This window comes from Ascaphus truei, chromosome 3 (genome assembly GCF_040206685.1).
Source record: "Ascaphus truei isolate aAscTru1 chromosome 3, aAscTru1.hap1, whole genome shotgun sequence".
Classification (NCBI taxonomy): Eukaryota; Metazoa; Chordata; class Amphibia; order Anura; family Ascaphidae; genus Ascaphus; species Ascaphus truei.
In genome coordinates this window covers 86,840,228-86,912,316 of record NC_134485.1, presented here as the reverse complement: position 1 = coordinate 86,912,316, position 72,089 = coordinate 86,840,228, and the positions used below count along the sequence as shown (strand labels likewise).

The window sequence follows — 72,089 nt, the reverse complement described above, 5'->3', positions numbered from 1 at the left end:
GAATAACTATTCTACAAGTTCCAACAACAGAAACTGTGGTTTAGCAATCTGTCTGTATATACAAAAGATTACATACAGTCTTATCACAAGAGAGATAAGGTAAAGAAGATTACAAATCCTTCAAAGCATTTGGCCACTATGGAGACATGAAAACCTGTTCTCAATCGCCTATAATTAAACCTGTTAAACCTGTAACTGCCATTGGTTCATATATGGTTCTCAATCTCTTTCCCATGCCTGTTAACCAGACCAAAGCAACTGACATCTTTGACCTTGGAGCCTGCGAGAACCTCCCCCCTCTCTCCCCACAACTTACATATGTAGCAGGGTATCCTCCCTTGCCTCCTCCCTGGCAGTGGTCCCGTCGCTTGGGAGGGTTTGTGTGAGTTGCGTCGGCCATGTTGTGGTTGGCGCAGCCACATACATATGGTCTGTGTGTAAGGCAGCGGCCATCTTGGGTTTGGCGCTGCAGGAAGAGGAGGTCCTGGCTGCTCAGGATTTCCTCCGCGGACTGGAGGCGGCGTGCTCAGTCCTGACGGAGCCATCGAAGGGAGAGGTAGTATCCAGGAAGCTAGTCATTCCCCCTGGACTAGGCTAGACCCGTTCCCTGTAGGCCCCAGCTAGTTTCCCCTACACTGTAGTGGAGTACTGTAGGGCTACCTAGTAGTAAGACCTGGTTGAATGGCCGCGTGGTACTACTGGAAGTAAGGTGAGAGGGGATTGTGTCGGAGGCCCTGCATCATGGGATCACAGATATGGATATGACTGAAAATCAACCTGCAAAGAGCATATTAGTTAGCCGAAGGGACAACTGCTAAGTTGAACCATAATAACAAATTGAGATACACCTGCAAGGTACGTTATTGGGAGCTCCGCTCTGGAGACAAGGTCCTTCTGAGGAATCTGGGAGTGCCAGAAAACATAACTGGCTGATCGATGGAGAGATAGCCCGTTCAAGGTGGATTCACAGCTACCTGGGATTCCTGTGTACCGAATAAAGGACTCCGAAGGACAGATACAAGTTTGGCACAGGAACCATCAACTGCCCAATCCTCAAGTTGGTGAGCCTGATCAATCAGATTCTTCTCACAATGTGAAGGAGGTAATTGAAGACAAACCTATCGCTGGTCCTAACTATCTCCTGCCTACTGCGTCTGGTACTGCTACCCAGATTCTAAATCCTGAAAGCCCAGAATTCACCCCAAAGGGTGACAATTACAATGACATTCTCTTTATGAGAGGGCTAGAGCCTCAAGCCGCTAGGAACCTCTCCGACCAAGAAAATGAAGAAGAACTTTCAGAGTTACCAAACGTACCGGCTCCCGAATTGAGGAGTTGTCAAAGAGCTATGCGCCCCCCAATTAAAATGGCATATGATTCAATAGGGCAACCCCACTATGAGTCTCAGCAGACGTCTAGGGACAGGTTTGATTCTCTCATCACTGTCCTGACTGAGGTGTATAATGTCATTTAAGAAGTTCTATATAAAGTTGTGTTAGGCTGTATATTTTCCATTATATAAGTTCTGTATTATGTGGTGTAATTATGTTTTCTTATGTGGGGATGAAGAGGTCTTTGCCAGGGGAGAGTGTAGCAGGGTACCCTACCTTACCCCCTCCCTAGCAGTGGTCCCGTCGCTTGGGATTGTTTGTATGAGTTGCATCGGCCATGTTGTGGTTGGCGCAGCCACATACATATGGACTGTGTGTAAGGCAGCGGCCTCTTGAGTTTGGCGCTGCAGGAAGAGGAGGACCTGGCTGTTCAGGATATCCTCAGCGGACTGGAGGCGGCGTGCGCAGTCCTGACGGAGTCGTCGAAGGGCGATTGATAAACTCAATCCAGGCTTAATTTAGCTTTGATACAAGCTGGATTACTAATGGCCAATCCTTTTGATCACCTCCGCTCCTCGGCCGACCCGAGCTGCCTCAGTCACCGCCCCTATGCGGAAGGAGTGGGCCCCGAACCAGGTACCATCTATCAGATCCTTAATAAGGCATAATTGGAAAACTTGCTGGTACTGAAAGCTTGATACCGTCCCACCATCTGCATGCACCAGCAATGGGTCCGGGATAGGAGGACGATCCTCCATGTAGACCCCTATCCTCCTTACCAGGCAGATTGCGCTGTCTCTCAACCCCTTCAGGGAAACCAACATGCCCAAGCCTTGCTGGTCTGTTTTAGACTGCCACACCAGGAGCCTGAGTGATCCGGGCCCCTGCACCATGCTCTCGACCGACAGGCCCACCCCCCAACCTCTTTTTGTTACGCAAAGTAATTTGCTTACGCATAATACCCCACAAAAAGCCAATGTAAATATTGCATTAAATAACTGCGCCTCAAACTGAGAAAAACAAACTTTCCTGGTCGCTTGAACCAGACCCTCCATCACTGGTGTAGTGACTGGCTTCCTAGCACCCTAGACTGCTGATGCCCTCCTCAAACCGGTTACTCCCCTCCTCACTATGAAAGTCATAGTCGGATCACCTTCACCCCTTAAACGCATCAAAAATGCCACCCCTGGGAGTTTACTTTCCACAGAGCTGCCTTCTAACAGTTTCTCTTTTAAAACTAACACGTACGTCAAGAGGGCACCCACCTCAAATACCTCTAACCCAAGTTCCCCTGCCGGATCCTGGTATTCCTGCCAAGATGCTGCGTAAGCATCCCACGTACCAGGTGCCACTGAAGCCCACACCAAGTCCATCACTGGATCATCACCAACTCCCACAACTCTGCTGGGCATCGCAGGCCAACTGAATCCACCTCTGGTGCTAACCTCCTGAACTCTGCCAACTGTATTTGGGATAAAGCATCAGCAACCCCCTTAGCCTCCCAAGGTACAGTACATGTCTAGCCCTATAGGCTATATTTAACTTCAAACAAGTTATGCCATAAAGTCAACACTGAGGGGGGGGGGAGCCGGACCCAAAGTCACCCCAAAGTCTTAATGCAACTGCTAACTGAAACATTTCTAGGAATGTCAGGTTCTTTATTAACTGAGACTCCGCCTATGAAACCGGCCACCGTTCCGCCCACCACTACCCCTCAAAATATGCCCTGCATCCCACTGACCCCGCCGCATTCCGTAAAGAGCTGGATCTCATTGTTGGATGTTGGCCGACCCCTCAACAGTGTCCTCCCATAGTAACAGCGCAACTACTCCATCCACACCCCCATATTCTTCCGGATCTCCACCATTACCCTTATAAAGTGATGTGGACATCTCACCCTGGCCGTAGCAGCCAGTAGCTGTTTGGAAAACACCCTTCCCACTGGCATTATCCTGGTCGTAAAAAGCAGGTGTCCCATTAAGGACTGAAAATGCCCCAATTCAGCTTTCTTGAGAGACATAAATGCCACCACAGACCTTTTCAATTAACTCAGCTTCTCCCCGGGCAGCCTATCTACTATATATTTCTGAAAGCACTGTATGTTTGTCTGCATGGCCTGTGTCCCTAGGGGAAATCTCATTGGTCCCTTGGGCCGCCCGCCCCCTACCTCTCATTGGCCTGAGGCGGAGTGACGGGCCAAAACACACACACACACACACACACACACACACACACACACACACACACACACACACACACACACACACACACACACACACACACACACACACACAAACACACTGTAGGGGGGGTGTTACATACATTAGCGGGGCTCACAGTGTTAGCAGCACATCTCCCACTCTCTTACCCACCGGTCCTGGAGGCTCCGCCTCTTCCTCCCCGAACATCGTGACCCGCGCGCACCTCCTCCTCTCCCCGTGTCTCCCTGTTTCCCGCGCTTTCACCCCCCCCCCGGCACCGCTACAGTCAGCGGGGGAGCGAGCGAGCGCCCGGGACACAGCGGGGGAGCGGCCACAACACGCTGCCTCCCGCCTCAGATCCACGTGGGGGCTGCTGGACGGGTAAGGGAGCTGCCGGACGGGTGAGGGAGCTGCCGGACGGGTGAGGGAGCGGCCGGACGGGTGAGGGAGCGGCCTTCACCTCCCCTCGCCCCCCTTCACCTCCCCTCACTCCACTTCCCCTCCCTTCCACATTCCCTCCACATCCCCTCCACCCCCCCTCCACCTCCCCTCCACCCCCCCTTCACCTCCCCTCCACCCCCCTTCACCTCTCCTCCACCTCCCCTCCACCCCCCTCTTCACCTCCCCGCCACCCCCCCCTTCACCTCCCCTCCACCCCCCCTTCACCTCCCCTCCACCCCCCCCCTTCACCTCCCCTCCACCCCCCCCCTTCACCTCCCCTCCACCCCCCCTTCACCTCCCCTCCACCCCCCTTCACCTCCCCTCCACCTCCCCCCCCTTCCCACCACCTCCCCCCCTTCCCACCACCCCCCCCTTCCCACCACCTCCCCCCCTTCCCACCACCTCCCCCCCCTTCCCACCCCCCCCCCTTCCCAACACCCCCCCCCCTTCCCACCACCTCCCCCCCCCCTTCCCACCACCTCCCCCCCTATACCACCACCTCCCCCCCCTTCCCACCACCTCCCCCCCTTCCCACCACCTCCCCCCCTTCCCACCACCTCCCCCCTCCTTCCCACCACCTCCCCCCCCTTCCCACCACCTCCCCCCCCTTCCCACCACCTCCCCCCCTTCCCACCACCTCCCCCCTCCTTCCCACCACCCCCCCCTTCCCACCACCTACCCCCCCCTTCCCACCACCTCCCCCCTCCTCCCCCCTTCCCACCACCTCCCCCCTTCCCACCACCTCCCCCCTCCCCACCACCTCCCCCCTTCCCACCACCTCCCCCCTTCCCACCCACTCCTCCCCCTTCCCACCACCTCCCCCCTTCCCACCACCTCCTCCCCCTTCCCACCACCTCCCCCCTCCTCCCCACCTCCCCCCTCCTCCCCCCCACCTCCCCCTTCCCACCACCTCCCACTTCCCACCACCTCCCCCTTCCCACCCCCTTCCCACCACCACCCCCCTCCTCCCCCCTCCCCCCTCCTCACCACCTCCCCCCTTCCCACCACCTCCCCCCTCCTCCCCCTTTCCACCACCTCCCCCCACCCGCCGCACGCACTCAACAGACACCCGCCACACTCGACATACACCCACCGCCTCTCACCCACCCCACACACTCGACACACACCTGCCGCATCCTGCCCCTACGCAACAATATCACTGACCAGCTGTCACCCGCACCCGCCACACACCCGCCGCCTCACACCCTAGCAGGACCCCGACCCACAGCCAGCACTCACTACCCACGCGCCACCCATACTGAACACCCACCTGCCGCCTCACACACGCTCACACCCTAGCAGGATACATGCCTCACATTTTCACATCACTTATGTCACCAAAATATACATTGTACTGTGGTGTGTTTAGAATAAACCATTTTTATACAACATCGTATTACATTTTCTTCCATCTTTCTTTTCAACATTATTATCCAACCTTTACAACAAATAGTCACCTATTGTTCCACGATTTATAAATAATACTACCTATTACGGATTTATATCCCGGCCAACGCCGGGTATATCAGCTAGTATTATATAAGGACCGAATCAATTTCAATTCCTAACAAACTGCGAATGGATGTGGGACCTTCTGTTTTCTCTACCATCAAACATCTGCACCTAGCGACAAATCTGACTCCCCTGGACTTATTAACAAAAGCATCTAAATAGTAAATCACCACCACTGCCTGCACTTTTTTTGGACTACCCATTCCAGGAAAGTGCTGAACATTTCAAAGTAGAAGCATGACAGGGCACCCCCCATTGGCAAGCATAAATCCACAAAATACTGGCCACCCAGCTTGCACCCCAGCAGGTTGAAATACTGGGGGTGTATTGGCAGTAACCTAAATGCCAACTTTATGTCTACCTTTGCCGATAGCACGCCCTGCCCGTACCTGCCCACTAATGCCACGCCTGATCAACCCACCGATCAAAGCTCCCTGTCAATGCCGTCATTTACAGACTATCCCAACAGATAAGACAGATGTTGAAATAACCAGAAGATCACACTACGTTTTTGGGAACTATGCCCAATGGGGAAACTCTCAGCCGAGTCCTAGGCGGGAAACTAAATGGGCCTGCCATCCGGCTTAACTCAATTTCCTTCACAATTTTCTATCTTGCTATGTCTTCTCTCTCCCTGACTGACTTTAAATGATTTGCATCCCAACCTCCCATCCTTTCCTCAAACGGAATACAACCCCCCCCTCCCACCCCCTCGAAAGCCTTCCTGTAACAGCCAGCTTCCTCCTTATTGGGGTAGAGACCCAGCCATGGCACCATCTTTCCCGCGCTCACTGGCGTAGCCGCCCTTCGACAAACTGATGCACTGGCTTCCTTCCTTCCCGCCCACTTCTCCTGTAGCATTTGGCAACAGAATAAGCCCCCTCGCAGGCAGAGCAAACATCCCGCAACTTGCAGTCACTAAATTTGCATTGCACCTCATTGAAGGCTCAGCACACACCTCTCCCACTAGTGGCCGGCGAGCTGGAGGATGCCCCACTGCAGGCCCCCCCATGAAAGGAAGCAGGCCTAACGGTGGTAAAACCTCTATCTATTGGTCCATTTCTTTCGTATCCCAGGATAGCTGCTTACGAACGGCCATCTTCTGTCAAAAAGTGCTCGTCATTTAGCCACCAACCCCTCCACTATGGTTTTTATACCAGAAACTGATGGATATACAATATCCTGATACTTAAATAATGCTGAGCACGAATGAGGTGATTTCCCCCCAATCACACTGGTCAGGATAGAGAAGGCATGTGACCAATTTGAGAATGTTCGCGGTAATAACTGCTTCTCTAGTTTAGTCCTTTTGTTTTTAAATAAAAATTCAACAGAGGTGTGTTTGGGATCAAACACGTGAATTTTCATATTTCTACGCCAGTGACCTCTCTGGGGGAAAACCTATGACATATGGTAACATACTGTATAGGGATTTCTGTATTATATTTTATCCTGTTATTTTAAGAAACTGTTCTGCATTTATTGTAACTGTACAGTATGTTCTTGTAATCCTTTTTATGTAATCTAAGCACTGTATTTTAAAATATATATTAAAATATTTAATGTGATGCTTTCAGGCACTAAATGAACTGGAACAAAAAATGATCGAGTGGACTACCGCTTGCTATGAAAAGAAGTTGGGGAACTCACCAGATATGAAGGTTAAAAAAAGTCTTTAATGAAAACTACATAAAAATGTGTTTTTATGTAGTTTTCATTAAAGACTTTTTTAACCTTCATATCTGGTGAGTTCCCGAACTTCTTTTCATAGTAAGCAGTAGTCCACTCAATCATTTTTTGTTTCTGTTGCTGCCTGGATTGGAGGACACCACCGGTTTCACCATTGTTGCGGGAGGAATGGATTAGTGGTGACACCTTGTGTGCGTGCGGCTCTACACCACTTCATTTGGAAGGAGACGGGGGTAAGGTAAAGCTTCTCAGGGGGGTCACACAGCCTGGTGGGAATCCAACCTCTCTGTTAGTACCCCGCTTCTTATACCTTGCTTAACCCCTTGGTTTTTCTCCCCTCTCCCTGCATCTATACTTATATGTACCAGACATTGCTATTTTCAATTTAAAAGACTGTTATTTGATTTCTCTTACCTTTTTGCTTTTGGAGCTGATATTCAGTTTGTAGACTGTATTTACATTTTCGGAAACATTTTGCTACAACAGATTCTTGTGTATTAAGTGCATAGTTTTTTTCTATAATAAACAGGGATCCGAGACCCTGGCAGATGTATATTAATTACATTTTCAGCATACTTCTCAGGTTGTGGAAGTGGATAGATATGATTGCAATTGAGTAAGGAGGTAATATGAGCTCATTGAAAGTACCTTGCGGAGGAGAAAGGTGAGTTGACTAGAATAGCTATGCGTATTAACCCTGGTTGCAAATCGAAGTCACATGCTCACTTGTGTGCTGTTCGTGACAGATGGTATATGGGGATGGATTGAGAAGGGATATTGTTCATTTGAGGGACCTTTGAGAAGGTGAAAAGTGGGCCAGCTAGAGACCTGTGTATTAACCCTTGGCCCGTATGCAGGTCATGTGCTCATAGGTGTGCCATACGTGACACTCCCCAATACCCGCTGAGCTCTAACCCCCTAGGTTATTTATCACCCTAGAGGTACACTATGAATAGGGAGCCCGGTTTTCGCTGTTTATTTTCTTCATAAAATTGGTGTTTATGTTCACTCTTCCGCCAACGACTGTGCCGCCAGGCGTGCCTCTCCTCTCTGCCTCTGATGAAGAATGCTTGATAGTCACAGAGAACTTACTCTCTCAAAAGGCAAAGCAGGAGAGCCCTTTTATTTAGAGTTACTCGAGGGAGTGCCACAAAGCTGATCCCAACAGCAAACTCCTTGCTGCAATAAATTGACAACCGTGCTGTATACATAAGAGAGAGAGAGAGAGAACCCTTGGGGTATGCTAGACTTTTCTTAGTACCTCCTGGTCCTTACAGGGAGTTAAGGCCCTTTACCGGCACTAGTAAGTAACCAATTCCAAGTAACTAATGTGAAGTAACTTATTTCATGTTGCAAAGTCACATAGGATGGTGATTGGCTAGTTTATTTGTTTCCATAATTTCCTGAGAATTGCCAATATCCTTAGCGGGGATTTTTTATTTTTACGCATAGTACTATAAATCCCAGAATGCACCTGGGCAAGAGTCAAAAGTCATACCTGGGCACATACGCCACAAAACCTCAAAGAGACTAAAAAAACTATTCGTAGCGCTATTCTATAAGGGCCAGGCCCAAGTGTAAAAATGTTAAATTAATTAAATATATAGCGTCTAAACAAAATCAATTATACAAATATAGTGACACAAATATCATAAGTTAATGTGAGCTGATAAAATGTTGGCAAACCAATATAACACAGCAAATTGCCCTCCACTCTGGGCAAGTTCATGTGTCCAAAAAAAGTTCCAAAATGGTGTGGAACAAGTGACAAACAGACAGACTCACACTTAACATAGAAGGGGGGCAAAAAAAAAAAGAATTAAAGGGACGAGAAGAAAACAAGAGAACCAATAGTGCAATATGTTTCAAAAGTGTAAGATATATTAGTATATATACACTATACACTTCATACATAAACCTTGGCCCCTTGCAGACGCACTTACCAGAACACCTTCCTACTGTCTCTGTACGTTCTTCCTACTTATCAATTAGATTGTAAGCTCTTTGGAGCAGAGACTCCTCTTCCTAAATGTCACTTTTATGTCTGAAACACTTATTCCCATTATGTGTTATTTATATTATTTGTTATTTATATTATTATCTGATATTTATTACTGCTGTGAAGTGCTATGTACTTTAATGACACTATATAAATAAAGATATACATACATAGTACCATCCAATGGGCTCAATCACATATTACAAGTCCTTCAGGGCAATCTCCGATCCGGTGTGGCAAGGAAAAACTGCCTCTTCACTCAGTGAGCTCTCCACAAATTCCAGAGGGAGCAGGATCAACCCAGAAATAAAAGAAAGTATATAGTGTGCACTGTTGTGACAATGAGGTATGGTAATGGGATCTTGGCTCATATGGGTGTCCTACTTACAAGAAGTAGAGATAAATAGAGCCTATCTCCAACTGTGGAGCTCTATTTATATCTACTTCTTGTAAGTAGGACACCCATATGAGCCAAGATCCCATTACCATACCTCATTGTCACAACAGTGCACACTATATATTTTCTTTTATTTGTGGGTTGATCCTGCTCCCTCTGGAATTTGTGGAGTGCTGTCTAAGGCGTGTAATATAGTGCGCGCGTGCGCGTCAATTAGAATTGGTTGTGTCCAGGCCTGGCATTCTATATTTCAACCGCGCACGCGCACGGCAGTGAGCGGTGGCGCGGCAGATCAGAGCAAATACATGAAAATGTATATTTTCACGCTGCTGCCGCGCCACGTGCCACTGCCAAGCCATTCACAGCGCGACTATCGCTGACATTTATAGCCACGCCCCCTAGCCGCGCATGCCACCGCTTACAACATATAAACTAAACTAGCGCCACGTGCATGCGCAACGCCGGGCGCGCACGCGCACCAGCGCATACTATACAACAAGCCTAAGGAGGAGGACTGCTGGAAACAAGTCCTCACCGGAGGTTGAGAGCAAACTTCACCCAGATATATATTTATTTCATTATTTACACATTCTCGAATCACTGGAGCACTTAAATACTATGTAGCCAGGTCCCCCCTTCCGTTGCGGACCACCCCCCCCCCTCCTCGTACTCACGGCGGCCATTCGCGGGGAGGTGTGGGGGCATGCGCGCGAGCAGCGCGCTATTACCCAACGCGGCCGGTTGCAGGGGATGCGTGCGGGCGGTTGCTGGGGACGCGATCGCGATTGCCTCGCGCATGCGCAGTGAGAGCCAAGCGCCAGGAGGCCCCCAAACAGCTTGCGCATGCGCAGTGATAAGCGCGCGAACGCTAGCCTACCAGGGAAGGCTCTTGGAAGGGACTACAAGTCCCATGAGCCTCAGCCGCGCCCCACGTGACCCCAGGGAGCCAATAGGGCTACAGCATCTCCCTGCAGGGGAGAAGAGATATATTTCGCAGGCTTGCAGCACGCTAGTCAGTCAGCGCCAGGAGCAGCCAGGGGAAGGAGGTAGGGTGCAGGAGTCAGTGACTCCCTGCACTAGGCCAGCAGCCCCCGAGGCCCGAGATAGCTCTGAGCCACCCAGTAGTGTGAGTTGTGTCAGGGACAGGCCCCAGGTTAGGGACCCTGTCACTTACTAACCAGAGCCAGTTAGGGACACAGCGGACGCCGTGCGTCCATCCAGAGGTTTGGGCTCAGACCTTCGTTGTCGCTGCAGCAGCCCTCCGGGTGGGATCGCCCCGGACGGTAGTTCCTGCAATCAGCCGACATCAGGATCCTTTGTGAAGTTCCTTGGCAGGCCCAGGCACCGGAGTGCCCGGCAGGTAATCTACAAGTGCACCAACGAGTCATATCACATTCACACGGGACATAGTGGCTGCGCAGTCACACATACATATCTCACTTGAAGGATGGGGTAATACTGTGTGGGGTGCACTGGACACTGGGTGGGATCATCCGGTGGAGGCAGAGGTGGAGGTAGCATCCTGCGAGACGCATTAGTTAGTGTCTCCTCTAGGGAGGGACACCTGTTGATTTATTGAATGTTATGCATGAGTACGGTCACGATAGTAAAGGCATTAATGGTTACCCATACTGTGTGTTGAGTGATATATATTGTCCTGCGAGGAACCACTCCCCCTCTGGTGGGAGCCATCGCAGGTGGAGGCGCTGCACCGAGTACAGGGTTACTCATATTATACTTGCCCCAGGTTCCCCCGTGGCGGAAGCTCAGCCCTCCTGTGAGCCTAACAGGTAACGCACCACACCAGGTAACATTAAGTTCCCCGCACACACACACTATATGCGATTGGGTGAGGGAATACCCATTACACTATATTGATCACTTATTGTATGTTGTGTGAAAGTGCCACTCAATGTCACTTTTTGGTGTTAATCTCATTTGTCACTCACTGAACCAAAATAATGTGCGCAATAAACAGTCAATAGTGAACAATCACTAGACTTATGTGTGAAAAGACATAAGAAATGGGCATCGCATGCAAAGCTGACATTAATGTCACCACTATTATACTGCTATTATTAACTGTATCGTGTTTAGTGGCAGTCATATCAGTATAACATAGTGTAGACAAATAGTGCCAGATAGGCAACAATAAAAAATCCTCCACTCAACCCTTAAATGAGAGACAGTTTCACGTGTCTTGGAAGATCCCCTTTCTGTAGAAGACATAGCCTGCAAGAGGAAATGATAGAAGCAGCACTAATGCAAACAGAGTAATCTGCAAATGTACACAGTAGCCCCACTGCCAAGTACAACTGCCACCTGACCACAGATACAATCTTTAGTCAGTGCTCTATTGATATAACGTAGAAAAACCTAAACATTAAACCCTAAATTGTGTTGTTAGCTCAAAACCAGGGATCTGTTTCTAAGCTTGATGTAGAAAATGTGTTTTGTAGTGATGTACCGAGTACCCGGAATTACTCGGTACCCGGAGCCTTCCCAACTACCCGGACACGGCAAATGGAAAGTCGGACCGGGTAATACCCGGCGCCGGGTAGTGATGTAATTATGTATATACAGGCATACCCCGGTTTAAGGACACCCACTTTAAGTACACTTGTGAGTAAGTACATATCGCCCAGTAGGCAAACGGCAGCTCACGCATGCGCCTGTCAGCACGTCCTGAACAGCAATACCGGCTCCCTACCTGTACCGAAGCTGTGCGCAAGCGGGGAGACTATAGAGCCAGTTACAAATGCGTTATTTACATCAGTTATGCACGTATATGACGATTGCAGTACAGTACATGCATCGATACGTGGGGAAAAGGGAGTGCTTCACTTTAAGTACATTTTCGTTTTACATACATGCTCTGGTCCCATTGCGTACGATAATGCGGGGTATGCCTGTAATTAAGAGAATAAACTTCTTGAAGACAGATTGAGTGTGAAATTTGTTTTTATTTATTCATGTTGCATATTATGCATCATAATGGATGCTAAACAACTGGTTAACATTACCAGTACCACTTTTGTTTGCATTTCAAACAATATGAAATATTTATAATTATTAATATTTTGAACACATATTTTTATACTCTGCATAAATTGCATATGAAAGCACTGAGTGCCCTCTATAAAGTAGTGCGATGGTACTTCACCACACCTTTTTTTTTTAACAGCTGTTAACTTAACTACCAGTACCAGCTTTTAACTTTTTTTAACTTTTTGCAAATGTAAAAATATTTTACTGCAATTACAATGCTAATAATTAAAATTCAAGAGTGGGAGATTAGGATGAAGAAACAAAAGTTTTTCACCATTTCGTGGAAGGAGTTTATTCCTCCTCTCTCCGTATATGATTCCTGCCTCACTAAACATCCTCTCACTGGGTATGCTGCTTGGAGGTGCTGACAGTTGCCAATTTTGTCAACTCTGGAAAATTGGAAGTGGAATTTTTTGCCCAACATGTTAAAGGATTTTCTTTATGAGGGATGTTAGGACATTTAATCAAATGTTCACATTGCCTCTCTTCTTTTGAATAAGGCCTCGGACATGTTGCCTGCTTGCTTGCGGAAGCGTGCTGACGCGCGCTCCCGCTCAGCACTGAGCCCCTACAGCCGCAATTAGAGCGGCTTTAGTAGGGGCTCACCTGCGCTTCCGCGCGCTTGCGGAAGCGCAGGTCTTAGGGGAATTAAAATTCCTCCGCTTGCCGGCGAGACAGGCCGGTCACGTGAGCGGTTTGCCCAATGAGGGCGAACCAGTTCCGTGACGTCACTGGCCCGCCCCCGGCCAGTGATGCGCCCGCCCCCGGACCGCCCCCTGACGGCCTGCTGAGAGCGCGTGCGGTAAGCACCCGCAAGGCCAGGGAAAGTACCCGCTTTCCCTGAGCCTCAGCGCGCCTCAGCACGCCAGCGGTAAGCGTGTCCGAGGCCTAAGACGTATTATCATCTGCAGTTGGAACATCTTCTTGTTGGTTTTCATTTTCCACAGAAATGTAATTTAAGCAAGGCCACACATCTTTAATTTTGACGTGATCAGTGTTACCTTCTGTTGATTCTTGTTGTTTTTCTTCTGTTGTTGCATTAGTTGCACATATTGGAGACAGAATTTTCATTTGTTCAATTATCCAAGTTTTATCCAGAACACGTACATTGGGTTTCAAGAATGTAAGTTTGTAACGTGGATCCAAAACGGTTGCGATCACATACAATTTATTAAATTCCACATGATGAAACCTAGTTTGCAAAGATTTCAGCAGTTCTGTTTGCATGGTTTCTGTGCCGCTGGTTTTGGTTTGGCAGAGAAAACGCTCTAAAGCAGCAGCATTTGGAATCACCATAGATATAAGCGCTTCGTCTGCACTGGCTTCGACTGTGACGTTGAAAAATTGTTCCAATAGTAGAAGTACATTTTCAATCAGCTTAAAATTGTCACCAGGGAAAAGGGAGACGTTTTTGAAAAAGAACGCTGCGACGTTCGAAATGCATTGGATGGGTCTTTTGCCACATTAAAGTGCCCTTTTAATTATTTTTTTGTTCTGTTTTTTTCCTGCTCCGTTTGTGCTGGTGCGCTTTTTGGTCTCCCTTTTCCCTGTATTGCATTGAGCAGCTGCACAGCTTGCCTGCCTGCCCTACCAGGATGTGAGTATTTGCATATTTTTCAGGGGAACCTGCCAATGAGACATATGGTGAGTGGGTTGCACCACACACCAACTGTCTTCAGGAGGATAGTACCCATTATATGACACAATAGGTACTATATCAATTGTTAGTACCCTGGTACAGTGGTCTGGCTTATTATCATTTTGAGATATACCTGCATTTGAGCGCTTCAGCTATTTTCCATAAAATTGTCACCAGTCAAGCTCGGTATGTTGTGATCGGATGAGTATAATGTGATGGCTGCTTTTGTTCAAAAATCCTCTTTAACATATGATACGTAGAATTTCACCTGGTTGATACGTCTTGTTTCAGCTTGTGCTGTGGAAGCGAAAACTTGTTTTGTATTTCCTTCAGCTTCGTGCAAGCTAATTGAGAGTGATTGAAATGCGTAACAATATTGCGGCACTTTGCTATTAAGTCTGCACTAGATTTATCTGAAAATATGCTATCATGGAGCACCAATTGTAGACAATGGATGAAGCAGGATTCATGTGTCATACTGGTCATATTTAGGCCACTTTTCATATTACGTGTGTAGCAGGGTCCCCCCTGGTCCTCCCTGTGTTCTGTTGTGGGGACCCGCATGGAGTGTCGGGCTGCGGCGACGTTGGAGGCTGGGTGCCGCCATGTTTACTGTGCCCGTGCATGCGCGGAGGCTCACGCATGCACAGAAGCAACGCGGCGGCCAAGTAAGGGTTGGCGCGAGAGATCGCACCTGTACAGGATGTCGTGCATGCACAGATGCAAGATCAGCGGCCATTACAATTAGTGCTGGAGCAGTTGAGTGTCAGAAGAGTAGCAGCGGCCATTACAGGGTTGCGCATGCGCAGTACAGGTAGCGCACGCGGCCTCAATAGTAAAGGGCTCTACCAGGGACTACATCACCCAGAAGCCTCTGGGGACTGCCCTTTCACCCCTATCACCTACTGCATTACAGTCAATAGGGCTTACAGATTCTCCTGCTGCAAAGGAGTTACATTGTCGCACGCTGAGTCAGGAAGTTAGTAGGAGCTGGGACACAGACAGAGGAGGGTGTATATGTGCAGGGAGGCAAGTAGCCTCTGCACTAGGCCAGAAGTCTCCCCTTAGGCCCCAGCTAGGCCCTACTCACCCTCAGCTTGTGGCTGCTACAGGGACGCCCCCTAGGATAGGGACAGGGTCCTGTAGAGCCAGCTTTAGTGAGGGTCACAGTCAAGAAGCATGGAATTCCTGGCCACTGCTATGTTGGTGAATTAGCCTCTGTAACATCAGAGACAGAGACATTCTAATGGTGGATCACTCCAGACGGGAGCTAACCATCGCTGAGGCGGATCACGACACAGGATCATTCGTCTGGGTCAAGGGATCATTTCCAAGCTGGACACACTCACACACTCGGCAGGTACCATCATCCCTACACGTGCACCAACTATACACCTCATCTTAGTGGGCAGCGCTGTTCCACACTTGGGTGGGGGGACTCTGGGTACACGGAGTTGGGGGAGAATAAGGTGTGGGGTAAAGGCCCTGCGAGGTGACCGGGCAGTTGTACTATTAGTGTTACAGGGGTGACACTATTGTTGGTGATGTTATTGTTGTTATGCTCTTTATCTGCATACAGTAAACTGTTTTACCTATACACTGTGTATGTGGTTACTGTATGTGGGTCGTGTGTCAGGGGTTAATCTACACTTAGAATCCTGCACAGGTGGAGGCGCTGTTATTGGGAAGATCGTTCCAGGATACACCCCAGGTTCCCCTCAGCGGAGACTCAGGCCTCCTGTGAACCTGACAGGTAGCGCACCACACCTGGTAATGCACGTAGATTTCCCCAGAGGGTCCCTATCTGTGATTGGGGGGGCGAGGGGAAAGTCTGTTACACGTGCATTGTCCCGAAGCAATACGTGTATATTTTTTTCTGGACTTAACTTCCAGAGTTGTAGCATCTCGCCTAATGCATTACTAATGGCAATACCTGTGTGCCTTCCTGGAAAATGGCGAGCATTTAAAACAATGCATATTTTCTTAAATTCCTCAGTGATCCAATGCCCACTGAGGCTTAAAAAACATTCATTAGCCTCTGAACAGGTCCATATGTCGGATGTCAAGGAGATGGAATTGTTTAGTAAATTGTCAATGTTCATCAAATCCTGATTTTTGGCAAAACATTTATCGTATATTGATGGAATAATATTTTGCGTAAAAAAAATTCTGGACAGTATTTTGTATCGTTGCTCCAATGTGTGGAGAAGATGAATAAATCCAACATTTTCAACAATAGAAAAAGGCTGGTTGTCCACAGCTATAATTTCTCCAATTTTATAATGAATTGCACTTGCCTTAAGATGATTTATGTCCCATGACTTGATTTTGTCCAAACACTGTTCCAATGTTTGTGAGCACTGGGACTGGGGTCATCTAATTTCCTCTTCTTATCCATTTTACTGAATTCTGTATAATGTTTTTACCATAAAATGTTTCATTAGGGTGGATGTTCCAAAGGTTCTGGTACTTGTACCTCCTCGAGATAAAACGGAACAACACATAATTTGCACACAGCTTTTGTCTCGTCGTCAGGGGACACTTCAAAAAATTTCCAAGCGGAACTCATTATTGCCACCCTGCAATAGCACTGAGTCAGACTGAGAGCAAGAAAACCACAGCCAACCACAAGCCAGACAGAGGTTCAAGGGAAACCGGATGTACGATTGAAAAGTAGCCACTAAAAACAGTTAGGTCATTGTCAGGGGGTTCACCAGGCAAACATTTTATTTAAAAACTTAGTTTTTGGAGTACTGCTCATTATCAAACCATTAAACTAGCTCCTGTAGGGAAAACTTACATTTTATTTGGTATGTTTATACTGTATTGCAGTATTAATATAGCGTGATTAAAATAGGTGTTAATAATAATACATACTTCGCTGACATTTTTAACTGATTGGTTTTACCCTGCCGACCAAATAGCCGGGTATCCAGCCAGGTACAAGGCGCCGAATCCCCAGGGTACCCGTCACCCGTTAAAAAAAAAAAAATGAGGACCGGGTCCAACACTAGTGTTTTGTAAAGTTTACCCCTTGCAGTATTGTGGGTTTAATCTATACCTTTGTTGTAACTAATAATACGTGGGAAAAGAGAACGCTTCACCAAATATGTAACTGTTTCATGCTTCACTAAAAAACGGTAAATAAAATAAATCTTAACAGACTCAAATATTCATAAATCTGGGGTGGCCAACTCCAGTCATCAAGGGCCACCAACAGGTCAGGTTTTCAGGATCTCTGCTTCAGCACAGGTGGCTCTCCGATATCCAGCAACCACTGGATCCGACACCAAACTTACTTGGCCAACCAGCTCCATGTGGAATTCAAGCCAAAAGTTGTATATACGGCCCTGTGACTGACCCCAGAAGGCTATACACACCCATATGATACCTCTACTCCCTACTAGAACAAAATAAATAACAGTTAACATACACCCGAACCGTTATCCGATGTCCGTTATGTCAACGACCACTACCCTCTGCCATTTCCACACATACAGTACTGCACCACGCTGCCTTATAAAAGGAAGGAGGATATCAACCCACTCCCCCTGCTATTGTTCAGCACACCAATGGTCTGCCCTGTAAAATACTGCAAAAATGACCCCGATGCGTCGAAAAGTTGCAAGTCTGCATCACACACCGTCTTGTATTCCAATTGATTATTCAGTACGCTAACACCATAAGAGACCATGGCTAGCTGTATAGAGAAAGCCTGCCCCCTGGGGAACATCTGCACCTTTACCACCAAGTGGCCCACCTGACTGGAGCGCCCAATTCTTTACCCTCAGACCTGATGTCATATCCGCAGCCTGCCGCACACCACCCTAGGGATCCTGAGGAAGAGGTACACCCCCAAAACTTTGCACCCCTTATTCGTCTGTTTTTCTTTCCCCCGCCCTGGTTGTCCCTTGACTTTCCCCCCCTTTCCCTGTTTTTCTCCCTCCCCTATTGTTTCTCCTTTACGCTGTGTGATTTATACTTGTATCAGTACATAACGTTGGTTATACATTGCTGCAGTGTTCTTATTGACTTATGTTGTATTAGAAACTCTCACACATTAAATTTGATTTGGCTTATTCCCCATTGTTTCTCTTTATTACATTTTGAGTGCTGGGAACTATCCCCTTTTCTTTACTGTGTTTTATTTATGCAACCAAAATTAAATCAATTCGGTTTGGAAGCAGGATAACTGCGCAGCCTATTCAGCCAAAGGCTCATAATTTCGTGCCGCCATGGCCTGCACAAAATATATTCCTCACTTCTCCATTTGTGAGTGTTACAAAGCTAGTTTATTTCACCATTGCTGTATGCGATGTTGCAATTCTGGAATGAGGCAAAAACACAACTCAACCAAGTTGTCCAATAGAATAATTACTTAGCGTCCCTGTCAGAGGGGGCGGGATGATTCTCATAGGAAGAGAGCGCCGATACGTCATCAGAGGAGGCGGGAACGGGGGGTATTTAAATTCTAAGTGTCTTGTACAAACTATACTCTTTGACAAAGGCCCTTGGTGGTTGAAACGCGTCAGAGTTTGTCTGTTGCTGTTTTGTTATGTGCCATTAAACGTTTTGTACCCAGTATACTGCTTTTTGGTCCCACAATTTTTTTCAAAGGCTGCTGCACCGCCATTCAAGAAATTTCTGCATTGCACTCCAACCTGGTAGGAGCACGCCCCACAGCACCTGGATCTCAAGAGATATGTGAGTTTCCTTTCTCCTGTTTGCACTATACCCATGGCCTGTGACACCCATACAAAATATACCCTATATAGGGGTTAGTGGGAGTCCACAAAGAGTGGCTTAAAGGGTTTTTAGTGACAAGGATATAACTACATTTAGCTGTGTGATTTGGAACTATTTCATTGTTTGCACTGCATGGCTGTTTCCTGTGAGAATTGCATAGGAACACTGGCTCCTATTCCTTCACATTGCACTGTAGCACATACGGAATCAATCTTCACTCCAGTGGGCTGCGTGGAAAGAGGCCCGCCACCCAGCGCACCCCATACATATAACTTCCCTTCCTTATTACATCACTAGCTCCTCCCCCGGGCTTAACTCCATAGCTGCCGCCGGGGAAGAGTGGAGCAAAGGGAGGCAATGCGGAAAGTCGCGCAGAGTGGGGGAAGGGGGGTTCGCACCCGCCATGGGGTCCCTGTCTTAGTGCAGGAGGCCGACTTAACCCTACAATAAGAAGAGGGGGAGGGTAGGGGTAAAGGTAGTCCTTACCGTAATGGCTGAACTTGCCCTCTCTGAAACAGAGACTCTATGTTTAGTTTCAGCGTCTTACTAAAGCGTATAGAGGGACCAGATACAGGTGATAAGTTGTTGATCCACTGCTCTAGTCAGTGTGTCTGAGCTATGCACAATGCCTTGCAGGTGAGGGGATCTCAAATGCCTACACAGCCGTGTGGCCCACAAGAGGTCCCATGTGTAGCTGCTAGAAAACATGAAAACTAATCAGGTGTCTATGAACCCAAAATCTTGCCCTACATACATAACACTACGATAAGAGGAGGGTAAGGGTAAAGGTCGCCCTATCAATAATGGCTAAGCTTGCCCTCTCTTAAATGGAGAGTCTTAGTTTCCGCGTCTTACTTAGGTGTGTACAGCGGGAACCGAGGACCTGCCGTGAAACCTCCGTTCAGCTGTGTGTGAGTGTACGTTGCTAACACGGAACGTCAGCAATACCCCGACGTACGTTTCACGTAAGCTTCTACTGTTTCACAAAACAGACACAAGGGTTGAAGTGGCTTCATAAATGTAGGGGTATTGTGCGTAATCAAACAATTTAAAAAAATCTACATTTATTAAACACTGGGGCAGAGTAGCGTAGGAATATTATAGTAGTGTAGAATAATATCTATGCGATATTTATGCTGTAAAATCAGATTTCAATTTTCTTTAAAAATTTTTAAAAAGTGTACGTTTCTAAATACAAAAGTGTTTGTGCTGTGAGGGGGAAAATAAAAAAAACAGTGGTACTCTTTCTCCCCTCAGTACCGTTACCCTTGAACACGGATGCTGCCAATTAGTCCTCAGATAAAAGGTTTAGTCACTGTTGTTACACAAGGCTGAGATGATGCAATGTAGGAGGGGTTTATAGTGTTATATATACTTCCCTTGGTGAAACATTTCTGAATCACAGAATGAGCTGTTTGTGTCCTTAGAGAAGTCATTTTATATCTCTGTGCCCCAGGCATCAAAAATGATGTTAGAAGCTAATTGGGACAGGCACTTACTGTGCCAGTAAAATGATATGTACAGTGCTCTCTGTGCGCTTTAAGAATTTGTTTTACAGTATTATTAAAAATCTAAAGTGCCTCAAACTTTATGGGGGTTATTCATTAACGTGCAATAATAATACCTTTATTTACTGTATATAGCGCTTTTCTCTGTAGTGCAGATTGGGGCACTGTTGTACAGAAACTCCCATTGTTGTTGGTAGCAGAGGGATTAACTTGTGGCCTGAGAGCACCAAACACCGGGGTCACTTTCTGTCTTCTGCTCAAGGTTGCCTTCTTTCCAGCCGTCTTGTCTCTATAGCTCTCTCAAACCTTTTAGACCGTCTGTCTACTAGATTGATGACTGGATATCCCCACATTTGTTGTTGCATTTACCAACCATCTTGGCCAGGGACTTCAATCCACTGCACTTATACCTTCTCCTACTGTCTCTATAAGTCTCCCAAAATACCCTCTAGGTCAGGAGTGGCCAACTCCAGTCTTCAAGAGGCCCCAAACAGGTCAGGTTTTAAGGATATCCCTGCTTCAGCACAGGTGGCAGGGATAGCCTTAACACCTGACCTGTTGGGGCCTCTTGAGGACTAGAGTTGGCCACCCCTATCCTAGGGGGTAATTCTATATGTGCTGAAGAGATTGTTCGGGCTGAAAATCCTCATAGACGCCAACAGGGATTTTCAGCAGAAAACACCCAGAACGGCAGATATAGAATAAAGCGCATAGATTGCAAACTGAGACGTGAATTCTATTGCCTTGATCTCTGGTGAGCTAGTAAGTGTTGAGGAGCAATAATCCCCTGTATTGTTATGTATATTCTGTGTAGCCTTGAAAACATGCCATGTGATAATACCAAAATACATAAACAATGCAAATTAGATGTGTTGGTTGTATGACATATATTGGGCCCACATTCCTTAGCATCCTGGGATTTCTAGTCCTGCGTAGGTCAAAAACTGTAAATCCCAGAATGCTTTGGGGGAATTGGATAAGAACCAGCAATAGTTAATTGACAGGTACAAAGGTGAAGAGAGAAGAAAACTTTTGGGCGGGATTGCGCTTTTGACCCCTTTCCTTCAAATGTATTAATTTATTTATAAAATGTTTTACCAGGAAGTCTTACATTGAGAGTTACCTCTCGTTTTCAAGCATGTCCTGTGCACAGAGTTATGATGACAGATACATGGTTACAAATACGTGGCACCATTAGATCATGCAATGCAGAAGTGTGGTGCAGAAGAGGGGAAAAAAAGAGGGAAAAAGACAAAGTAGCTCGCAATGCAGAGGACACAAAATACAGCCATGAACTGAACAGATTATAACAAACACATTTTATTGAAAAGTCTAATTTAAAGCAAACTCCGGCTTACAACAAGGTATGCAAACAAAGAGACGGATATTGCTGTTAGCACTTAACCCAGGAGTGGCCAACTCCAGTCCTCAAGGGCCACCAACAGGTCAGGTTTTCAGGATATCCCTGCTTCAGCACAGGTGGCTCAATCAGTGGCTCAGTCGAAGACAGCCACTAATTGAGCCACCTGTGCTGAAGCAGGGATATCCTTCAAACCTGACCAGCTGGTGGCCCTTGAGGACTGGAGCTGGCCACTCCTGGGTTAACCTATGCTGGTAAGTGAGCTTGTAGCAATCGCCACGCAAAGAACATGTCTGCAAATCCCAGCGAGGGCATGATATGATATGTCAGTTTAACCTCCTCCCTTCCAAAGCACCCTGCAAGGCATAGCAGGGGTTAAATCAGAGCTGTCGTCAGACACGCATCTGAATAAGAGACTTGTACGGTTCTGCTGGAGGGGTCGTCCCGGGAACCTCGTTCATGCTGGTCCGTTAACCCATTCAGTGCTGGACAGGGGACGGCAACACAAGTGCTTTATTGTCACCTCTCCTAGCACTGAAGAGGTTAAAAGCATCTCCCTCTGGGTGTATGATCACATACAAAATGTTATTCTATTTATATATACAGCAACATTTTTTTACAGAACTGAAATGTGGCCACTACCGGGTTGTAACCATGTATGTAATGTTATTTCATGGGACCCGCGGGTCTGGTAAAGATTCCTCTGCAGTTGTACCGCTAAGCAATTCTAGGCTGCAAAACAGAGCAGAAAATAGGTTGTGTTTATATTACATTGACTGCCCTATTTCTCAGCCTGGTCAATTCTGCATTTCTAGAGGGTTCTTTATGTGGTTCCCAAGGTAGAAAAAAACCAAAACCTTACCCATAACAGTTACACAATGTGAGAAAAAAACATACAATTAACAAAACAAAACCATACAATAGGATCAGAGTAACCACCTTATCCCAAGGCCTAAAGGTTCATTAAGTCCAGGTATTGTATCCCAATAGGTTTGCCTGGGGGGGGGGAGGGATGGGGGACAGGGGGGGCGGCTCCTGCTATGATCTGAGCTGTATAGGGAATATGAATGTGATAAGAAAATCATACTTGTCACCCTAAGGTGACCACACTTAGTAAGGTTATGGTGGGTAAAAAAAAGTGACAAAAACCCTCCACAGTAAAGCATATAGCAACAACTGTAAATATTACTGTATGTTCATTTGCATGTCTAAGACATGCAAATGAACATACTGTAATATTTACAGTTGCTATATATATATATATATATATATATATATATATATATATATATATATATATATATATAACACATACTTCTATATGATTAAAGCTCTCCTCCTTACTGAATTGCACTAGTTACATATTCACCACTAAATGGGCGATTGCTAAGCAAGTTCTCCAATAAAATTCGAATGACCCCACTGACTCTCGTGACTTGCTAGTAGAGCGATATTACATGTACTGTAGCCTGGCTATTTCATCCTAATCACCAAGGAGAGTCTTAGCCAGTTTAGTGCAATTATATCTAGGCGAAATCTATTGAGAATTAAGGCATTAAACCAGGGTTGGCTAAGTATGTCCCACCAAAGCAATCAAAGGCTCCCCCTCGTTATAAATCCTCTGGGCAGTGAAACTGCTAGAGGGCGTTAAAACCTGACCGAACACAGTTTAACTTTTCTAAGCAGGGAGGGGGCACTAATGGTTCACTGGCTCATTTAACTTGGGGGCAATCTACCAGGTCTGTTACACATTAACAAGAATACCGTTAACACACCACAATAAACGGGACAGAGGCGGGGTAGGGGGTGTACACAGCTCCAAGGACATAAAGGCTACTCCAGTATCTCTCTCTCTCTCTCTCTCTCTCCACTCCGCAGAGAGCTAGAAACCAGGACATAAAGGGGAATTAAAAACAAGGGGATCAAATTCCAGCCTGGCACTGAGGCTCTAGAGAGAAGAGGAAGGGGAGAGGGGGAAAAACCCACAAAGCACAAAAAGACAATTTAGAGATAAAATGTAGGGGACAAAAAGTTTATACTATTTAAAAAAACACAACCATTTTTTAGTCATTGATGAGACAGACAGTAAAGTATAAAACAAAGTCTAGTTACATTTGCGCCAATCATTCTGAGAGTGTTTCACTCCATCTGATGTTAACCCTTATGCTGACAGAGGTGTTGGAAACTCATTGTTGAATGCTCTGGCAGCAAAGGGTATAATACCCAAGGAAACCGGGCGGTGGTAACCTATTTGCTTCCATAGAGGCCTGCAATGCGTTGCTCTGTAATGTGACTGAAGATTCGTTCAGCTGTCCAGCATGGAAAGGGTTACACCACTTAGCCACCTCATCTCTGCCAGCCCTGGCCCCTCCCACATCAAGAATATTCTAGCAACGCCACCAGGAATGGAAAACACCCCCCCCCCCTCCACACTCACATATACACAGAGAGCGTCAACACAAGCAAATTGTGCAATGAAATGGGGCAATGTGGTCTTATATATATATATATATAAATCCTATTAACAATTACAATGTCAAGGAAAATGTTTGTAAATGTTAGGCTGTTGGGGGGGATGTCTTCTTCCTTTTGCTCTTTCTGCCCTAATTACAAGCACCCTCTTGCCCACCTGAAACAAGAGTGTCCTTAAGTCCTTCCTCTAGCCTCTCATCTCCCCTTCAAACGTAGTCTTTTCGGTCGTAGCCGGGATTGGTGGACCTGGCAGCCGAATAGGCCACCCGTGAGGCAGGGTACTTCTCTTGCTTGGGTGGGCAGGAGCAGCAAAGCATGCCCCCCCCTAGCATGAGGAGGGCAGAGGCTGCCCACCCGAGGTACATGGCGGCTCCCAGTTCTCTCTTCTGAGCATCCACCACCAAAGGGTTGTAGAAATCCCGTATGAGGGTGTTAGCCGACCAGGACACAGGGATGAGGGTCATCAGCCCTGCGAGAATAAAAATGACCCCAGAGACAATCATGATTTTGGACTTAGCTGACTCGTCGGTGATGCAGTTGGTGCATTTGGCTCCAATGATGGAGATTAGGAGTCCCAGCACAGCAATGACGATGGAGATGACTATTAGAGCTCGAGCTGCCTGCAGATCCTGTGCGAGGGCGAGCAGGGAGTCGTAGACCTTGCATTGCATCTGCCCGGTGCTCTGCACCACACAGTTCATCCACAGGCCTTCCCAGATGACCTGGGCAACCACAATATTGTTACCGATAAAGGCAGTCACCCTCCACATGGGAAGGGCACAGCAAACTACGGCGCCCAGCCAGCCGACAACAGCCAGGGCCACGCCCAGGATCTCTAGTCCCATGGACATGCTGGCAACCTTGGTTGAAGAGAATGAGAGGCAAAAGACGTCAAAAGGGAGTCAGAGAGAGGAGACAGTGAAACTCTTCTGAGTGTTAGTGGGTCCGAATTAGCACTCTCCCTCTGAAAATCCTCTCCCCTGATAATAGCTGTCTCTTGATGAGTCTCCTCTTTCAATTGACTCTGTCTCTGTAGATGAGCACTCTCTTTGGCTTTGTGCTAACTCCAGAAAGGTTCTTTTTCTAAAGAAGAATACGTAGGCTGCCTCTTCCCACTTCAGAGTTCTATATAGTTTTGTGCTCCCACTAGATACAACTTCCCTAAAGGAGATCCTTTAAGCTCTGTCTACTCCAAGTCTTGGTGCTCTGGCTTGATCTAATGTGTCTCTGGCTGAGCACGTAGGTTGAGCAGAATATAAGATCCTTCAGGTAATAGATGGGAGATCTTCACTCGCTTGCTCGTTGGCTCTGTGTGGACTGGCAGGTGTGTAACGGATCCTGATACCTGCCTTTATTTCGGCAGCTGGGTTGGCTGCTGTCACAGCAACCAGGGGGAGGAGCAACTCTTAAAGGAGCTGTGTCACTGCACACACGTACGCATGTAACAGACACATGCACACATACCACTAAATCCACATGCACACATACCACTAAATACACATGCTACTCCAGATTTTTTTTTTCTATAAATAATTAACCCAGCATCCAAAAGTTTATTCACATAGGAAAAGAGAGACGCAAAAGCTTAAGGAAGTATAAAAGAAAATATTCACAGAAAGTCAGGACCTAAGTTGTTTAAACAAATGTGGAATGTAGTTTGGCACAGTCATGTAAACCCTCTTTTCTACACGAAGACATAAGAGCATATGTATAAATGAAATTAACTGCACGCAAGTGTCTAGAAACAATCAAGCGCAGGCTTATGTATATGTTTGGGGTGGTTTTAAGATGGTCTTGTTGTAGTCTGTTGCTTTAGAACATTTTCTTTTATTCGTGTGTCTTTGCCACTCTCTTATTCCTTGTTATCTGCATTAATGTATCTTGTGCTGCCTGACCTGCTTACAGCCCTCTATGCAGCTCATGTACCTGTAACACCGCTGGCTCAAGCATTCCATAGTAACAAAGGGAGCTGTGTGGGAAGTACACAGCTCCCAAAAGAAGATAATGAATATGTCACGCTATGCAGAATTTGGCTCCAGCACAACAAGTAACTTTTGATTGATACTTTGTTGTTTTAGCATCATTCGGATCAGGAAATGATATGGGAAGTGGTTATGTGAAGCAAAAAGGACTGAGGGGGGGAGGGCGGGAGGAGAGCGGGGCAGTGCGGGAGGAGAGGGGGGAGTGCGGGAGGAGAGGGGGGAGGGCGGAGGAGAGGGGGAGGGCTGGAGGGCAGGAGAGGGGGGAGGGCGGGAGGGCGGGAGGAGGGGTGGTGGTATTGATGTGATTCAATATTTATCTTTCTTGTCATGTTTGTTCCCCGATTGTCAATATCGAAACCGCCAGCTGGAAGACGGAGCTGGCATCAAACTTAATAAGAATCATGAAAACATGGATGAAACATTATGTATTATGGAAACATGAAACATTTATTGGGTTTGATGAAGAAATATTGAACCATTATTAAATTATATGGCATTAATACAGTTTGGAAACAACCTGCTCTTCATACAAAGAGTATTGTCCCCCTATTCCATAGGCCTTGAAGCTACTTCTCTATATCAGGGAAGCCCTGATCTCCATTCATTTCAATGCTCCAGGTCAGACAGAAGCAGCCTCACGGCACATCGTAAAGGAACAATGGTTTGATCAACACAAAGAACCGTTCCCTCCAGTCATGGTACAGGGAAGTCAGTAGAAAGCAGCACCTTATGCTTGCTGTTTCATGGTGTAACATAATCAGTAATGGGCGCAGCTCTGCACTTCTAACCATCTGAAAAGTCATTGGATTAGAAATCCTCAAACATAACTGGGTCTTGCCAATAAATATAGCAGCAGATTCTCATTTTTCAATACAAACCCCTATCATGTCATGATGGTCTTCACCGCCATCACAGATGTGCTTGGTGTTCTCATCATCAATTGTGGAGCCAAATGCACGAACTGCGTTCAGAATGAGACAGCAAAGGCCAAGATCATGATTGTGTTCATGTTCATCGTTCTCCTCACAGGGCTGATGACCTCCATCCCTGTGTCCTGGTTGGCCAACATCATCATCATCATCTGGGAGTTCTACCACACTCCTATTAGAAGAGCGAGATTGGGGATTGGTGGATAGCCTGTGCCCTCCTGTTGCTGGGGGTTGCACCCAAGTGTGAGAAGTTACTTTAAAGTCGCTAAATTGTCTAAGACAGCGGTGCGCAAACTGTGGGGCGCGACCCCCAGGGGGGGCGCGACACTGCCGACCGGGGGCGCGGGGTTTACAGAGGCCCCGCGCGCTTCCTGAAGGCACTTAAATTAAGTGCCGGGGGAGCTGCAGGGCCTCTGTAAACCTAACTTACCGTGGCTCCGGCGGCTTCCTCCCTGTGTCGCCATGGCAACGCGGCGTCAAAATGACGCTGCGAGGTCATGTGACGTCACGTTGCTATGGCAATGTGACGTCATTACGCCGGAGCGCGGGTAAGTTGGGGTTGGGAGGGGGGCGCGGGAGTGAGGGGACAGCCGGCAGGGGGGCGCAGGGAAAAAAGTTTGCGCCCCCCTGGTCTAAGAGATCCACCAATCCTGGCTATAAAACAAAAAAGACAATGGAGGTCATTTGCTGGGTTCTGTAAGGATTACCGAAGTACAGCCGCTCCGCGCATCCTCTCGAGCACCACCGCGCACATGTGGGGTGCCTATGGACCACATTCCTTACCAGACACGTGCAGCATGCATACGCGCCAAAATGGCGTCATCTGACGCCACGGACTCAGACTCCGCCCCGGATCATGCCGTGCACTAACTGAGCGCAGCGCTCGCATGTGACACGTGCGCCACGCCCCCAAGCTCCATGTCAAGAGCCACGAGCTGCCAAACTGCTACACCTGCTCATAGAAGCATTCATTAGCTGCACAACAGCTACACCTGTTCTTCAAAGCCTTAGACCTATCACGGCCGCCGCGGGCCCGCGCCCCCGCTCCACTTCCTTAGGGGTTGGCTGATCCTGCCTATATAGCTCACCAATGTCACAGGTACATTGGCTGAGCATAGATTTATGTTACTCTGTGTTTACCCTTGCTGTTTCTGCCTTGTTCGTGTCCTGCTGCTTATTCTAGATTTACCCCTTGTGTACCGAACCGGCATGTCTGACTACTCTGACCTCTGGCTCAGGATCTTGGCTATCCTCTGACTCTTCGCTCCTCTCCTATCCTGACCTTGGGAAAGTACCTTTTACCCTCCGGATCTCTCCTACGTTGAACTCGGCAAGTATCACGACTGCTCTATCCTCTATATATCCCTGATCCGGCTACCAAGACTATCCTACACTCCGGAGTTGGCCCCGTGCCTGTGGCTTGTGTTTGTTACTATTCCCATCTCAGTACCGGGGTCGTGTCTAGTTTGTGGTTAGCACAGCGTGACAGGTTGAAAGCGGAAATAATTGTGAGGCACAAAAACCTGCAGAAGATGTATCAATTAAAAATTCTAAATAAAAGACTATTTACAATATGCAAAGAATAATCTGACAAGGCAAAATACGTAATTTTGCATTATATTTCCACATACTTCTATCAAGACACTTAATAGTAGTTGTGTTACGTTGCCACTGATAAAAAAAGAAAAGAAAAAGAAGCATTTCTCTGATCTGTTTTCTTATTTGTTGCACATGCAACAATAGGATGGCATGGATCCCCCAGCTACTGTAAATAGCAAAGGAATCCAAACTTCATTCAATGGGAATGGGATATGAAACTATAGGGCTCTCATTTGCTCTCACACACTGGTAGAATTAGGTGCAGCTGGTATTCATTAGGTAGAAGTTGGGAATGCACTGGCATAAAACACTAGTGGTTCTCTGCCTAATTGCAGAAGGGCGCAATCCTTTTGGGGCAATGCTCTTCATGCATTTTTTTTTGTACATGATGTAACATTGTAAGCAACTATTCCACATACAAGAACGATGTACGTAAATGGGGATTTAAAAAAAACAACAAAAAAAAACAACATATTTAATAAAATCGTTGACTGCTAAATGGAGGAGCTGTGATGTTTAATATTGCAAAGTGTTCTTTTTAATAAGCAGTTTTAATCGTTCAGAGTTGTTACTCACATAACCACGATGCCAATTTATTTTCTTCAAATGTGACTTCAGGGGAATTGCTGGCAGCTACAAGTACTATTGCTTTATTGCAAAGGTAATAGACACTTGTAAGATCTGTCTAATACAGGGGGGCTCAACTCCAGTCCTCAAGACCCCTTAAGGTCAGGTTTTCAGGAAACCACTGCTTCAGCACCGGTGGGTGTCATGAGAGAGAGGATTTGGCCCGGGATTAAAGGGGTTACACCCCATTTGGCCACCCCCTACTCTCACTTGGGAAGCAAGGAGTTAACTGGACTGAGGTCCAGTAATGTGTTTTTTACCTTTCTTCAGTATCCAACTGTTTATGACCCTGTATAAATGTAATGTCTCATCCTGGTGTTTGCACTCACACATACACTAGGATTGATGCGGGAGGCTTAAGGGGTTAATGAGCTGCAGTTTAGGAAAATACAAATATGTGTGGTGTCTTTTCAGAAATATCTGGGCCTGATGGAAGTTGGGTGTGAAAAGTACAGAGGGGGTTTTGGTGCACAGTATGTTAATACCTAATTTGCAGGCCAAGGGTATATTGCTGGGAGACAGCTAGGACAGGAGGTCTGGGGCATTGGGTGTGAAATATAGCACCTGTGACAATTTTTCGCTACACCCGAGGCCCAGCTTCAAAGGATTCCTTGACAAGGGGTTATGGGGGCAAAGGTGCATTATGCAAGGAGATATCAGAATGAGTGACCTTATTAAATATAAGAATATTATGAGATGTCCTCGGCTGAACGTGCTAAAAATTACATATGTGTAACCGGGGGACTGAGCCGCAACTAACGATTACAGACACTTGATGTTTAGCAGGTCCTAAGAGACAGATATTAATATCTCTCTTAATTTTAGTATTACACTGTAATATTTAGTTTTATTGGGAGCGTCATGCGTGCCGGAATGTATTAATATGTCTCGCGTGCCAGTAAGTATTTGTCCTGGAACTAGATTCCATATTCCTCTGTCTCTCCTTTAGTTATGGGAATCATTTCTCCCTTGTTCAGTTGCCTGTCATTTCCCCCTGTCCCAACAGCTTGCTGTATCAGAAGTGCAACATTATTGCTACATGTTGTAGCTCCCTTAGACATTTCTGTGAGTTGCTATAGCAACCCAGCCTTTCTCTCAAATGAGCTAGTCTGCTTTCTCCCCCTCTGCTCTGCCCACAGATGGTCTGTCCCCAGGCTATCTTGCTACCCAGAATACATTGGGACTTCCTTTTCCACCATCACCACCGGATGAGTGAGTACCCCTCTTGTTACTGCTCTAGTGGCAGCATTACCCTTTTCACCTGTCCTTTACTACAAAGCACCCACAGAGAGGCATTATCTAAACACCAACATCTCTTCACAAGTGCCTGTCTTTTATGCTGCCTTTCCTAAATAAAGTCAAGAAAAGATACAGAACTTGTTGTGCTTTGGAAAGAGGGCCGAGTTGAACCTATCTGGGCTAATCATCTTACACATGACCCTGGCCTCCAGAATAGTTAAAAGGATACCGTGTGCCTTACAGACACTTACAGGAGTTGCTACTCTAGACTTTATGATAACACAGAGCAGTCTCTGCAGACTGAAAAGCAGCAGCAGCTTTACACGGCCAGACAGGGCAGCAAGCTTTATACAGCAAACTGCACACAGCCTGCAGCCTTACAAATAAGCAAGCAGATTCACACTGGACACAGCCAGCAAACAACCTTGCACACAAGGCAGCAGCTTTGCAGACAGACAGTGCTTCTTACACGAAACCTGATTGCCTTCTCTGTCTTTTTGAGTCCACCCCCTGCACAGCTCCATAGTAAGGGATTACCATCTCACCTTACCCTGCGCACGTCCCCACAGCCAGCGCCACCAAGGGCCACGCCACCGGACACCCGCCAGGACACCGGCAGAGCTACCGGACACCTGTGAGTACAGCTATCCCTACGCTGAACGCTGCAGGACACCGCTCGGCTTCATCTGAGACAGTCGCCCATCGCTGACACAGGTATAAGACCGCACACCACACGCACTGGCTAAAGGCATACACACACCTACAGCATGGCAGAACTCAGAGCCTCACCAGATATCATGCAGGAGAGTGACCACTCAGACACAGAGACCGCCGCGCAACCGCAACAGGCGCAGGCATACGCAAGGCCCAAACGGACAGTCACACTGACACAAAAGGGCCGCGAAAAATATGAGGCTGACATTGACGCACACCGCGAAAAATTAGAGAAGGCCTGGGAGGACACTGATCGTGAAATAAGTAATGTCGCAAGTGCTAGCGATCAAGAAACCCAGCTCAAACAAGCCATCACTCAGATTAAGTCATACCATAGACGTTACGCAACGCTGTCACAGGCATATTTCCCCTATCTGACAAGAACTAACACAGAAGACAGCACGCGGGAACGCGACCTGCAAAAGGCGATTGACCTGGAGCACAATGGCATCGTGCAGACCGCCATCGCAGACGCCCAAAGCGATAGAAAAGAGCTCCTCCTGGAGACCGCATCACAGCGCTCCAGCGCATCCAGGCACTCATCAAGGTCAGCAAGATCAGCGCAATCACACGTGCCAGGGCTGCATACGCTCAGAAAGAGGCAGCCATGAAACTAGAAAGGGCCCGCATAGAAGAGGAGGAGCAGACAGCCACTGCCACCGCCACTGCCACCGCTGCACGGAAAAAGACAGAGGTGGACGTTAACCTAGAGGCCCTAAATCAAGAAAGAGAAGCTGCTGCCGCTATAGCCCAAGCCGAAGTCCTAGAAGCAGCCGCGCAACAGGATGGCGGGGAGCAACCGTACAGACGGATTGCCTCACAGGATCCAGTCCAACGCACTGAAGACTACATAAGGAGCCTCTTCAGCATAAACACCAGCGCACCATCTGAACACGGAGGGAGTGACACCACAGACACCGAAGACTTGATAGGTCCACGAGGAGAAGACGCTGCTCCTTCAATGGTACATGCAGCCTGGGATAGCCACAGCCGCAACAGTGATCCACACGCCAGCGCGCACACGGATGCACCACAACCGGCTCACAATCCAGGTACACCCACACGGGAGAACACAGCCCCTCACACTGACCAGCAGTCATCACGCGTCCACGCCAAGGAAGAGGCAACCGCACGGACCCTCCCAGCAACTACCTCAGAACGGGACAAACACGCCGATGCCTCAGGCCTGACAGACATAGCCAAATACATGATCCGGGGTGACCTGGTGCAAGCAGGACTCATCAGCTTCGACGACCGCCCTGAGAACTACCGGACGTGGAAGTTCACGTTCAAAGACGCAATCAACAGCTTGGACTTCTCAGCAAGGGAGGAGCTCAACCTGCTATTCGAGTTCCTGGGGAACGAGTCCAGGGAGCACGCGAAGAGACTTCGGGCAGCAAACGCAAACCAACCCCAAGTAGGTCTTGACCTAGTGTGGGAAAGGCTAGAAGAGTGCTACGGTAGCCCCGAAGCAGTCGAAGATTCGCTCTTCAAAAGAGTCGACAGCTTCCCCAAGATCACAACTAAAGACTACTCGAAGTTACGAGAGCTCGGGGACCTGCTGCAAGAGCTGGAGTTCGCAAGGAAAGACCATTCCTTAACAGGTCTCAACATCTTGGACTCAGCTCGTGGAGTGAGACCCATCTTGGAGAAGCTACCCTACAACCTCCAAGAAAGATGGATTTCACAAGGCTCCAAATATAAAAGGGAGAAGCAAGTCGCCTACCCCCCATTCTCAGTTTTCTTGAGCGTCATTCGCGAAGCAGCAAGGACGAGGAAAGACCCCAGCTTCATCTTAGGGGCGCAGACCACATCCAGTGCCAGCCACCCGAGGAACGAAAGGTCAGCAGCGAGATACAAGGACACCAGAACACCCATCTCGGTCCACAAGACGGACGTGCCCCCTACGACCCACGCGAGTCCCGGCCAGGCGGCCGACAGGAACAAGAAACCAAGGGACCTTAACAAAGAATGCCCTATACACAAAAGACCGCATCCGCTTAACAAGTGTATCGGATTCAGAATGAAACCCATATAGGAGCGAAAGAACTTACTCAGGAAATGGGGAGCTTGTTTCAAATGTTGTGCTTCCACAACTCATTTATTCAAGGACTGCAAAGAAGCTATGAAATGCACAGAGTGTGATAGCGACAGGCACATAGCCGCTTTACACCCGGAAGCTTTGAAGCCCAAATCAAGCAAAGCCCCTAACCCTTCGACAAAGCAGGGCGGGGTGGAAGAAGTGGGAGATACACCCCCCACGACGTCGGTAGCGTCCAAATGCACAGAGGTATGTGGAGAAGGAAACGACAGTAGATCTTGCTCTAAAATATGTCTGGTAGCAGTGCACCCAGAGGGACAACCCCAAAGAGCTAAAAGGATGTATGCAATCATCGACGACCAGAGCAACCGATCGCTGGTCAGGTCAGAATTCTTCGACATGTTTAACATACAAGACAGCGCTTCTCCTTACACTCTCAGAACGTGCACAGGGCGAATGGAGACCACAGGGAGAAGAGTGAATGGCTACACCATATGCTCAATAGACGGCAAAGTGAACATGCCCCTTCCCACACTCATCGAGTGCAATCACATGGCAGAAGATAGGAGCGAGATCCCCACACCTGACGTGGCACGACACCATCCCCATCTAAAAGCTATTGCCGATCATATCCCACCATTAGACGAAGGCGCCCAGATCATGCTGCTACTTGGCAGGGACATCATGAGACCACACAAGATCCGTGAACAGCGAAACGGGGACCACAACGGCCCAAGCGTCAAAGGCTCGATCTAGGATGGGTGGTAGTGGGAGAAGTATGCATAGACAGGATACGAGGACCCGACAACGTAGACGCCCTATGAACAAACTTGTTGGAGAACGGTTGTACATCCCACTTCAAACCCTGTCCGAACCACTTCCAGGTCCACGAGAAGCTCGAGACCAAAAGGAACTATGGAGATGCGCTTGTGGCAGGAAAATACCCCAATGACCGAGGGAGTACAGTGTTCCAGACAACAAAGGACGACGACAAACAGGCGCCATCAATGGAAGATAAAGAATTCTGGAGGTTAATGGATAAGGAGCTCTTTAAGAACGAATTAGGCAGTTGGGTGGCCCCACTACCATTCCGCTCGCCAAGAAGACGTCTCCCAAACAACAGAGACCATGCCATGTCTAGGCTCGCTTCGCTTCGCCGTAACCTACAAAGGAAACCGGAGACCAAGGAACACTTTGTGGCCTTCATGCAGAAGATCTTCCGCAGTGGTCATACAGAGTCGGCGCCCCCACTGAGAGAAGGCGAAGAATGCTGGTACCTCCCGTCGTTTGGCGTCTATCACCCCCAGAAACCTGGCCAAATTCGAGTGGTATTCGATTCCAGTGCTCAGCATCAGGGAGTCTCCCTAAATGATGTTCTCCTCACCGGGCCGGACCTGACGAACAGTCTTCTGGGAGTGTTGATCCGCTTCCGCAAGGAGCCAATCGCCATAACAGCAGACATTCAACAGATGTTCCACTGCTTCCTTGTGCGAGAAGACAACCGTAACTACCTAAGATTCCTGTGGTACCAAGATGACGACATAGAAAACGAAATCACAGAGTACCGCATGAAAGTACATGTCTTCGGGAACAGCCCATCACCTGCGGTGGCTGCCTACGGCCTCAGAAGAACGGCCCAAGACGGAGAAGCAGAGTTCGGGAAAGACGCCAGGAACTTCGTTGAAAGAGACTTCTATGTGGACGACGGATTAAAATCAGTTCCCACCGAAGAAGAAGCCATAGATCTACTCAAAAGGACACAAAAGATGTTAGCAAATGCCAACCTAAGATTACACAAAATAGCTTCCAATAGTGCCATAGTGATGAAGGCGTTCCACGCAGATGATCAAGCAAACGATCTCAAGAATTTGGATCTGGGGACCGACACGCCTCCCATACAGCGTAGCCTGGGGATAAGCTGGAATCTTAAAACAGATACCTTTACGTTCCAGGTAGCCATCGAAGAAAAACCCTACACACGTCGCGGAGTCCTGTCCACCGTTAACAGTCTTTACGATCCGCTAGGATTCGTGGCTCCTGTCACTATACAAGGGAAGTCTCTTCTCAGAGAAATGTCCTTCGAAAAGCAGGAATGGAACATCCCCACCCCAGTCGAAGGTTTCAACTCTAAGGATATGTACAAACGACAGTGGAGACAGGTGCAGCGCTTGGCCAACACATTTTGGGATCGCTGGAGACGCGAGTATCTGGTGACACTCCAAGAACGCCATAAATGGCAAACGGTTAAACCAGATATCCAAGTAGGAGATGTGGTTCTGTTGAAAGACAAACAGGTGACAAGAAACGAATGGCCCATGGGACTTATTATCAAAACCATCCCAAGCGAAAATGAACGGGTCCGCAAAGTGGAAGTTCGGGTGACCCAGAAAGGGATCGCTAAAACCTTTTTAAGACCTATCACAGAGACTATCCTCCTAATGACTAAATCAGACTATAACAAGGAAGAACTGACTACCATTTCTATGGACTCTGAGAGACATTGTGGGGCATCAAGCTAACCTAGAGCTGTGCATCCGCCTACCTACCTTACCGAGAGGGCAAAGGACTTCAAGCTGGTGGTACCGGCCGGTATCCCATCGTTATGTGGACATGAACTTTGCATTGTTATGTTATGTTATTGCACATATGTTCCACATATACCTAGAATATAGTGGTATCTCCAGATACCAGATGGGGAGTGTCCTGGAACTAGATTCCATATTCCTCTGTCTCTCCTTTAGTTATGGGAATCATTTCTCCCTTGTTCAGTTGCCTGTCATTTTCCCCTGCCCCAGCAGCTTGCTGTGTCAGAAATGCAACATGATTGCTACATGTTGTAGCTCCCTTAGACATTTCTGTGAGTTGCTATAGCAACCCCAGCCTCTCTCTCAAATGAGCTAGTCTGCTTTCTCCCCCTCTGCTCTGCCCACAGATGGTCTGTCCCCAGGCTATCTTGCTGCCCAGAATACATTGGGACTTCCTTTTCCACCATCACCACCGGATGAGTGAGTACCCCTCTTGTTACTGCTCTAGTGGCAGGATTACCCTTTTCACCTGTCCTTTACTACAAAGCACCCACAGAGAGGCATTATCTAAACACCAACATCTCTTCACAAGTGCCTGTCTTTTATGCTGCCTTTCCTAAATAAAGTCAAGAAAAGATACAGAACTTGTTGTGCTTTGGAAAGAGGGCCGAGTTGAACCTATCTGGGCTAATCATCTTACACATGACCCTGGCCTCCAGAATAGTATTACTGAACTGAAGTTATGAAGTTATTTAGATAGGAAAAGCAGTTTTTAAATGTCCTTGGGTGGGAGGAGTTTTACTCTGGGGAAAACTGTCAACTTCACCACTGATTTATGAGAGGGGCTGGGTTTAGGTTGTGTTCAATGGGAAATAATTGTATATAAACAAGGCCCAGCCTATGGCTATTGTCTTTCGTGTCTTGTGATTTTCAAGATTGCTGTATGAACTGCTAATCAGGATTTCCTGATTATTTCATCATTCCAACTTTAAGCAAGTGCATATTTTGTCTGTTATTTGTATATCTCGTGTGTTCACCTTTTTCAAGGAATAAATTATATTTTATCATATCTAAGTCTCGTTCAGTTCAACCCAGATATTTTGGTGTGTATTATTAATAGCCTGTTTCAAAGCTACCGTCACAGTGGGTCAATCAGTCCCTGCTTCAGCACAAATAAAAAAAATAGGGGTACTCTTGGTGTATAAAAAGAGGGGAGAATCAGGGAGCGCCACTTGGGATGCCCCTAAAGAAAGGGGTCTAGGGTACAGGAGAATGAAAAACTGGGTGCTAAAAGCAAGAAATCCTGGTCAAGGAGCAGCAATATGTAAAAGGGAGCCAAGTACACCAAAGAGTGGAAAATTCACAACGTAGCAAAAAAGGTAATTTAATGACTAAATAGTCTGAGTTGCATCCAACGTTTCGGTGCACATACACCATCATCACCTTCCCTGATGAAGTTGCATGTGCACTGAAACGCTGGATGCAACTCTGACTCTTTGGTACTCCTGGTGTGAAAATTAAATAAAGTAACAGTACTCCCGCTCACTAGTCTCATCCCACTCTGACCAATGATTGCATTGTATTCTTGAGTGCAACATTTGTGGCCAAGTGGTGTTTATTTTGTGCTCTCCGACTTGCAAATCCTTTGTTCTCTTCTCTACCCCCTTCATGAAACCTAATAAACAAACAGGTATAGTAAAAACGTTGGTCAATATGAACTATACTAGCCAACAAACAATCAGGGAGCTGTTGATCTCCAATAGTTGGCAATGTATGGAGTAGGCTGTTTATATTAGATAGGAGTTATGTGTGGTTACGATTACCAGGTCACTTGTTATCCTACACAGCAAACACTAACCTTACAATCCGTCAGTTGACAAATACCAGCCTTGTTAGCATCTTGTGCCGGCAGGCCAAGTTATTGAGTGTATTACACAGTGAAGCAGTGACCTCAGCTCACGGTGACTCACAAACAAAGATACAGTACTGTCTGACTCACACCTACTCCCTGCAGGGAGAATGCCTCACCAGTTTCAGATGCAATAAATAGGATGATGGAAACTGAGAGTATCGTGCTGACTGACACCAAGTATTTACTTGTTGTATTACGACATAAACTGTGTTTTCATGGGTCTTTACAAATATAAACATTGCAAGGATTAAAGGGCTAAATGCAGGTACTCCAGATCTAATTTTAAACAGTGTGTTGAGAGCTTGCAATCTTTGCAACTAGGAACGTTTTCCAGTGGGTTACCTGGCTGACCGATCTGATAACCCACTTGCTCAAAAAGGAAGTGGAGTGTCCTCCGTTTCCAGTATCCTGGGGCCTGGCTCAGTCATGTGAACATGTGGAGCATTCACATGTCCCGCAATGAACCCCCCTAGAACATTTTCATGTCCCGCAATGAACCTTCTTGGAACATTCACATGACCCCACTGGAACATTTGCATGTCCCATAATGAACCCCCCTAGAACATTTACATGTCCCGCAATGGACCCCCTAGAACATTTACATGTCCCACAATGAACCACCTAGAACATTTACATGTCCCGCAATGAACCCCCCAGAACATTTACATGTTCCGCAATGAACCCCCTAGAACATTTACATGTTCCGCAATGAACCCCCCAGAACATTTCCATGTCCCGCAATGAAACCCCCTGGAATATTCATATGTTCCGCAATGAACCTTCCTGGTGCATTTCCATGTCCCGCAATGAACCTTCCTGGAACATTCACATGACTCAGAATGAACTTGTTCCAGCAACATTCTACTGTATGTACATGGCTCATGCACTGCTAGTTCTATATAAGCAAACAAATGTTACTATTTTTACCAAGGCACTGTTGGAGGGTACGCTTTAAACAGAAAACCACCACTGGATATAAATCCATGCAACAATTTATTCCCCTTGATTGAAGATTTATTTTGCAACTTAGCATAAGTCTCAGAGAAGAAAACCCATCTGCTCAGGTAATATTGATCTCCCATTGTCAGAGATGTCAACTGCAGACAACCAAAATCAGTGAGATTTAGAGGTTCTGGCCCAAATAAAGCATTTGAAGAATAAGTGCTGATTTTGTATTAGTGAGGGTCCATTGAAATATATCTAACCGCTTATGCTAAAAATCAGTGAGACAAACACACAAAAGATTCCCTCATGAATGCACTCAGATAGGCCTAGTAGAAGTGATGTAGTCTATTATAATCAATTTATTCAATGATAAAATGATAGTTGTACAGAGGGGTGTGGTAAAGAAGTCCAGGGCCACCCCCTAATTACATACCAAAAGAACTTCCACATTTCAGTAAATGGGGAAGAAAACTGTGAGAAACACTACACAAAATCACACGGTATAATGGCTACAGTCTGTATGGGTAAATTCCTGCAGAAAAAAGTACTAGCATGAAGTGAGGCAGTACTATTATCTAAAAAAACCGGCAGTCTATAATATGGTAAGGCTGCCGATACTAAATCTGGAGGAAGAAAATACCAAATAACAGAAAATAGAATACCAACAAGCTGGCAAAAGTAAACTGCCAGACTAATCTGGTGTGATAGTGTAGGTAAATAATCAGCGTGTAGTCACAATACAAAACACAATAAAATCAATCTGTATGATCAGCATGATACAATGAGAGGTTAAACTAGCAAAAGTATAAGATCCTAAATAGGGCTAGCACAAAATGTGCATCCGTGTAGCCCAGAGGCACGATTCACTGACCGTATCCAGTTATAGCCTCTTAACCCATAAACCTCAAATGTGGAAGTTCTTTTGGTATGTAATTAGGGGGTGGCCCTGGACTTCTTTACCACACCCCTCTGTACAACTATCATTTTATCATTGAATAAATTGATTATAATAGACTACATCACTTCTACTAGGCTTATCTGAGTGCATTCATGAGGGAATCTTTTGTGTGTTTGTCTTACTATCCTCTTGTCCCTTTTTGCACCAGAGATGACCTCTGATTATTTTCACATTATTCTATTATACTGCAGCTGATGCGGGAGCTTTCCCCCCTCTTCCCCTTTTCCCTTTGTTCTTTATTGCTACAAATCAGTAACAAGCCCAGAAAATAATTCAGAGTGGACATGTCTGCATTGTTCCCAATGACCAATGAATGCAACATTCCCCTTATTCAAAACAGTATCAGGTTGTCAATATTTCCTGAACCATAGGGCTCCACATGTTCTAGGGTGGATTGCTTATTTGAAGGACACTATGTGTACACACATTTTAAGTTATGGTGGGTGAAAAAGGCAACAAAAAACCTCCACCATTGGCATATAGCCAATAAAGAATAGCAGTTGTGAGCACATTCACATGTCTTTCCCCTGCCTTTCCCCATTATCACCTAGCATACAGCGCTTCCACTGCAGCAAAGGGTTCTGGGAAATGATATGCCAATGGGAACACACTGTGTCACCTTTTGCCTGAAACCCTTATAAGCAAATGCTCTGCTGTTATCAGCCGAGAGTTAGAGTCAATAGTTGGTTTCATTATAGCTTCTATTAAACTGAAAACAAATACCAAATGACTACCACTTTTTATATTTACAATCATATTAAAAACTTAAATGTTCAAAACAACTTCTCGTAAAGGTCATTCTCAATTCCTATTTTTATTTTATTGGGAATTTGATGCCAAATCCACTAAACTCATATCAGAATTGGAAGTTAAGAATGCAGCTTTGCCAACACAATTCTAATACTGTGAGATGTATACAAAACTTTTATGCAGTATGAAGAACAGTCAGATTAATCACAGAGAAGTGCAGATCTGTTGCAAGATACTGTATATATCTAGATTTATATATATATATATATATATATATATATATGTATATATACAGTGCTTGACAAATCACCCAAAAATCTACTCGCCGAACCAAAAAATCTACTCGCCACCTAGTCCCGCCCCTAGTCCCGCCCCCAACCCCGCCTCTAGTACCGCCCCCAGCCACGCATTTAAAAAAAAGCCATAAATTAAATAAATTGAATAAATTCCTAGTAAGAACATTCGTTTTTGATATTAGTTTATTTATTGTATTACATTATACTACAATTAGTCCTTGGTGTGTGTGTGTGTGTATAAATGTCGAATCTAGAAAAAAAAAGCCAGATGTGAATGACTAGTTTCCTGCACCCCTTAACTAGTGTCTGGATGCCCCCGCTTCACAATATTTAAAGCAGCAATCCCGTCTGGGATCTTACCTGATCCGCAGACCCTCAAAGTCCAGGTACCCTCATTCCCGCAATGTTATACATTGGAGGGGAGGTGTTCGTTACCCGTCTTCTGGGTTAGGGGGGGTTCGATGTCTTCCGTGTGAAGCTTGAGTCAGATCTGGAAGTAAGCAGTATAGATTATTTCAGTGTAGTATAGGGCAGTTAAGATATCCAGATCCAGAGTGTGAGAGTGTGTGGGGGAGAGAGCGAGAGTGTGTGGGGGAGAGAGCGAGAGTGTGTGGGGGAGAGAGCGAGAGTGTGTGGGGGAGAGAGCGAGAGTGAGTGTGTGGGGGAGAGAGAGAGAGAGTGTGTGGGGGAGAGAGAGAGAGTGTGTGGGGGAGAGAGAGAGAGTGTGGGAGAGAGTGAGTGAGAGAGAGAGTGAGAGAGTGGGAGAGTGGGAGAGAGAGAGAGTGGGAGAGAGAGAGAGTGGGAGAGAGAGAGAGTGGGAGAGAGAGAGAGTGGGAGAGAGAGAGAGTGGGAGAGAGAGAGAGAGAGTGGGAGAGAGAGAGAGTGGGAGAGAGAGAGAGTGGGAGAGAGAGAGTGGAAGAGAGAGCGAGTGGAAGAGAGAGAGAGTGGAAGAGAGAGAGAGAGTGGGAGAGAGAGAGAGAGAGTGGAAGAGAGAGAGAGTGGAAGAGTGAGAGAGTGGGAGAGTGAGTGGGAGAGAGAGAGTGAGTGGGAGAGACAGAGAGTGAGTGGGAGAGACAGAGAGAGAGTGGGAGAGACAGAGAGAGAGTGGGAGAGACAGAGAGAGAGTGGGAGAGACAGAGAGAGAGTGGGAGAGACAGAGAGAGAGTGGGAGAGACAGAGAGAGAGTGGGAGAGACAGAGAGAGAGAGTGGGAGAGAGAGAGACAGAGAGTGGGAGAGAGAGAGACAGAGAGTGGGAGAGAGAGAGACAGAGAGTGGGAGAGAGAGAGACAGAGAGAGAGACAGAGAGAGAGACAGAGAAAGAGACAGAGAGAGAGACAGAGAGAGAGACAGAGAGAGAGACAGAGAGAGAGACAGAGAGAGAGACAGATAAAGAGACGTCAAGGCGCCGTGACGTTGACGCTGCTCCGCGCTGATTGGATGTTTTCAGCCGACAGTGTTCTGAAAAACAGCTTGGCTGTCGGCTGAAAACTCCAGCGCCTCAGCACGCCTGCGGACGCTCGCGTGAGCCCCCTCTCAAGGCATCCTCATTGAGTATGCAGGGGCTCAGCGCGGAGCGTCCGCACGGCTCAGCGCGGCCTGTCCTTCTATGGACTCGGCCAGAGAGACAGATAGAGGAAGACAGATAGAGAGAGACAGATAGAGAGAGACAGATAGAGAGAGACAGATAGAGAGAGACAGAGAGACAGAGAGAGACAGAGAGAGAGAGACAGAGAGAGAGAAAGAGACAGAGAGAGAGAGACAGAGAGAGACAGAGAGACACACACAGAAAAAGAGAGACACACACACAGAAAAAGAGAGACACACACAGAAAAAGAGAGACACACACAGAAAAAGAGAGACACACACAGAAAAAGAGAGACACACACAGAAAAAGAGAGACACACACAGAAAAAGAGAGACACACACAGAAAAAGAGAGACACACACAGAAAAAGAGAGACACACAGAAAAAGAGAGACACACAGAAAAAGAGAGACACAAAAATAGAGAGACACACAAAAATGAGAGACACACAAAAATGAGAGACACACAAAAATGAGACACACAAAAATGAGAGACACACAAAAATGAGACACACAAAAATGAGAGACACACAAAAATGAGAGACACACAAAAATGAGAGACAAAAAAAGAGAGACACAGAACACACACAGAGAGAATGAGAGACAAAGACAGAGAGAGGGCGAGGGCGACACAGGGAGAGGGCGACAGGGAGAAGGCGAGGGCGACACAGGGAGAGGGTGACACTCACAGACACACACTCACTCTCACTCACTCAGACACTCACGCAGACACGCAGAGACACACTCACGCAGACACTCACGCAGAAGACTCACAGACACACACTCAGAGACACACACACACACACACACACACACACACACACACACACACACACACACACACACACACACACACATACACACACACACACACAGGCACACAGACAGGCACACAGACAGACACACACACAGGCACACTGACAGACACACAGGCACACTGACAGACACACAGGCACACTGACAGACACACAGGCACACTGACAGACACACAGGCACACTCACAGACACACAGGCACACTCACAGACACACAGGCACACTCACAGACACACAGGCACACTGACAGACACACAGGCACACTGACAGACACACAGGCCCACAGGCACACACAGACACACAGGCACACTCACAGACACAGAGGCACACTCACAGACACACAGGCACACTCACAGACACACAGGCACACTCACAGACACATAGGCACACTGACAGACACACAGGCACACTGACAGACACACAGGCACACTGACAGACACACAGGCACACTCACAGACCCACAGGCACACTCACAGACACACAGGCACACTCACAGACACACAGGCACACTGACAGACACACACACACACAGGCACACTGACAGACACACAGGCACACTCACAGACACACTGACAGACACACAGGCACACTCACAGACACACAGGCACACTGACAGACACACAGGCACACTGACAGACACACAGGCACACTGACAGACACACTGACAGACACACAGGCACACTCACAGACACACAGGCACACTCACAGACACACAGGCACACTCACAGACACACAGGCACACTGACAGACACACAGGCACACTGACAGACACACAGGCACACTGACAGACACACAGGCACACTCACAGACACACAGGCACACTGACAGACACACAGGCACACTGACAGACACACAGGCACACTGACAGACACACAGGCACACTGACACACTCACAGGCACACTCACAGACACACAGGCACACTCACACACTCACAGACACTCAGTCTGTCACTCACACACTCACCGGGTCACACGTGGCAGCAGTGGGGTCTCCGCACGGCAGTGGGCCCTCCACATGGCTGGGGTGCCTCTACAAGACATGGGACACACAGCGCAGCGTGGGCCGCAGCAGCAGCAGCAGCAGGTCCCCAAACCCCCCCCCCCGAAGCGGCCGACGCCGCAGCACGCTCCCCGGACACCCCCGGGCAGCAAGCGAGGATCGGGGGCAGGTGATTAGGGGGAGATCATGGGCAGGAGGCGGACTGGCACAGGAGGCGTGCACGGGGGAAGCTGGGTTGGCACTTCCCCCTCCGTCCCACGTGGGGAGCGGAGGGTGCGGGGGGGCTGGATCGCGCGCTTGTTTTGGGCTTCCCCCTCCGTCCCACGTGGGGAGCGGAGGGTGCGGGGGGGCTGGATCGCGCGCTTGTTTTGGGCTTCCCCCTCCGTCCCACGTGGGGAGCGGAGGGGGGAGGGTGTGGCGGGGGGGGCTGGATCGCGCGCGGCGCTTGTTTTGGGCTTCCCCCTCCGTCCCACGTGAGAAGCGGAGGGGGGGGGGCTGGGTTGCGCGTGGGGCTTGGTTTGGGCTTCCCCCTCCGTCCCACGTGGGGAGTGGGGGGGGAGGGATGCGGGGGATTCTGGGTTGCTGGGGGGAACAGGCAGCGCAAATGGCAGGACACTCTGCTTGCCCTGTGCACGCGCGCCGGGACCAGACCACAGGATTTGCCGCCATTTTTTTTAACCCAATCAGGGAGGGGGATTATTTATTTATTTAAAAAATAAAATAAAAAAATTGGCACGAGCAGGGGAATTTATTGAGCTGCAGCACGGGTCGCCAGCTGCCTAAATCCACTCGCAACGGGCGACTGGTTATCATTATTTGTCGAGCACTGTATATATATATATATATATATATTACATAAGTAACTATCCCAATACACGGAAAAGAAACCTCCAAAAAGGTGCACTCAAAATACACAAAATATATGAATCAATTCAACAATATAATCCACCAGAATTGGTGCAGCATAAATGTTTCTGTATTGTTTTATTGATTAATATATGTTGTATATTTGAATGCATCTTTATGGAGGTTTCTTTTATTTCTATTGGGATAGTTACTTATAAAGTATGTCTTCTTCCTAGTGTTACCCTCTTTGCCCGGCTCTAAAGAAGTTTGCATCGAGTTGAATATATATAGTGGTGAGAAAAAGTTTGTGAACCCCAATGATAATTACAGACATTCCATAGATTTTCCATGATAACCTTCTTGAATCAAAACCCGTCTTTTCTGAAATATCCAATAGGGTTTATATTAACCAATTCTATGTCTTTTGAAACAAAATGATGTATGAATTAGACAAACAATGAGTAATTAAGAGTAAGGGCATGTGCAAAAGTAAATGAAACTTTGGTTTTATCAGCCAAATTAAAGGGGATAATCAGAATCAGGTGTGAGTTTAGGAGGTCCAACCCTATATAAAGATCAGAAACTTTGTGAGTTTGGTCTTCACCATACAGGTGTGTGGAAACACGTTCTGCCACAGTCAAGAGAAATTTCTGAGGATCTCAGAAAAGCAGTGATGCTTATCAGTTTAGAAAGGGTTACAAAACCATTGCCATGGATTTGGGGCACCACCAATCTACCGTCAGACAACTGGAGTAAGTTCAAGACCACACACTCTACACAGGAGTGGTCGTCCTACCAAAATATCTCCAAAAACAAACCAGCAAATCATCCAGGAAGTCACAAAGAACCCCAGAGTAACATCCAAGGATCTGCAGGCCACTCTCGCCTTAGCTAATGTGAGTGTTCATGACTATCAGAAAAAGACTGAACAAGAATGGTGTTCTTGGAAGGATAGCCAGGAGGAAACCACTGCTCTCTAAAACAGAACATTGCTGCCTGTTTGAAGTGTGCCAAAAACCACATAGATGATCTTACAAGACATCTGCAACAATGTTCTCTGGACAGACGAGTCAAAGGTAGACATTTTTGGCCTCAATGAGAAACGTTATGTTTGGCGAAAACCAAACACTGCGTTCGAACAAAAGAACCCCATCCCAACCTTCAAGCATGGTGGTGGGAGTGTGATGGTTTGGGGCTGATTTGTTGCTTCAGGACCTGGACGGCTTGCCATCATTGACACAACCATGTATCAGAAGATTCTAAAGGAGAATGTCAGGCCATCCATGCATGAGCTGAAGCTGAAGTGATGACAATGATTCTAAACATACAAGCAGCTCTACAAAAGAATGGCTGCAGAAGAATAAATTCTGTGTTTTAGAATGGCCTAGTCAAAGTCTGGACCTAAACCCCATAGAAATGTTGTGGAGCGTGACGTCACTACGTTTCAGCGTGGAGCAGGTCGAGGACGTGTACCAGGAATTGGCTGGTGTACCAGCACACAGAACACAATTCTCTTGTGACACGTGAATGCTGAGAAGCTCCATAAGCGGAGGAACTCTGGGCAAAGACACCTGAGGGATTTAAAGTTACCCCTATGTACAAGGCGCAAAAGAACGGATAATCCATGAGTGTGATTCTGAGAGTTGTTTTTTATGTTTTTTATTACATTTTATACAGTATTGTACTATGGTATTTTTTCTATTTTTCATGCGCATGAGGTATTAACCTCATGATTCGAGTGTTCCGCGCCCTCCAACCCAGTTTGCGCACCCCTGCCGTACATGAGTCATGGTGAGACCCCATAACTTAAACTCCAAGGAACCTCCTTATAGAACATTGGGTGGAACTATATATACACTTCTATCTCCCTATGATGACATCACTTGTCACCTCACCAGGCACGTTCAAGGAAACAGGGATATGCTTAAAAGCTGACCTGGTGGTGGCCCTTGAGTACTGGAGTTGAGAACACCTGGCGTAGGGAACACTCGCTAAAGTCTTGGGGGCCCATTGGTGGGTCATAGACCACAGTTTGAGAGCCACTGTTCTAAACCTTACAGACTGTCCTCTGATCTGAAGCAGGTGCTATTTATTTTATATCAGGCATGGAAAACACGTTACTTTCATACTAAAAGGATTTCACAACCTTCCTTTAGCCTGACTGCTTACATAGCACTTAGCTTTAGTTCTACATTATTTATTTTAGATTAGAAGGTTAAAGGGAATGTGTCCCTAACAAGATAATAATAACTGTATTTCATATAGCACTTTTCTCCCAATTGGACTCAAAGCGCGTCACAATTACAGTATAGCGTGCAGCACATAGGATCTTTGCAGACACAGTCCCTGCCCCGTAGAGCTTACAATCTATGTTTTTCGGTGAGGTAAAGTGTCTTGCTAAGGGTCACAAGGAGCTGACACCGGGAATTGAACCAGAGTCTTTTGATTCACACTCCATGTCATTGCTTACAGTCAGTGTCTCACAGAGCCACTCCTCTCTAAACACCACTTTGCAATGTATTTGACAATACATTTACTAACATGATTGCGATTACTTGTTTAACCACTTTTTAAATGGAAATGTAGTAATGGCAGCCATTTTTAAAGCACCCCTCATTTCATTTAGGTATTTATGGGACAGTCCCTTGAAGCCGGCCAAAAATAAAAAGCCTATATTTCCCTTTTCTTTGTGTCTGCTGAATTCACGCTTATTATTTGCTTAATCTTTATCTGTCTGACTAATGATGGCATCATAATTACAAATGAAAAGAAAAAGGGAAACACAATTTGTCGATGACTGAGCCTCTGACTGGGCCACCTATGCTGAAGCAGGGACTGATTGACCTGCCTGTGCTGAAGCAGGGACTGATTGAGCCACTGTGCTGAAGCTGGGATATCCTGAAAACCTGACCTGTTGGGGGGGGGGGGGGGGCTTGAGGACTGGAGTTGAACACCCCTGATAAAGCTTGTAAAATCCCTTAAAAGCTTTGTGTTAAACCATGCAAACTTTGAAAGTTAAAAAAGTTATTAAAAATATATATATATGTTTGAATAAAAAAATATAAGAGTCAAGGAATGTTCAACAGGGCCACTGCCATTGGCTCACGTTTGTCCTAGGAGGGGCTCCACATTTAAGCTCTTATGTAATATGCTGTGTACCCAACTTCGAAGGCTAAGTCCCCGCTGGCACTCAGCGCGTTCATGCTTGGAAAGCGCTCCAAGCATGAGTGTCGGGTGTCCGGCTTGTACGTGCCCGCGGGGTGGGGGGGGGGCATTGGCGGGTAGTTGAGCGCGCGGGGAAGTATAGATTTTTTGTTTACCTAAGCGCCGAACGCGGGGGAGTGTGTGTGCACGCGCACGAGCGCCGCGCGCACTGCGTGAGCGGGGACTTACATATATCTATATATGTAATTCTCCGCCACAAGTGCCGCCCGCTCAACGCTAGCGGGGACTTAGCCTTAGTGCTGGAGGAGACATAAGCTCCATTCAAATGAATGGGACTAAAACCTACTGCAGCATGGGGAAGACGGCTTAATGAATAAAGACTTTAAAGTATGATTCAGAGGAACGCAATAGCAGATATCAGTGAATACACCATACCTGCTGCTTTTGTTATGGGTTGCACTGTGAAAGTAATTAAGGACGAGTTGCATTTTTTTTAAACGTGCCACAATATTAGTAATGTAGTATCAATATTTATGACATTGTTCCTCTAAACCTACTGGATAACCTCACAATGAAGCGTGTGATCTTGGTGAAAGGGGGGAGGTGGAAGCCAATTTGGAAACAGGAGCGGCTTAGGTCTGGGACATGGTCAGCGCTGTGCTGAGGCGCGCTGCTGCTCGGCACTGAGCCCCTGCAGCAGCAATGAGAGCGGCTTTAGCAGGGGCTCGCGCACGCTTCCGCACGCTTGCGGAAGCGTGTGTCTCACCGAGTCTTCAGATTTGGCGCTCGCCGGAGAGTAGGGCCGGTCTCGTGAGCGGTTCGCCCAATGAGGGCGAACCAGCTCCGTGACGTCACTGGCCCGCCCCCAGACCCGCCCCCGACACACCCACGGACGGCGCGCTGTGTAAGGCCAGGGAAAGCACCGCTTTCCCTGAGCCTCAGCGCGCCTCCGCACTGATTAAACCAGTATGTCCCAGGCCTTAGTGAGTAAAAACACTGCCTTTAGAGGAGGGGAGCCTGGTTCAATTCACGGTGTTGGCTCCTTGTGACCTTGAGCAAGTCACTTTATCTCCCTGTGCCTCGGGCACCAAAAATTAGATTGTAAGCTCTATGGGACATAGTTTCTTTGTGCTAGTAAAATATTATGTACAGCCCAGCATACAATGTCAGCGATATGCAAGAAAAAAAACTATTATTATATTTATTATTAACAAATGTTGGGGGGAAATATAAATTGAACGTCACTTAATCCTATTAACCCGTTCTTCGTCTTAAAAGAGGGTCGTTTGTTGTATCTGTATTACGCAAAGAAAAAAATAATGGTGTGCGATTAAAGGGTGCAATATCAAATAGCCACTTTGAAGCCCTGTGTAATGCATTGCAGACCATTCTGGCAGCAAAAGAGGTTAGTGGAAAAACAAATCCAAAAATGAGACTGAATGAAAGTTTCTAGAACACCTGATCTTAAAAAAAGAAGAGTGACATTGTATGGTTAACCTGGTTATTACCAACCAGTTCTGATTCTACTGCTTTCTGGTTTGTTAGTAGTCATATGGAACGCCATGAAAAGCTGAGACTTGGAAGCCCAGAACTGGAATGCAATCTCACGATGACATGGTTGGCCATACAGGTTCTCGTATCACGACTGCCACACCGGTGAAACGTAACCACTTCAAGGATTAGCGAGTCTGGGCTACATTTATTCACAACATCACTTGCAGGAATACACCACGTCGTATATTTATGCAAAGGAGTCTGGGAATAAATGTAGCCCAGATTCGCCTTCCTTGACTCGGTTACGTTTCCCTGGTGCGGCAGTCGTGATATGAGTACTAGGCCTATTGTGAACGAGACATGGCAGGACGCTCGCGGTTGCCAGCAAGGGGTGCTAACTAGGTAACCTTATACAAGCTACTATCACCCAAATCCTGCAGGCATCCTGGGAGTGAGCCGGGAGAATCTTGTCGATTTGGCAATACCGGTGACAAACGTTTCCTCGGAATAGGACTCATTTCGACACTTGGACCTGTATGCCCAAATATGGCAAGACTGCCAGTGCACCAAGGCAAGGAGAAGAGTGAAACTCAGAAGGGAGGGGACACGCTGCACTGCGATGACACCACTGGCATGTGACACGCATTACAGTGGAAACAGAATGGACGCGTCATGCAACACCTGGGGAAGAGAGAGGGACAAAGAGGATGGGTGTGTCAAATGGAGCCCCTGATGAGGGGGAGGTGTGAGTGAGGACGATAACAAGGGATAAGGGAGAGAGTAAGAGAGAGAGAGTAACTGGGAGTGTCAGAGAGAGAGCGAGAGAGATACTCAGAAGAAGGATAAAAGATAGAAAAGCAAAACTGAGACTTAGGGGGTTATCTATCAAAATCTCCCAGTTTCCAAACCAGTGCACATCTCATGCAAACGCCAGACCCAGATTTTCAGGGGCTAAAACATAGCCCCTTTAGAATAAGGCCCTTAATCAATATGCTGTGAAACCCTCAACTTTGAGGAGGAGGGGGAAGAGGGGTGCAGCATCATTGATTTGAATAGAGCATACCTCTTCCCACGCATCAGGAAGGTGGCTTCACAATATATTGTATAGGGGTCTAATTAACAGGGGGGGGGATTAAGACAATAAATGTGTAAGGTGCGTGGAAGAGAGAAGTCAGGGAGAGAACGTTACAATGCATCAAAGAAACGGAGAGCTAAAGGGTTAAAGATAACCAGAAAGAGTCCCCACTATTGTTTATTTATGATGCGAGTGGTGTGATTATATGTCTTCCGGACAGTGTGACTCAACCCGTGTGCTGTTCACTCTGACAAGCGTTGCGCTCTCTCATACACAGCTTGTGAATAGAGACGGGTAACTTTGAAACCAGGCGGAACTTGCTTTTTTTTTTTTCCTTCGGGGCCAAGATTTGGAAGATGACAGCCCACTGAGTTGAATGAGGTCTTCAAACTTCCTTGGCCTCTCTATTCCTCAAGCAACGTTAGATTGTAAGCTCTTCAGGAAATAAGATTAGTTGTGCCTGTAAATGTACTATTATTAGTAAGAATATTATACTTTAGAGGAGCAATCCAAGACAGTGATTTTATTTCTTTTACACAGGATTGGAGCAGGGGGTCTCCGTAGCAGGACCCCCATTTACTTCAGTTCCGGGGGGGGCCCCCTGCTTCCAGAGATACTTACCTCCATAGTAGGTGCCGGTATTTCTCTGCTTTTTAAAGCCCCTGTTTCAGGCGGGCCAATAGCAAGCCTCGCCACGTGACGTCACGGCTTCCTATTGGCCCACGAGGCGCGGGAGGCTTTGCGAGGCGGCCATTACGTGATCCCTGCTATCCAAGCAGAGCGGCTACCGGCACCTACTACGGAGATAAGTGTCTCCAGAAGCAGGGGGTCCCCGGAGCTGAAATTAACAGCGTTGAGCTCCGGAGACCCCCTGCTTCAATCCTCTGTAAAAAAAAGAAAAAAGAGAAAGTCGCCGTCATTTATTTATAAAAATATTTTACCAGGAAGTAATACATTGAGAGTTACCTCTCGTTATGTCCTGGGCACAGAGTTATAAGAATACAGGGTTACATGGCTTGGGTTGCCGTTTTAAGCAAAGAGTTGGCGGCTTTGGTTTCTTTGTAAAATAAACCCATTTTCCTGTTCATCGGGGGCCCCTGAATGGGGCAGTGCTTGTTAGACAAATGTTTTCTCTATCTTCAGGCCACCCTGTCCTTGTCAGAAAGCCAATAAAGATAAGGGAAGGGAAAGAGAGGTGGGGACTGGGGAGTGGCTTTACCTGTGCAAAGGCCCCACTGACTGAGCACACAGTGACTCGACACAAAACCGACATAGCTAGAAACTCCTCCCATGTTCCTCTTCCCTAGTTTACAAACACAGCTTTTCGAAATGATTTTTAAATACTTATACAGTGTGTGCCTGCGTGCGTGCATGTGGTTTTTGCATTTTCTTAACCAGATTTAACCCCTTACACAAGTCACTGGCATTGCTTCCTTTTCAATAACACTCACAAGTGTTTGTGTTGCGGGGATCGCAGGATATTTTAAACCTTTTTTTAGTACAACTACCACCCCTAGCATTCTGTATATTTATTTCTAAATGTTTATCTTCCTCAGGATGATATAATAAGCATTTAATTATTGAGGCCTTGTTCCTAAGGGTTAAGGTGAAAAGCAGTAATCTACAGCACAACATATAGAAAAACGCTTTCAAAGGTGACATTTAAGAAACAAAATGTGTCTGTTAACTTGAAGTAATAATAATAAGCTCTTATCTTCCAATTCGAGTGCTTCACAATTACAGTATACACTGTATTAGAGTATAGTGCACAGACACTGTCCCTGCCCAGATGAGTTTACAATCTGTTCTTGTATAGCGCTGCTAGTTTTTTTACATAGCACTTTACAGAGACATTTTGCAGACACAGGTCCCTGCCCCGTGGGGCCTCCAATCTATGTTTTTGGTGCCTGAGGCACAGGGAGATAAAGTGACTTGCCCAAGGTCACAAGGAGCCAACACCGTGAATTGAACCAGGCTCCCCTCCTGTAAAGCAGTGTCTTTACTCACTAAGCCGCTCCTGTTTCCAAATTGGCTCCCCTGATTCTCGGGGAGTCTTTACTCACTGAGCCACGCCTTTTCCTTCGCTAAGGAGAGATTTAATGAAAAGAAGGCTTAGGCCCCCGCTGCCTCAGACCACACGCCCGCACTGCAGACAGGCGGCGCGCGGAGAGGCACTTGACCGCTATATGCGGTCTGTAGGGAGCAGGAGCTGGGGGGCGTGGTTTGAGCAGAGGGCTCTCTGTGCTGTCCCCCCCTTCTCCCCTCCCCCGTCGGTCCATCCGTCCCCCCATGGGTACTGAGCACTGGGGTGTGTGGGGGGGGGGGGGGACCGCAGCCCAGCACTGGATGAGCTGGTTTTCGCAGGGGGAAGCGGGGAGAGGGGGGCGCGGGAAAGGTTAATGGAGCACCTCTCTGCAGGTGTCTGGCTGGGGAAGGGTTAATGGACTGGAGCAATGTTGTACATGTCTGTGGCAGGGGAAGCAACCCCCCCCCCCCCCATATCCCATCCATCTGCTGCTGGCCGCAACCTCCCCAGCACTCGCAGCCTGAAACAGGCACCGGAGCTCTAGACAGCTTCCCTCCTCCCCCTTGCCCCCTCATTGGCTCCCTGCCGCACCACGTGACGCGTCGCCGCTTGGGATCACGATCCTCGTGTATCCCCTGCTGGCTGACGCGTTGCAGTGCGCAGCGAGCCTTGCAGGGAGGGGGGACTGGGGCCGGCTCGGGAGGAACTCATGTCCGGTGAGTGACGAAGCAGCGGGACCCTGGCCTTAGGCTGTTGATATTTAAAGTGACTGTTAGCTTCCAATCCAAAGAATAAACATCCTGTATCTAATACAGTGCTTTTGCACCCACGTAGCAGGTTTGCAGCAGTCTCAGATATGGAAACCCATACGAGAATATTGAAAGACAAAAATGGGAAGTAGGACAATAGTGCCCTCTATTGGTAATAAATCCATTCACTGCCTCTTGTTTATTCACACTCCCTCCTCAAATATACTGCAGTTTCTCTCGGGGATTTTACATTTAAAGCGGGGATCCCCTTGGAAGTTGTTTAACTCATGTAATGCTAATATCTTGCCCCCTGAGCCAGTCCTGCTCTTTTTTATGTGTTAAAAATTATGATTTTTCTTCATCTCTATCTGCAGAGATTACCATGGTAACCTTTAGACCAGGAGTGCACAAACTGGGGGCGCCAGAGATTTTTCTGGGGGGGGGGGGGGGGGAGCGGGCGGTTTCAAAGGCCCGGAGCTTTTCCCTAAGGCATTTAAATTAAATGCCGGGGGATCGCGTAATGCCCCTGCAACTTCCCTTACCGGGATTGAGAGCCTTGGTGTTGACGCGTCGCCCTAGCAACGCGGCGGGTCATATGATGTGATGTCACATTACCCTGCGGTGCGTCATTTGACGCCCATTGCCATGGCGATGTCACATGACCCTGCAGGCAGGGGGTGTGGGGGTGCAGCTCAAATAGTTTGCGCAGCCCTGCTTTAGACTGCACTGGGCTCTGGGGAGAGCTCCATTTTTAATCTCCCAGACATTTGAAGGTGTGGTTCCGACTAAGGTGTTTTGTCTTTTTTTATAGCTGGGAACAGGGGTCATTGGAGTTGAACCACGTTAATTTCACCTTTTGGGACTCCCTGCTTCCCGAGATACCTCTTGGTACCATCCCCCGGCTGGGTAAACAATATTGGGGATGTCCCGCAGCAGGGGATCCAATACTAAATCTGCAAAGTGCTCCGTGGATGACAAATCATGCAGTACGGGCAGCATATACGGAGGTAAATATCTCGGGAAGCAGAGCCCCGTAGCGGAAATGAACACGGTTCGGCTCGGGAGACCCCCTGCTTCATCATACCAATTTGTTTTTAAAAGGCATCAGAATTAAAAAAAAATAAAAACAGAGTTAGGCTGGGCAAGAAGAGCTTTTAAGTAAGGCTGCGCTTATAGTGCACGCGGCGGCGACAGCGACGGAGCGACAGCGCTACCCGAAATCTGGTAGTCACTGATATTTGATTTTTTCGGCGACGGTATCCCCCTTGCGGCCAATCGGGAGCTTCTCCGTGCCTCTGCCCGCCCCTTTTATGACGACAGCCAGCGACGTCGCCTAAACTTCCAAATACAACTCATCGCAATGGCGACGGGTGACATCATCGGTCGCGTCGCCGGCTGTAACAGCGCAGCCTAAGGCTACTAACTTTAATTAAGTAGACAGATATAATGCTGAAAGGCTGACTGCAGCCTTAAAGTCTGCGTGGCACCCTCTCTGAACGGGGCAATGCAAGTCACGAACAAAAACACAGACAACTGTAGTGGATTAGAAGAGCACCCACACCCACACCCATTCAAGCAAAAGGACAGCGTTGAGGGTAAGCGAGGTAGCAGCGCGCGGATAATTAGCTTCCTCCAGGCCCAGAAGGCAGCTGGAGTGACGCGGACCAGTGTTGGGGCCATGTTGGCAGGTTTGGCTTTCTTCCTGAAGCTCCATAACCGCAAGGACATAACCAAGGATTTCATAGTAAGGAGAATCCTCATAGGCTTGGGTAAGGACGAAGCCAAGAGAACTGACGGTACGGAGCCGGTAACGTTAGACAGGCTTTGGGTTATTGATGATGGCAGCAAAAGAGGTATGTGTCAATACAGCGGAACGGGAACTGTTCAGAGTCGCATTTGCCGTGGCTTTCTTTGGCGCCTTCAGGGTCGGCGAGCTAGTGGCAGCATCTAAAGCAAGCCAGGGTGTGGGTTTGCTTTTCTCAAACGTGATTATTAATGCCACGTCGGTAGCGTGCAAGATCCACAGGTCTAAAACCGACCAAGCGGGAAGGGGAGCGTGGGTTCATCTCACGAGGAACCATAATGAAAAAGTGTGCCCAGTGGCGCTGATTAAGCGCTACGCAAGGCGTAGGCCCAAGGTAGGGGGCAATTTCCTCGTCCATCAGGACGCGACACCGCTCACAAGGTACCAGTTTCAAAGCGTTTTTAGGCGGTGCCTTGCAGCTGGGGGGATGGATTCTAGTTTATTTGGTACTCATTCCTTCAGAATCGGCGCCGCTACAGCGGCAGCTGAGAACGGCTGTACGCCAGAGCAAATAAAAAAACTGGGGAGGTGGAAGTCCAGTGCCTACTGTATAGAGGTTACATCAGGGCCAAAGGGCACAGCAGCGTGCGGACGCAAGAATATTAACATGTTTCTCCCTCTCAGTAGATAGCCGTGCAAGAACCCTGGAAGTTTGGATCATGGGTCATTCCTTCATCCATTGGGCGCACGAATGGGCGAAGGATCAGCGGTGCGGCCAGCAGCTGGGATTTTCTTGTGGCGGTAAAACCCTTAGGCACAGAGAGATTGATGCCAGGGACGGCAGCTGGCACCGAGGAGATGGTGTACATCTATCGCCAAAGGGTTTGGAGGTGTTCCTACATAACATCAAGGGGAGTTTGCGGGAGGAATTGAGGTCAGAGGTCGCAGCTTTGGGTGGGCAGAGGGGCCTCCGGGTGGCGGAGCTGCCGCGCCAGCCAAGCTCAGGAGACAGAGAACGGGCGAGGACTTTAGGGTCCGCCTGTCAGCTGGAGCCCCTAGAACAGCGCGGCAGGCTGGAGGCGCCGGCTGTAGGGCCGGGCCGGCCTATGTCCAATGAACGCTGGTAAAAGGCTGGGCGCCAGCTTTAGGGCTGGGCCTAAGCTGACCCTAGGGGCGGGAGGGGGAGGGAATGCAGCCCAACATCGGCTGAATGAGGATCTCCCCCTCCCATTTTACAGTGCTTTTGGGCGGGGGGAGGGAGCAGGCCGATTGCTGGCTGTCTGGGCAAGGATCCCCCCCCCCCCCCCCCATTTCGCATGGATCCTGCTTGGCTGGCGGGCAGGCTGGTTGATTTTAACAGCGGGTGTTAAAATAAAGCTGTGACCTTTTCTTCCAACCTGGTGTGGTGTGACGTTATTTGGTTTAGCGTTACAAAGGAGGGGCGGCGCTTAAAGCCTTTATGATGAGACAGAGGCCCCAAAATGGGGTCGTAGGCTCCTTAAGGGCTGCGACGTCCTGATTGGCGTGAGCTGGGGGGTCGGATAACCCCCCTTCCCCCACGGAGTGGTAAGGCTGCTTGTCCCCTCCCATCTAGGGGGAGGGGGGTGAGAGGGTATAAAGAGAGGTTCCCTGGGGGGGAAGAGTCAGAGCTAACAGAATTCCCACCCACCCATCCCCAATGTTTGGCTATTGTATTAAACTGTTGGAATGTTATATTAACATGATTTGTATCACACAGGAGCAGTTTGTCTCCTCGTCACAGCGGAGCTGCCGCGCCAGTCAAGCTCAAGAGATGGAGAACGGGCGAGGACTTTAGGGTCCGTCTGTCAGCTGGAGCCCCTAGAACAGCGCGGCAGGCTGGAGGCGCCGGCTGTAGGGCCGGGCCGGCCTATGTCCAATCAACGCTGGTAAAAGGCTGGGCGTCAGCTTTAGGGCTGGGCCTAAGCTGACCCTAGGGGCGGGAGGGGGAGGGAATGCAGCCCAACATCGGCTGAATGAGGATCTCCCCCTCCCATTTTACAGTGCTTTTGGCGGGGGGAGGGAGCGGGCCAATTGCTGGCTGTCTGGGCAAGGATCCCCCCCCCCCCCCATTTCGCATGGATCCTGCTTGGCTGGCGGGCAGGCTGGTTGATTTTAACAGCGGGTGTTAAAATAAAGCTGTGACCTTTTCTTCCAACCTGGTGTGGTGTGACGTTATTTGGTTTAGCGTTACAAAGGAGGGGCGGCGCTTAAAGCCTTTATAGCTCGGGCAAAACCTGCCTCTGCTAATCCTAGCTCACATATTACATTCACCTCGGTCTTGGAGAAGTGTTACATAAGCTGCTGTAAGGTAGTGCTACAGCTGCTTTCAGCACTTAATATTTAAAAGTGCATACAAATAATAAAACCCACAGTAAACTACTCTATCACGCCTGTCATGTATCATTGCCGGTCCGGTCATTCATGTGGAGTAAGCCTTAGTCACCCCCGCTATATAGGGCTATAAAAGTTCAAGTAAGGGAATTAGGGACATTTATTCGTGATTATGTATGACATCCATTGTGAGACGGCAGCTAAATGGGGCTGACACATTTGAGGTGGGAGGTTGGTGAACTTTGTCCCTGTTGTCACCATGTTGCAACCTCTTATGTACAGTACGGTAGCTGAGTATTCCAGTCTCTGCCTCTCCTTGATGACTGCACCTATCAAGTATCTATCCCTATCTCACAGCTAAATAACCCCGCTCACTTAATGTAACTATGTATTTGTAACTATGTATTTGTCATCATAACTCTGTGCCCTGGACATGCTTGAAAACGAGAGGTAACTCTCAATGTATTACCTCCTGGTAAAACATTTTATAAATAAATAAAATACGAAACTCAGAGGAAAAGCAGAAATATTTCCGCTGCTCCCAAATTAAGGACACTTTGCTGTCCTCAGCAACTTAAATTGGGACAGACCCTATACATTTAGGACAGCTGTCAATTCTACCTCTCATCAATAATCAATAACCTCGTACGTAGTTTTCCAGAACCCAGCGAGTGGGTTTTGTGTCATTTTAGTGGAACTGTTCTGGTTTGAATCTAAATTGGTCAGTCACACTTCACTCACCAAAAAAAATACGATGCTGAAAACAATTTAACAATGTTAAATAACTAGTCTTCCATAAACAAATATAATGATACATTTGACTGAGAGACAACTAATAGTAAAAACTAGCTGAGAGCCCCGGCGTTGCCCGGGATGTTTGTGGTGTGGGGGTGGCATTTGGGTGGGGAGTGGTCCACGCGGCCCATGGCGGTGTGCGGTGGTACTGCTGCTGTGGCTGTACTGATGGTGATTGTATCGGTGTGCTGATTTGGGAGGGTTTGGTGCTGATGTGGGGGTGCGGATGTGGGTGTGCCGATGGGGGAGGTGCGAAGGTGCCAATGTGTGGGTGCTGATGGTGTTGATGGGGGCTGGGAATGGTGGGGAGCCGAGAATGCCAGTGTGCTGGGGGGGCATGGGATACCGGTGTGCTGATGTGGTGGTGCTGGGGTGTGTGTGTGTATACATGTTTGTGTGTATACATTGTATGTGTGTGTGTGTATACATTGTATGTGTGTGTGTGTATACATGTGTGTGTGTGTGTGTGTGTGTATGTGTACGTGTGTGTGTATACACGTGTGTGTGTATGTGTATACACGTGTGTGTGTATACACGTGTGTGTGTATACACGTATGTGTGTGTATACACGTGTGTGTATACACGTGTGTGTGTGTATACACGTGTGTGTGTGTATACACGTGTGTGTGTATACACGTGTGTGTGTATACACGTGTGTGTGTATACACATGTGTGTGTGTATACACGTGTGTGTATACACATGTGTGTGTGTATACATTGTGTGTATGTATATATTGTGTGTGTGTATACGTGTGTGTGTATACACATGTGTGTATACACGTGTATACATGTTTGTGTGTGTGTATACATGTTTGTGTGTATACATTGTATGTGTGTGTGTGTGTGTGTGTATAAGTGTGTGTGTGTGTGTGTGTGTGTGTGTACATTTGTGTGTGTGTACACATGTTTGTGTGTGTATACACACGTGTGTGTATACACATGTGTGTGTGTATACGTGTGTGTGTGTGTGTGTGTGTGTGTGTGTGTATACGTGTGTGTGTGTGTATACATGTGTATGTGTGTATACATGTGTGTGTGTGTGTATACATGTGTGTGTATACACGTGTGTGTGTGTATACATGTGTGTGTATACACATGTGTGTGTATACACATGTGTGTGTACACATGTGTGTGTGTACACATGTGTGTGTGTGTACACGTGTGTGTGTGTACACATGTGTGCGTGTATACACATGTGTGTATACACGTGTATACATGTTTGTGTGTGTGTATACATGTTTGTGTGTATACATTGTATGTATGTGTGTGTGTGTGTGTGTATAAGTGTGTGTGTGTGTGTGTGTGTGTGTGTGTGTGTGTACATTTGTGTGTGTGTACACATGTTTGTGTGTGTATACACACGTGTGTGTATACACATGTGTGTGTGTGTATACGTGTGTGTGTGTGTGTGTGTATACGTGTGTGTGTGTGTGTGTATACATGTGTATGTGTGTATACATGTGTGTGTGTGTGTATACATGTGTGTGTATACACATGTGTGTGTATACATGTGTGTGTATACACATGTGTGTGTGTACACATGTGTGTGTGTACACATGTGTGTGTGTGTACACATGTGTGTGTGTGTACACATGTGTGTGTATACACATGTGTGTGTATACACATGTGTGTGTGTATACACATGTGTGTGTGTGTATACACATGTGTGTGTGTGTATACACGTGTGTGTGTGTATACATGTGTGTGTGTGTATACATGTGTGTGTATACATGTGTGTGTGTGTATACATTATGTGTATGTATACCTGTGTGTATACGTGTGTGAGTGTATACGTGTGTGTGTATGTGTACATGTGTGTGTGTGTATGTGTATGTCTCCATGTGTGTGTGTGTATGTCTCCATGTGTGTGTGTGTATGTCTCCATGTGTGTGTGTACGTGTACATGTGTGTGAGTATACGTGTACATGTGTGTGTGTGTGTACGTGTCTACGTGTACATGTGTGTGTGTGTGTGTACGTGTACATGTGTGTGTGTGTGTGTGTGTACGTGTCTACGTGTACATGTGTGTGTGTGTCTACATGTACATGTGTGTGTGTCTACGTGTACGTGTGTGTGTGTCTACGTGCGTGTGTGTACGTGTGCGTGTGTGTACGTGTGTGTGTGTGTGTGTACGTGTGTGTCTACGTGTGTGTCTATGTGTGTGTGTGTGTCTACGTGTGTGTGTTTGTGTATACGTGTGTGTGTTTGTGTCTACGTGTGTGTGTTTGTGTATACGTGTGTGTGTGTATACGTGTGTGTCTACGTCTGTGTGTGTGTGTCTACGTGTGTGTGTGTGTGTCTACGTGTGTGTGTGTGTGTGTCTGTGTGTGTTTGTGTCCCTGTGTGTCCTTTGGCCCGTGACTCCGCCTCAGGGAAGGGGGGGGGGGTGGGGGGGGTGGGGGGGAGGTGGTGGGAAGGAGGAGGGGGAAGGGGAGGTGGTGGGAAGGGGGGGGGGAGGTGGTGGGAAGGGGGGGGAGGTGGTGGGAAGGGGGGGTTGGGGGGGAGGTGGTGGGAAGGGGGGGAGGTGGTGGGGAGTTGGGAAGGGGGGTGGGGGAGGTGGGAAGGGGGGTGGAGGTGGTGAGGAGGTGGTGGGAGGTTGTAAGGGGGGTGAAGGTGGGGGTGGAGGGGAGGTGAAGGGGGGGGGGTGGAGGGGAGGTGAAGGGGGGGGGGTGGAGGGGAGGTGAAGGGGGGGGGTGGAGGGGAGGTGGAGAGGAGGTGAAGGGGGGGGGTGGAGGGGAGGTGAAGGGGAGGTGAAGGGGGGGGTGGAGGGGAGGTGAAGGGGGGGTGGAGGGGAGGTGAAGGGGGGGTGGAGGGAGGTGGAAGGGAAGGGAAGTGGAGTGAGGGGAGGTGAGGTGAAGGGGGGTGAGGGGAGGTGAAGGGGGGTGAGGGGAGGTGAAGGGGGGTGAGGGGAGGTGAAGGGGGGTGAGGGGAGGTGAAGGCCGCTCCCTCACCCGTCCGGCCGCTCACTCACCCGTCCGGCAGCTCCCTCACCCGTCCGGCCGCTCCCACGTGGATCTGAGGCGGGAGGTAGCTTGTTGTGGCCGCTCCCCCGCTGTGTCCCGGGCACTCGCTCCTCCGCTGACTGTAGCGGCGCCGGGGGGAGGAGGGGGGGGGGGGGGTGGAGGGGAGGTGATTTGAAGGGGGGTGAGGGGTGGGTGAAGGCCGCTCACTCACCCGTCCGGCCGCTCCCACGTGGATCTGAGGCGGGAGGCAGCTTGTTGTTGCCGCTCCCCCGCTGTGTCCCGGGCACTCGCTCCTCCGCTGACTGTAGCGGCGCCGGGGGGGGGGGGGGGGTTTGAAAGCGCGGGAGACACGGGGCGAGGAGGACGTGCGCGCGGGTGTGGAGGCTGATTTCGGGGAGGAAGAGGCGGAGGCTCCGGCGGGTATGTGAGGCCCCCCCCCCCCCGGGTTATACATGCTGCTAATGTACACCCCCCCCTACTGTGTGTGTGTCCCTGTGTGTGTGTCCGTGTGTGTGTGTCCGTGTGTGTGTGTGTGTGCGTGTGTCCGTGTGTGTCTGTGTGTGTCCCTGTGTGTGTCCCTGTGTGTGTCCCTGTGTGTGTGTTTGTGTCCCTGTGTGTCCTTTGGGCCGTCACTCCGCCTCAGGCCAATGAGAGGTGTGCGGGGGCGGCCCAAGGGACCAATGAGATTTCCCCTAGGGACACCGGACATCCAGCAGGCAGGCAGGCAGGCAGGCAGGCAGGCAGGCATACAGTGCTTTCACTAATATAGTATAAGATGTGTGAGAATGCCTTCCCAATTAGTGAGACGAGACAGACTTAATAAGAGAAATAGGTAAACAGCGGGCACTCACTATTGCTTAAATCAGGGGGGCGCAAACTTTTTTCCCTGCTCCCCCCTGCCGGCGGTCCCCTCACCTCCGCGCCCCCCCCCCCCCTCACCCCCGCTCCGGAGTCATGCGACTCGTGTGTGAAGCCGCCGGAGCCAAGGTAAGTAAGGTTTACAGAGGCCCTGCAGCTCTCCCGGCACTTAATTTAAGTGCCTTCGGGATGCGTGCTTGCCCTCTGTAAAACCCGCGCCCCCCAGCACTCAGTCTCGCGCCCCCCAGTTTGTCCACCGCTGGCTTAAATAACAGAAAGGGTTTATTCGGCCATATTTACAACATACAGTTGAAATAACAGAGCCTGCAGCCCCAACGAGTTTCGCTCTCTGCCGGGAAATTCTAAAGCATAGTTTCACCTAGGTTTAAGTTTGTTTACATTTCTGACTTAATACTTGCTGTGCATTTCCTGTATTATTTATTTAACAGAAGAAAGAATTTAGGTGCACTCACTGGATCCATATCAGGTGCCCATCAGTGATTTGTCACGCCCTCCTCACCTGTACCATGGAAAGCAGTTCACTATAGTCACAGATATACGGAGCATTGTATGTACATCACTTTATCTTGACGATCTCTGAGGATTCAAATGGATTTCTTCCATGATGACGTCTGGAGTGCTGGTTCCTTCTGGTTTTAAGAGGATGTGTGCTTATTTATTTGACAGACGCACTCATAAGAGGTCAATGGAAATTCGAATCAATTTATAAAAGTTGTAGTTCCACTTAATTCTTTCTTTTTGTTTGAAAGTTGCATTTAATCTTCTTTGATTACACATTTCATCTATCAGACTCAAATTCAGAGAAATACCGTATGAATGTAAACATTCAGGCCCTCTTAAATGTTATGCCATTTTGTTTTTGTACCGTGTCAACAATACGTGGAATGCACTTTACAGCAGTGTTACAAGGCAGCATCTCCACTCATTTTTTTTTTTACCTAGCAGGAAGCAGGACCTGAAATGAATGTGGTTCAACTCCCTGGGGCCCCCTGGCTCACATGATACATACCTATAAATCACAGCGCTGGTACTGTTCCCTCCAGGGGAAACAAAATGGAGGTTTAAATAGTCCATTGTGGCTTCCTATTGTCCAGCATTACGTAGAGAATTTAAATAACCAGGAAGTACTGTGCAAATAATAGAAGAAAGTTAATTTTATTTGTATATAGATCCTTGTGGATCCTTTCAGTAGAAGTAATGCACTCGGACAGAGATCTCTTAGCAATAAACCTTCAGGATATACAGGTACCAGGCAAAGATAGGCGTACAAACTATAAATGGAGCATAGAGCTTTCTGGGTGCTCGAGGTGTAAATCGCTCTGACGCATCGACTCTAAAAAATAGCTTCATATAGCCATCTACCAATTAACTTATCCATGGCTCGTTAGTATGAAGCAATAAGAAGAAGCGATAATACAGATTATTAGCAGAACAACTTATTGCCCTTCATCGGTTATGTAACAAAACTCTAGGTGCAGGCCTAGCTTTGGGTATGTTTTGTTTACAATCCTGTGTTCCATAAACAATTCCCTTGTTCTTAACTTTCTGCAATTCAGCAGATTTCGCAGTTTCCTTACAAAACGGATTCTGATGGTGTCCTGCCAACGGGGTAAGATCGAGCAATGGTGAACCAGAGGCCCTATGAACGCTGAGGAAAACAAAGCCTGTACACAGCCATAGCCTCTCTGACCTTCAACACATATTTCAGTCTGACTTTTTCAGACTCGAAAACTGGATTTCCCAAAACAAACTGTTTTTAAACACTGACAAGACTGTAACAATGGTGTTCGGGACCAAGGCTAAATATTTAAAGCTTCCAGCGACTGAGCTCCAGATTAGAACCAACACTAACACCACCCTAACACCTGTCACTAGTTTTAAATACCTGGGCATATGGTTTGACTCCCACTTAACATTCGGGATGCACATTGATACCCTGACAACCAAGACCTATGCCAAACTAGGGGTACTTTACAGGAACAAATTCTCCCCAAGTCTCCTGGTCAGAAAACGTATCGCACAGCAGATGCTAATGCCAATTATTGACTATGGAGACATAGTAGATGGCTCGGCACCTCTAACCCACCTTAGCAAACTTAAACACCCTCTACAACTCAATTTGTCATTTTGTTCTCCTATGCAACTATAACACACATCGCTGCGAAATGCTCAAAGAACTAGATTGGTCATCACTCGAGTCTAGGCGCAAAGTGCACCTTTCCTGTCTTGCCTTCAAATTCTTTATCGGCAAGCTACCCAGCTACCTGAACAAGCTCCTCACCCCTACCACATGCAGCACTTATCACCTGAGATCAGACTCCAAAAGACTGTTCATGGTCCCAAGGCTCAACAAAGTATCCGGCTGCTCCTCCTCTTACCGTGCACCCCAAAACTGGAACAACCTACCAGAGACTCTTACATCCACCACCAGTTTAAGTTCTTTCAAATCTAAGGCTGTCACACATTTTAATCTGGTCAGTAACTGTTTCATACGCCCATAATACAAATTATCTTTAACTGTGCATCCAATGTCTTGTATATAATGTAAACAGTCACAAGAAACTGTATGGTGCTCCAACATGAACCACTGGCTAAATAGCCCAAGACTATAAGCATATAAATTGTATCCCTGGAGGTCCCAGACAGTCCAGACCAAAATACTCCTACCCTTGCAATAAACCACTTCCACTAGATACCGATTAGCTGGAAAAGATCCCACTGCAATAATGTGGGACCTTCACTGTATTGTATATAATGTATATAATGTATACCCTGCTCATTATGTAACTATATTTGTAAACATGTATTATTTGTCTTAACTCTGTGCCCAGGACATACTTGAAAACGAGAGGTAACTCTCAATGTATTACTTCCTGGTAAAATATTTTATAAATAAATAAATAAATGTACATGCTGAATAACTTGATGATCGCTTATAATTCGGTGTTGATGTACAATGGGACATGGTTATGGCTGAGCCATTACTCTGAGGAGCTAAAAGAGTCCAGTAAGTACCTGATGGTAAAGGTGGCATGGTTAGAAGACCCGATCCAGACCATTATGGGTAACCTGTATGTTATTATCCATTTACGCACTAGTGTGTGTTTAACCCTATCCGGGTCCCAAGCTATAACAGTAATGGTTATACTCCTTTATAATTTCATGTGCCTTATGCTACCCTCTCCGGGGCGGAAGACATACTATGTTCTACAGTAACTGCTTTGCCCGCATTTCCATCAGAATACGGGATGTGTCTTGTGTCTCAGCAGTGGTGGGAAATTTCTTGCAATAAATGAAATATTATTTTTTTCTTCTTAGAAAACTTCATTAGAACAGCGTCAACTAAACAATGATGCATTTCAATCAATAACAGAGTAGGTACATGTCATTGCAACAGATATTTCCAGTAACAGTGCACAGCCCGATGCAGTAAAGGTAATGCTGGCTAGTCATGTTTCTTTTAAGCTAGATAACAAAGGAAAGGACATGATATATCAGGAGCAGCCAACTCCAGTCCTCAAGGGCCTCCAACAGGTCAGGGTTTAAGGATAGCCCTGCTTCAGCATAGGTCGCAACAACTGAGCCACTGATTGAGCCACCTCTGCTGAAGCAGGGAAATCCTTGAAACCTGACCTCTCGGTGGCCATTGAGGACTGGAGTTGGCCACCCCTGTGCTATATCAACTTGAAGTCAAACAATACAAAATAAATACAAAAAAGTGCAAAACCTGTAAAACGAGTATGTACCGAACCTCAACCGCTGTAACAATAGCTCAGATACAGCAGCTTTTCAAATGTAAACATAACAGTTATTGACCTTAGAATGAGTTACAGATATATTTGTAAAACCTTTTAACTGATTGGATTGGCCCGGTTATACATGGCCCCTGGCGTGCCAGAGGCCTTTATGATGTACCATGTATTCCCCATGGAATCAAAGCGTTTCACAAAACACAAGTTGAAACTAGTGTTTTACAGCAAACGATTACACACAATGCAAAATGTAGGGACATTGGGTACAAAATACATTTATAAGCTCACCAGTAAACATTCATAGATGACAAATTCTGCTCTGAACAGCTTGCAGTCTAAAGCCCCCCATGGTGAATGTTGCCTCCCAGTGCCAGCTCTAAACACAGCGGCTGATTCTATAGGTGCAGATGTAGCACCTATAGAATCAGCCCCTTTAAAAGAGCAATCAACGCAATGTCCTACATATGTGTTTTTGTAAATTAATCAGTTATTTAGCATTAGATAATTCTTACTAAATGTTTATTTTTTAATTCAAGTCTAAATGCCATTTTTAATTAGTTTTAATATACTGAGCATCCTTTGATTTCTATAGCAGGCTTTAGTCACCTCCCCAGCAGGGCAAGATCGGTGCAACACTTTCCTATTTGAGGTAATTTGTTGCCAATATTCCCAGCAGTTTGAGCTGCAAACTGTAATAGATAATGCTACCGTAGTAATATAAGGATACATTGCAGCTGCCGAGATACACTGACTGAAGGATTGATTTGAAACTAAATGGCAGCCATTAAGTGAACCCTGGGAGGCAGGATCTGTGCTGATCGATCACGGGAAAACAAATCGACTGGCAGCTTAGCTAATTTGTTTTCAACAAAGGTAATCAAAGGCTGCATGTACTAAAAAAGCTGCTTGGGACTGCCTCTTTAAAGGTGTTATCCCTACCAGGAACAAAATGTACTAATGACAGTGAGCTGTTTAAGGAGACAAATCTAGATGACTAGCAACATTTCCAAAAAGCAAACCAGTATAAGTCAGTCTGTACGATATGGTAAGCAGAAACATGGGTGGGGTATCTTTTCTTAGAGACTCCCTATTGTGCAATATCACTACGTGTTGAACAGGATTTTGTTTACTTTCTTATATTTATTGCCCCTCTAATAAAGACAGGGTAGGCTAGTGGTTGAGTAAACATATGTTGGCCAAAACTCCCCCATTCTGAAGCCCCAATTTTAAAAAAAATAGATCTTATTTTCAGGAGAGAAAAAAAAAAAAACAGCCAAATGTTTGCTTTAAATATAATTAAATCTGATTAAGGAAGACAATTACATGGGTAGATTGTCAATGAGCAGGGATTGCATGTTGAAGCTGTGAAGTTGTGGAGTATTCTGTATGGGAGGTATACAACCTTGACAAAATCAGAAAGTTTTGGCTATAGCTTTCTCTCAGATTTCCTTACCGTTGACCCATACTGTCCAACATAAATAACATTGGGTAGAGAAAATGCGCAAATCGCTCAATTTTCAATTGATTTGCATAGGGTTGGCGGAGATAATTTCAGGGGGAAAAAAATCAAAGCTAGTTTTTTTTTAGTGAATTATAAGGATGTCTGTCACATAAATAGGGATAGTTGGTTAGTACGTGTGAACCACTGCAGATTTTCTGAAGCCAGGGTCACGTTTGATGTGTGAATGGCTCCCGATAGCATTAACACAGTTCCCTTTTAAATCACTCCAAGCCCTGTAATATTTCCTCCACTTTATTGGGAAAAGCAGCAGAACACAGATACTTGTGGATGGTATGTAGTGGTGATTATTAGTTAGGAACCGGTAAAAAGAGATGGCCTCACCATGGGGGATGAACAGGGAAGAGTCTTGTACTCACTGTCTTCAGGGTTGCAAAGGAAGTGAGGGGCAGTGTGGGTAAAGGAATAGTCTAGGGGCAGACTATCTCTGAACAAACAGGAGGGGGGGCGGACTAGCCCATTCTGGTGAGGATCTCAGAGACTGCAGTAGCAGCTCACTGATTCCATGCCCTGAGGCAAGGAATGCAACATTGTTGCGAGTTACACAGGCACAGAATGTGTGTGCAGGCTCCATGCAGCTGGGAATAAGCTCTGACAGGCAGAAGCTGCAAAGGAGAGAGGGAGGTGAGTCAGAAAGGTAGTTCTGGTTCCATGACACTCCCCGTCTGGTATCTGTAGATACCACTATATAACAGACTATGTGGAACATATGTTGTGCAATGCATAACAAAGATAACATCACATTCTCAAACGATGTAAGAGTCCATGTCCACATAGCGATGTGACACCGGCCGGTATCACTGGTATCAAAGTCCCTTGGTCAAGGTTCTTTGGCAGAGGATGCAGGGTGGATGCACAGCTCCAGGTTTGCTGGTTGCACCACAATGTCTTTGTGTAAAGGTCTCTGGCACTGTTTCCTTTTGGCCTTGTGAGAGAGCGGTCTTTTTGTCTCTGTAGTTTTCCCACAGAGTGCATCCCCTTGTAGGTATGCCAGTCGTGGTAGCTTGTCGCTCTATCACCTGGCGTTCGGCAGAAGGAGATGGCTTTAGGCTCCTTGTGGAAGCGGAACAACACTTCTAGACGACTGCTTGTCGAATGTAGTCCAGTAAAGAGGGCGTCTTTCAGAGAGACTCCCTGAAGCTGAGTGCTGGGGCTGAACACTACCCGGATTTGATCGGGTTCCTGAGGGGGTAGGCCCCAGATGATTGGAGGTACCGGCATTCTTCACCTTCCTCCATTAGAGGTGCTGGCTTTGCGTGGCCGGTAAAGAATATCTTCTGGATGAAGGCCACAAATTTGTTTTTGGTCTCTGGTTCCCTTTTTAGGTCGCGGAGGTGTGAAGTGAACCTAGAGACGGCATGTTCGCCATTGTTTGGGAAGCGTCCTTTTAGTGCATAGAATGGTAGCTGAGTCACCCGACTGCCTAATCCGTCTTTAGAGGTCTCCTTGACAGTTAACCTCGGGAATCCTTTATCTTCCCTCGATGGTGTTTGTTTGCCGTCCCTTGTTGTTTGGAACGCTGTGCACCGTAGGTCATCGGTGCATTTCTCTTGCACGAGAACATCTCCACGTAGTTTGGTGAAACGCTTTTGTGTCTCTCTGTTGACTGCCATCGGGAGGTTATTGTCTCCCTGGACGTAACGAAGACCAGTCTCTTTTGCCCTAGTGAATCCCTTTATGAAATATCTCTGTGGCTGTCTCTTTTTAGACGTGTGCGAGGACAGTCCTTTTGACACTGTGGCTTCACCTGTAGAGCGCAATCTTTTGCGGCTACGCCAGCCGTGGCAGCCGGCTGCTTTGTCGCTTGACACTCTGTGGAGAGGAACAACTGTATGTCTTAGTCGTGCCATTGCTCGAGAGAGGACTGTTTGATTGTTTATTGCCATTTGGGTGATCCCTTTGTCGGTCACCTTTGGGAGGTCACTTCCTTCCCTTGGTGGAGTCGACTCATCGTCCTTAGCTGTCTGGACTGCTGAGCATCCTAGGCCATTGTCACATTCCTCCGATGTGAGGATGTTTTTGTTGATCTCAGGGGTGTGACCTTGTCTTTTCTCTTCACTTGGCCCGTTGGTCACTTGGAGATGGCAAAGACATGGTTCAGAGAGAGATGTGTATCCACATTCTGTTACCACCGTTCTGCGGGCATCAACATAGTCTTGCCCGTGCTCTTTGTTGGTGCATGCGTTGCCCACTATCACCCATCCTAGGTCAAGTCTTTGGGCGTACGGCGCGTCGTGGGGTCCGTTAAGCTGTTTACGGACTTTATGTACCCTCATGATGTCCCTACCGAGCAGCAGCAAGATCTTGGCTCCTTGTTCTACCGGCAGGATGTAGTTGGCTATTCCTCTGAGGTGCGGGTAATGGCATGCCATGTCCGGTGTGGGAATCTCGTCCCTGTTTGTGGCCATGTGGCTGCACTCGATGAGTGTGGGGAGAGCTATCTTTACTCTGTTATCCACCGAACGTATGACGTAACCGCTTGCTCTTCTCCTTGTCGACTCAGTTGACCCTGCACAGGTTCTGAGGGTGTAGGGTGAGGCATTGTCCTGTAAGTTGAACAGGTTGAAGAACTCCGTCTTCGCCAATGATCTGTTGCTTTGGTCATCGAGGATTTCGTACATCCGAATAGCCTTCTCAGGTTGTCCCTGGGGGTACACCGCGACAAGGCATATTTTGGAGCAGGACATTTTGTCACCTTCTTTTCCGCAAACCTCAGTGCGCTGAGATGTGACGGATGTTGGCTCTCCTTCTTCTTTCTCCCCGCCATGCTCCGCTACGGAGGATGGGTTCTTGAGTTGGTGGAGTGTCAGCGCCTCTGGGTGTAACGATGTCACGTGCTTGTCACTTTCGCACACTGTGCATTTGATCTCTTCTTTACAGTCCCTGGCTAGGTGAGTCGTGGAACCGCAGCACCTGAAGCAAACTCTGAATTCTCCAAGTAACCTCTTGCGTTCCTCTAGGGACTTCATCCTGAACCCAAAGCACTCGTTAAGTGGGTGTGGCTTCTTGTGTATGAGACATTCCTTGTTTGGGTCCCTCGGTTCCTTGTCTCCGGCGACCGACTGATCGGGAGTAGTTTGGGTCGTGGGAGGCACGTCGTCCTGTGGACCGAGATGGGTGTTGGAGTGTTACCGTATCTCGCCACTGGTCTCTCATTCCTCAGGCTGCTTGCACTGTGTGTGGTCTGCGCACCTAAGATGAAACTGGGATCGTTCCTTGTCCTTGCCGCTTCGCGGATGAAGCTCACGAAGAATGAGAATGGGGGGTAGACGACTTGCTTCTCCCTTTTGTACTTGGAGCCTTGTGAGATCCATTTTTCATGGAGGTTGAAGGGTAGCTTCTCCAGGATGGGTCTCACTCCACGAGCTGAGTCTAGGGCGTTGAGACTTGTTAAGGAATGGTCTTTCCTTGCGAAGTCCAGTTCTTGCAGCAGGTCCCCGAGCTCTCGTAGCTTCGAGTAGTCTTTATTTGTAATCTTGGGGAAGCTGTCGATTCTTTTGAAGAGCGAATCCTCGACTCCTTCGGGGCTGCCGTAGGACTCTTCTAGCCTTTCCCACACTAGGTCAAGACCTACTTGGGGTTGGTGCGCGTTTGCCGCCCGAAGTCTCTTGCGTGCTCCCTGGACTCGTTCCCCAGGAACTTGACTAACAGGTTGAGCTCTTCCCTTGCTGAGAAGTCCAAGCTGTTGATTGCGTCTTTGAACGTGAACTTCCACGTCCGGTAGTTCTCAGGGCGGTCATCGAAGCTGATGAGTCCTGCGTGCACCAGGTCACGCCGGATCATGTACTTGGCTATGTCTGTCAGGCCTGAGGCATCGGCATGTTTGTTCCATTCTGAGGTAGTTGCTGGGAGGGTCCGTGCGGTCGCCTCTTCCTTGGCGTGGACGCGTGATGGCTGCTGGCCAGTGTGAGGGGCTGTTCTCTCCCGTGTGGGTGTACCTGGATTGCGAGCCTGTTGTGGTGCATCCGTGTGCGCGCTGGCGTGTGGATCACTGTTGCGGCTGTGGCTATCCCAGGCAGCGTGTACCATTGAAGGAACAGCGTCTTCTCCTCGTGGACCTGGCAAGTCTTCGTTGTCTGTGGAGTCACTCCCTCCGTGTCGAGATGGTGCGCTGGTGTTTACACTGAAGAGGTCCTTACGTAGTCTTCAGTGCGTTGGACTGGATCCTCTGAGGCAATCCGTCTGTACGGTTGCTCCCCGCCATCCTGTTGCGCGGCTGCTTCTAGGACTTCGGCTTGGGCTATAGCGGCAGCAGCTTCCTTCTCTTGATTAAGTGCCTCTAGTTCCGCATCAAATTCGGCTTTCCTACGTATAGCGGCGTTAGCGGCAGCAGTGGCGGCATTAGCGGCGGCTGTCTGTTCCTCCTCTTCTATGCGCGCTCTTCCTGCTCTTATGGCTGCCTCTCTGCGACTATATTCGGCCCTGGCACGTGCGGCCTCTGCGGTGGCTCGCGACTTGGTAGCGTTTGCGCTC

At 47.6% G+C, this 72,089-nt stretch overlaps 1 protein-coding gene across 1 annotated transcript; it reads right to left on the bottom strand.

Annotated features, from left to right (window-relative positions):
• Window positions 1-21,811: 21,811 nt before the first annotated feature.
• On the bottom strand, window positions 21,812-25,680 carry CLDN3 (claudin 3). Its single transcript, XM_075594522.1, has one exon. It carries the CDS (start codon window positions 25,192-25,194, stop codon window positions 24,550-24,552), a length of 645 nt encoding a protein of 214 aa, XP_075450637.1. The 5' UTR covers window positions 25,195-25,680; the 3' UTR covers window positions 21,812-24,549.
• Between the last annotated feature and the right edge of the window lie 46,409 nt (window positions 25,681-72,089).

Excerpts from the sequence above, each read along its gene's own strand:
- CLDN3 (XM_075594522.1), bottom strand. The coding sequence starts at position 25,194 with ATGTCCATGGGACTAGAGATCCTGGGCGTGGCCCTGGCTGTTGTCGGC.